Below are 72,089 nucleotides of genomic sequence, written 5' to 3' on the forward strand. Positions count from 1 at the left end.
CCTTTTGAAAACTCAGTGGTGAATGTACAAGCTTGCGGCTGTTCAAGATGCATAAAATAAGCCATTGAAATGGGCACAGCCTTAAACAGCTCAGTTACACTATCCCATCAATGGCTCTGGGAATATTGAGGAAGGGGCAGTGGGCAGGAAATAAGAAAACAAACATGGGGACCGGCCAGGACATGGCATGCTCGAGACTCCACACAGCTGTTGTAATCAGTAACCCAGAGCAACTGTACTCACCTGCACTGGGCTCAGTCAAGGCCAGCCCTGGACACAATCAGTCTAGGAAGGGGAGAGGCTCACAGGACCCCACCCTTCTATCTCTCAAATAGTGTAATTCTGGATATTTGACTGGCAATAGTGGAGGTCTGTGAGGGAAAGAAGAAGTTGACTTTTTATGGTCACTTTATTTGCCTAGTGATGGCAATGAATTTATCCAGCTTTCCAGTAAAGCTTCCCAGAATGAGTTTTACTGTCTCAAAAATCTAGACAATTCCAAGTAAATATAGAACATACAGGTGGAACTTTACTTTTACCTTTAACACTGCTACTTGCATGGAACATTTTTATTTTAATCCATTATTTTCTTTGACTGAGATATCCAGCTCCTCTACCTTGTCTCCAGGCCTGTTATTCGGTTTCCTATCTGATTGATCTCTGAGTTATTATTAGGCTTATTGCATTTTTCATTTCTTGTTCATTTCAGTTTGAATTTTTTTTCAGTGTTTCTAACTACTTACTGAATTCACTTTCAATTCAAACAGTGTCTTCACATCCTTCAGGCATCTGCTAGTGTTTTCTTTCCACGAATCCCTTTGTTTCTGTCTTTGAGTTGCATCTCATGATTTACACGTTTTGACTGTCTTGAACATGACTCTGGTTTTTACCATTTAACTTTCTCTCCTTAGGAGATACAAATATGGTTTGTGGTTTGAGCGAAGGGTGTTTTATCTTTGTTTTAATTTGTTTTGTTGTGGGAGACTTGCCACTTTTAAAGCCACTTTATGATTGCTTTAGCTGCATTAGATACTAACCTCAAGGTAGGAATCCTGTCCTAAAGGTTTCCTGTGTTCCGTACATCCTGCTTCTGTAATTAAGGGGCTTTCTGCTGTGGGATGGTTGCTTAGATACCCATTTTTGCAAGTGTTAGAGCTTCTTCACCCCCCTTGCCCTATATCTACCCTGAGATCCTCTTGAACAAAGGAGACTTGATCAGAATCCTGTCTTGTCTCCATTTCTCATGTCTCTTGTCTCCCACATTCTCACTCCCCCCTCTAGGGTCTCTGTTGACTTACCTTAGGGTCAGGACATTTTGGGAATAGGACTTGAGCATCAGAATTTATGGTGTTGGTTGTCATTTGCTGTGTGCTTTTAAGGCAGGAAGCCAGTATCCCAAGATGAGAAATTATGCAGGATAACTCATATCTGAAGGGGTCAGAACCCAGGGTGGGGGTCAAGTAGTGTGGTGCATCGTCCTGTCCTCCTAGATCCAGGTCTGGTCTAGACGGGCAGCAAGCATGTGGGGAGGCAGTGCAGAACGGGTCTAGTGTTGGAGCCTGCCATCCAGTCAGCTGGGTATCTGTGTGGAGGCGTCAGGATTGTAGAGACAATGAAGGAGACAGAAAAGAATCAAAGGACTACCAGTCGATGCCTGACAGTCCCTCGTTTACTTCACAGCCTGCTTTTACACAGTCTTGAAGGACAGAAGTACAGGCATTCAACTACTATCTATCCTGTCCTTGAATCAAGGAACAGGCAGTTTCATTTTCTATCTCGATGTACCTCCAGCTGGGGTCAGCAGCCTGCATCTAACTAGATAGTATGTTCCTTTGTGTGGGCTGATCAGGACTTTCTCACATCCCTGAGGCAAGCAAGCTTAACTCTACTGACTCAGAATAGACTTTCAGATTCAAACTGGGAAGCTGAGTCAGTTGTAGGCTCCCACAGTCCAGGGCAGCTTGACAACTGGAGCTGTGTAGAAGGCAGCCTAAGACAGGGTAGGAAGGGCTCAAAGGAAAATAGAGAGAGGTCATGAAGTTGGTTTTGCCACATTCTACTTCATTAAGAATGATTTTACAGAAATCTACTGAGAATAATTTCACGATTGTCCTATTGTAGGTGTTTGAAGACTCTTTGTATAAGAATTAATACTCAGAGACAAATCTAATTTTATTTGATTTTTACCTGTGAGTGATGTCCCCCTTCCATTCACACCACTGGCTGTGTTTTCATCCCAATGTGGTTTCATTACTGTCACTTTATCTTGCTGTTTAGTTAGAGCCACTGAAGTCTCCTGGTTGTTCTGCAGCAGTTTTGGGAGCATCTTAGTTTTTTTCAGGTTCTGTGCCTTATAGGCTTAGTTTCTCTATTTCCTAAAATAATGCCAGCAGGATTTTGATAAGATTTGCTGGCCCTAGCCTGGGGTTTTGAGTAGCTGTTGCCTTGCTTGCTGACCTTGACCTTGATCTCCTTCCTATGCAGATTCCCTGCCGGGTTCCACCCTCCTGAATGCTTAAGGGAAGCTCCTTGTCTGAGTATCCAGCATATTGGGCGTTAACAGCTTAGATGCAAGATTGTGAAACATTGGTAGGGAACTTCTGCCCTCCGAGGTTCTCCTATTGTGCTGTAAGCCTGTATTTAAGGATTCTTCCCTCCTTCAATAAACGGCATTCAGCATTCTGCTGAGGTGAATGACCACAAAAATAAATAAAAAGAAAAAAGAAAAAAAAATAAGAAAAAAGAAGAACTGGGCATTCATAAGAAGCAAACAAACAAATTTGCTTGCCATTTCCATTTCCGATGAGTGTTAAACTCCATCTACTTTGTCTTCCCTTTGATATCCCGGATTGTCTGTCTTCAACAGTCCACGGTTTGCATTAATACAATTTTTATGTATTTTGAAATTACCTATGGGTTTGAATTCTCAGAATTTATGAAGTCCTGTGGTTTCTCACAATTTTATTAATTTTAGGAAGATTTACTCTATTTATGTAAAAAATGCCTGTAAGCTCTTCCTACAAATTACTTAGAATCTACAAAACACACGCATCCTTTTATATTTCTTCACATTTTAATGAGAACATGCCATCAGTGAGTCAGTATTCACATGTCTTTTTTGAATTCTTCTCTTTTCTGTCTGCTGGTGATGTCAGCACTCACGGTTCTTGGAGCAGCCACTTTTTAAATGTTGATCTTTACTAGGTTCGGAGACTGGTTCATGAAGCCATACCCCCACTGGAGCATGCTGATTGAACTTTGAGAAGACTGGGAGTTTTCTGCTGTGTGTAAATGATTCTCTGCAGTGCTGCTGGGCATTCCTGGTTTTCTGTGCTCTTCGTGGCCCTCTTTCTCAGTGGTGGCGTTGAATTCCTGCATTGTTGTCTCTGCTTCCTACCATTCTGTCATTGATTGGAAACTGTTTTATGAGGTGAATTCATGTAGATCATATAGTCTGGAAATGAGCATTTGATCATTTTCTTTTTCTTTCTTCTTTTTTTTTCAGAGACAGGGTTTCTCTGGTGTTTTTTGGTGCCTGTCCTGGATCTCGCTTTGTAGACCAGGCTGGCCTCAAACTCATTGAGATCCACCTGGCTCCGCCTCCCAAGTGCTGGGATTAAAGGTGTGCACCACCACCGCTGATCATTTTCTAATAGCCTTTGCTTTGTATATTTATAGATTCTGCTTTTCCTCTTACCTACCATAACTATGATTTACCCTCTTAACAGAAAATCTTTTTTAAAAATTCCTAGCCGGGCGATGGTGACGCATGCCTGTAATCCCAGCACTAGGGAGGCAGGTGGATCTCTGTGAGTTTGAGGCCAGCCTGGTCTACAGAGCTAGTCCAGGACAGGCTCCAAAAGCTACAGAGAGAAACCCTGTCTCGAAAAACAAAAACAAAACAAAACAAAACAAAAAATCGTCCCTTCTTAGCACTTTGTATCCTTACATTTGAAGTAAATACTTTTATAGAAAATACGTATTTTAATTTAGTATGTTTTCTCTTTTTCTTTTGGATCAGTATTTTCATGCTTGGTTTGGGGAATATTACCCATCCATTTCAAGAAATCACTGAAGGAAAATATAAACATACCACTAAGTTAAATTTTGCTGTTATGTTTCTTTTTCTGAGTTCCTTCTTATACTGTTTATATTTGCAGTATATTTCATTCCTTTATAACCTTGAGTAGCATCTTCTCTAGGTTTTCTCTTTGCTTGTTTGGTTGTTCAAGAAGCTGCACTCTAACTTTCCTCATGGATGCAATAAGTTGGATTCCCACTGACACTGTGTCTCTGTGTTCTTCCTCCTGCATTGTCTTTAGTTTTTGTTATTGTTTAGGACCTTGAGTGTGAACACTGACTGGACAGAGAAGAGATCTCAGTGTACAGTAGATGAGCATTTTCTTCATTACAGTAATTGTGGAGAACGTAAATATGTACATTTTGGCTGTTTTCAACTGCTTTGAGCATGGTCTCTGTTTTGGCTTATTTATTGATTGCAATATTATTTATTTGCTTTTTTCTTTCTGTTTTAACTTCTTGGTTAAGTGTGGGTATTTATGTATTGTACTAAGTAAATTTGCTAATAAATTTATCCATCCTGTGGGGTATTTTTTCATGCTTTCAGGTATTACCATTTCTATGCAGTTTTTCATTGACACACAGTAAAGATTTCTCCAGTTCACTGCTTTGGATCTAATTTCATTCTTTTATATGTGGATATTTACTTTTCTCTACAACACTGGTTGATGATTCTGTAACATAAGAATTGCCATCATGCTGTTCTGTAAGCAGCCAATTGTTCCCAGTATTTGATGAGCTATGAGTCTCTGAAATAACTGTTGTCCATTGAAAATGAAGTTTCAGCCGGGCAGTGGTGGCACACGCCTTTAATCCAAGCACTCAGGAGGCAGAGGCAGGTGGATCTCTGTGAGTTCGAGGTCAGCCTGGTCTACAGAGTGAGATCCAGGAAAAGGCACAAAGCTACACAGAGAAACCCTGTCTCAAAAAACAACAAACAAACAAAATGAAGTTTTTAAAATCTAGGCTGAAAGCAAAACTAGGCTATGGTGTGAACAGAGCCAATAAATATTTTTGAATATATGCACATGTAGCAAATGTCAGTAATAGATTACGTCTTAAGGCCTGTGACCTTCACCATCACTGGCTTTTAGTCAGGTTGCCTGTGCCATGCATATATTTGCTTCTGTGGAGCTGGCCTCAGATAAAAGCAAAAGACCTTCTACTACCCACAAGATAGTCTTGCTGCTATGGCACCAATGGACATGCCTGGCCTGTCAGGTTGGGATTATAGCACAGAGGATCCAAATCTGGGTATGGCCATTGATAACTCTGGCCCTTTCCCCAGGCTGCATAGCAGTTTTTGAAACTATGAATGCTACCATCAGGGAGTCCAAGATATCTTCAGACACTGTGAGTGGTTTGCTGACTTCTCAACATCTACTTGTTGGTATGTAAAAAAACAAAAAATAGCCCGGCAGTGGTGGCTCATGCCTCTGATCCCAGCACTCGGGAGGCACAACCAGGCGGATCTCTGTGAGTTCAAGGTCAGCCTGGCCCACAGAGTGAGATCCAGGACAGTCACCAAAACTACACAGAGAAACCTTGTCTCAAAAAACAAAACAAACAAACAAAAACAAAACAAAACAAAAACCAAGTGATATTGTATGTAGACTATATAGCTTATGAAGAGGGCTATCAAATCTGTGCTTTCTTATAGACATTTATACCTTTAAATTGCAGAATTCCATTTTTTAATCTAAGGTCCCCTTTCTTTATTGCTGTGCTATATTATCATCTTTAAAATTTTCTATGTCCGGGGCTGGAGAGATGGCTCAGAGGATAAGAGCACTGACTGTTCTTCCAGAGGTCCTGAGTTCAATTCCCAGAAACCACATGGTGGTTCACAACCATCTATAATGAGATGGTGTCCTCTTCTGTATACATAATAAATGAATAAATCTTTAAAAAAAATTTTCTATGTCCTTGAACTGTACCCACTTATGGAAATTGTTGACTGTGGAGGACTCCCTTCACCACAGACCTTCCTTTCATGGAACTATTGACATCATCCTGTTTCTTCTCTTACTCACTCTATATATTTGGTGTCTTACTCTGATCAATTCATAGGTGTTGAAACAGTCTTGCATTCTTGACATTAAATCAACTTGCATTCTCTTTCCATGTAATTTAGAGACAATCTCTGTGTCTGTGTCCATGCTGGAAACTTGTCTGTGATTTTATTGGCATATATTTATTGGGGTTCACCTGCCTTGGGTATTGAGGTAACACTAGCTTTGTATGATGACTTTCTTCCATTCCTTTTCTTTGTCCTTCATTTACTATTCTCTTTGTGGTATTAGTATAAAGCTTGCCAAAAGGAAAGGAGAATTCTGTGCTGAATCTGTCCTCAGACACTATTAGAGGGAAATCTTTCTGCTTCAGTCTCAGAACTGCTTAATCCTTTTTCTAGTTGTGTAATTTATTTACTTATTTATTTTTTCTGGAGCTGAGAACTAAACCCAGGGCCTTGTGCTTGCTAGGCAAGCGCTCTACCACTGAGCTAAATCCCCAAGCCCAGTTGTGAAATTCAGAATGTTGATTGTTCACTTGTTTCTAGGAGGTCATCTTCTTCTTCAGTTCCAATTTCTTTGCACGTGACTTTCCACGGCACTCCGTAAGGTAACTCTGATGTTACTGGCCTATAGAGCAATGTCCACTTCTCAACTCCGGTTCTATTACTTGAGGGTTCATTATTTTAGTTTAGATTAGTTGAAAAATGGTTTATCAGTACTTTTGTCTCTTCGTAGAAATGTGTCTGTACATTGACTCAGTGTGTTGTCTTTGAGTCTCTGTTGTAGCCGGAAGTTTCATTACACGGCGCTCCTTGCACGGCCAGTTGGCGTCTCCTCCACTCTCCTCTCCTCTCTCACTATCGCTCTTGGATTTTCCCACTCGGCTCCATCTTGTCCTGGCCTCGGCCAAGGCAGCTTTATTAGCCAATGGGAGCAACACATATTCACAGCACACAGAAAGACATACCACGGCACTACATTTTATTCGTTTTTACACAACCTTTCCAATGTCTTTCTTTGAACTATTTCAGATAGACTTGTTCTTTTTTTAAAAATTTATTTATTTTATTTCATGTGCATTGGTGTTTTGCCTGCATTGGAGTTACAGACAATTATAAGCTGCCATGTGGGTGCTGGGAATTGAACCCAGGTCCTCTGGAAGAACAATCAGTGCTCTTAACTGCTGAGCCATCGCTCCAGCCCCCAGATTGACTTGTTCTTAATGCTTGTAAGCCCTTAGCCACATAATTCTGGACAAATGTCTTTTACAAAAGTGTATTGCTGCCAAAACTTCTCAATGTATATTTGTCACCCCACTTCTTTGTCACTGTTTTCTAATGAGCTGACACTCACTCTAACACTCTAACAAAGGATCTTCAGTACTCCATGAATTCTATCTCACTGTTCATTTGGGTTTTTTTAGATTTTATTTATTTATTTATTATGTATACAACGTTATGCCTGCATGTATGTGTACACACCAGAAGAGGGCACCAGATCTCATTATAGATATGAGTCACCATGTGGGTGCTGGGAATTGAACTCAGGATCTCTGGAAGACCAGCCAGTGCTCTTAACCTCTGAGCCATCTCTCCAGGCCCTATTCATTGGTTTAAGTCTTCACTATAGCTACATAAGGAACAATAAACCGAGTCCTGCAGAAGTGGCTCAGCAGTTCTGAGCACTTGCTGCTCTTGCAGTTTCCAGGTTCAGTTCCATGTACTTGCATGGTGACTTAACTCAGGATCCAAAGGATCTACTGCCCTCTTGTGGCCACTGCAGGCACTTCATGCATGAGATTCACAGACCTGCCTGGAGGCAAGCATCTATACACATAAAGTTAAAATACATAAATCTTAAGAAAGAGAAACAATAAACGATCTAGAGGTATTACATAAGGATTCAAGATAACAGGACAGAAAAGAACATGGAAGCGTCAGTGCTAGTGTGAGAGTATGTGTGAGCCTGGATATATGATTTTAAATGGCAAAACTGAAGAAATAAATGTCAAGTCAGTGATGTGTATTGGTTTCTTATTGTTTGGGGGATTTCATTCACGTATATATCATGTGTTTGATCAAATTCATCCCCTATCCCTAAGCTCTTATTACCCACTCCCAAAATGCTTCTTCCCATCTCCATATTCAAAATTTTTAAAAAGTACTCAGTCTGTGGGATGCTACCTGTACATGCACGAGCTACATCTCTGGAGAAAACTGACTCAGCCTCTTCCAAGGCCAAGAGTTGTCTATAGCATCTCAGGTAGTGTGTGATGATCCCTTTTACCCATGCTGGTATTTGAGCTGGATTAATTTTGTGTAGGTTTTTTGCAGCCAGGCCCAGCTTCCATGGAATCTGTTGTGTAATGACATTCATGCGACAGAGAAGGAAACCAGATTGTGGAGGGAAATGAGACAGTTCCAGATATGTATATTTTGGAGCTATTAAGGTAGTGGTGCTGAAGGATTCAAGTAACAGTGGAAATGAATGGAGGTGCTATTGAGATGACTACGCAGTTATCAGCCCTGGCTTGTGTAGAAAAGGACATGAGTTCAGTTCCCTGCACCCACATGGAAGCTGACAGCCATCCATAACTTCAGTTCCAGAGATCTGATGCCTTTCTCTTACCTCAGTTCACATCAGGCACAGATACAGAGCACTAACATACATGCTGCAAAACACTGGTAACCATCAGCTAAATTAGATAATCTAAAGAATTTTTTTTAAATAATGAAAATGCAAATGAGACATGAGGTTGCTTTTGCCACATTCTGTTTCTCTAGAAATGACTGTAGAGCAGTGGTTCTCAACCTTCCTAATGGGGCAACACTTAAAGTCAGTTCCAGGTGGGTATATGGGCTTATCTGAATATGAACTGATTCACATGGAAATAGATAGAGGAGTGATATTTCAGTTCCTAAAACCATCAGAAATGTTTTCCTATATTCTTAGATGACCCCCATGAAAGGTTTTTGATCCTCTCCCACCCAATAAAGGCTCATGACCCATAGGATGAGAACTGCTATTTTAGAGTATTCTACTATAAATAATCTCTAGATTATATCATTGTACATGTTACTGCCTTTCTATGTAAGAATCAATACTAAAAATGTAATTTATTTGACTATGAATCCCATCCTGTTCATATCCCTTTTGTGTCTTTATATCAATATAAATGATTTTCATTACTTCATTTATTTATTTATTTATTTATTTATTTATTTATTTATTTATTTATAAAGATTTATTTATTTATTTACTATGTATACAGTGTTCTGCCTGTATGTATGTCTACAGGCCAGAAGAGGGCACCAGATCTCATTACAGATGGTTGTGAGCCACCACGTATTTGCTGGGAATTGAACTCAGGACCTCTGGAAGAGCAGTCAGTGCTCTTAACCTCTGAGCCATCTCTCCAGCCCCTACTTCATTTATTTTTATTTTTTGTTTTTGTTTTTCGGGACATGGTTTCTCTCTATAGCTTTGGAGGCTGTCCTGTACTAGCTCTGTAGACCAGGCTGGCCTTGAACTCACAGAGATCCACGTGCCTCTGCCTCCCAAGTGCTGGGATTACAGGTGTGGGCCACCACCGCCTGGCTAATTTTTCCATTTTTGTGGAAGTCCCCCATTCCTGTTGAAATGAATTGATTAGAATTCTTACATAAGAGAAACTCCCAGGTTGGGGATTTAGCTCAGTGGTAGAGTGCTTGGTTAGCAAGCGCAAGGTCCTGGGTTTGATCCTCAGCTCAAAAAAAAAAAGAGAAATTCCCTTGTGGTGGTATTGTGTTCCCCAAAATATTGTGCAGGCTAATAAACTTATCTGGGATCAGAGAACAGGATGGCCACAATATTAAACATGAGGATAGGCAGTGGTAGCACATGCCTTTAATTCTAGCATTCCAGAGACAGAAATACCTTTGGATCTCTGAGTTCAAGGTCACATTAGAAACAGTCAGACGTGATGACACTCGCCTTTAATCCCAGAAATTCAGCCTTTAATCCCAGGGAGTGATGGTAGAAAGTAGGAAGATTATATAAGGCGTGAAGACCAGAAATTAGAAGCATTTGGCTGGTTTAGCATTCAGGCTTTGGAGCAGCACAGTTCAGCTGAGATTCATGTGGAGGAGGACTCAGAAACTTCCAGTCTGAGGAAATAAGACCAGCTGAGGAACTGGCAAGGTGAGGTAGCTGTGGCCTGTTCTGTCTCTCTGATCTTCCAGCATTCTCCCCAATAACTGGCCTCAGGTTTGTTCTTATTAATAAGACCTGTTAAGATTCCTGCTACATTCCCTTTTCAACTGTGTTCCCATATTTGAGTGAGAACATGAAATCCACATATCAGTGTGTTCATGTGTTATATATGTATTCTTCTGTTTTAAATGTGGATTTACTATTCACATGCATGATGGTCATTGAGTAATTCATTTTTGCAAGAATGCACTACAATTAGTTATTTCATTCAGGACCACATGTGTAATAGAGGTGAAACTTAGGAAAATTTTTGCCTGTGTGGTTGTTGAAGAAGTTGTACACTGACTTGTGGTAGCTGCGGTAAGTTGAATTTTCAGACACTGTGTCTCTGAGATTTTTGTCTTTCATGTAGTCCACAGGATGTGTGGTTGTAGAGGTCCTTCAGTGTGGACACTGAATCTGCAGAGAAGGGATTTCAGTGCATATTAGGTGAGTATTTGTTCCATGCCTACCAGTGTGGAACACTTTTAATGTGTACTTATTGGCCATTATAACCTCTTTATAGCAAGTGTATTAAAATCATTTGCTTATTGAGTGAAGATTATTATTATTATTATTATTATTATTATTATTATTATTTTTGGTTTTTCGAGACAGGGTTTCTCTGTGTAGCTTTGCGCCTGTCCTGGAACTCACTTTGGAGACCAGGCTGGCCTCGAACTCACAGAGATCTGCCTGCCTCTGCCTCCCGAGTGCTGGGATTACAGGTGTGCGCCACCACTGCCCGGCGATTATTATTTCTAATATTCTATGATATATTCTGGGTATTAACTTATCTTGCCATGAAAAGCTAGCTAATAATTTTATGAAAATAAAATGAAAAGCTAGATAGTAAATTTATCTGCTCTATAGGCTGCTTCACACCTTCAATTTTTATTTTCTGTGTGTGCTTTTAATTGCACAAACCTATTTTATCAACTTACTCTTCCAGTACACATGAAAGTCTGTGATTCACTGGATAGTGGGAGAGAATCAATCACAATTCATATATTTTATCTGGTTAGATACTTTTCCCAACACCTTTGTTTGACGACGCTGCCTATCATCCAACATGTCTGTGCTATTTTGTTGACATTCACATGCTCACTGCTATTGTTCTGTTTCTGTATCTGCTGCTCTGTTGCACAGGGCTGTTTATCTACTCTTCTGACACTCCCATGTGATGATCATGTGACTGCTGTGTCAGCTGGAATCTCAGCTAAGATAATTCAAGCTCTGTTCTATGTACCTGGGGTTGCTCTGTATACTCGGATTTTTTGTGCTTCCATGTAAAATTAGTTTTTTCCTGACTATGTTTTGTGAAGAGTATACAATAGATTGTGTATTTCATGAATAAATTCCCTATTCTTTGCTAACACAGTCTTTGACCCCTCTCCTGTCGTGTTCCTTCAGATTTGCACCAGGTCATGGGGATTTCCTCTATGGTGTGCAGGCAGCAGTCACTCATTCTCTGTATGTGTCCAGTTAGGGGTCCCTGAAATAACTGTGGCCCACTGCATACAAAGGTTCTCTGACATGGGGTGAAAGCAGTAACTGGCTAAATTGTGAACAGAACCAGGTAAAGTCACTTTGAATATCTGTATGTGTAGCAAAATGTCATGTTGTTGTGACCGCATAGCAAGACCCCCAAGCAAAACCGCCACAAAATTCAAAATTCACAGGGGTTTATTACAAGCCCGGGCTTGGTCCTTGTCCAACACACTGGCTATCCAGGTGAAGGAGAACGGCCCTGAACTCTCAGGGTGAGGAGTTTTTAAAGGGAAAAACCTCAAGCAGGGTGGTACAAGCCTTGGCATCATATGACTTGGGGAGGGTGTGTAACCTTTGAATTTACTGGTTGGGGGTTACAGTTATCATCTTGGGGGCAGGCTTGAACAAGTCCCAGGCTTTGTTCTTGAGCTGCCATGAAGGCTGGCTGCCCTCACACGTTTACATGAACCCATGCAATAGCTCTAAGTTGGTGAGGGGTCCCAGACAGTAAATAGCTGGCTGCAGTCAGAGTACATGCAGAAAGGGAGCTACTTCAAGGACTCTGTCTTTTGTTCATGGCCCTCCCAGAAATTGCTTGCTCAAGTCTCAGGAAACTGAAATTGAGGCCTGATCTCTGAGAAAAGACTGAGCAGCCTGTTATGGCATCTGCTTGGTCCTTTCGATGTCATGAGTGGATTCCCACCTATGGCCTGTAACCCTTCCAGTCTTAGGCACTTGGCCAGGATTCCTGTGTATTTCACATATTTCCTCCTCTAGAACTAGCCAAAATTTTAATCAGATAGTATTTCATTATTCAGAAAACTGTCTTTGCATTATGGCACTGTTTTAAGAAATGAAACACCAGCTGATTTAAAGCATGGGCTTTAAGGCTTATTTCAAAGATTATCAGAACTGAGCTTTCCCATGGAATATGTATAATTTTTGAAGTTGAGGATTATATTCTTTTTTTTCTGCCTTTGGTTTTTCTGTGTTTTTGCACTGGCGTCTACTCATCTCTTCCTCTGCTCGGTGTAGGCAGTGTCTGCGTCTGAAGGTGCCTCTCTTGTTCTAATTGTTAGTCTTGGTCCACTAGGAGTTCTTGGTTAAATTGGTGCTGTTGGACTCTGTTTCTTTGGGAGCAGCTTAGTCCAATCAATGTTAGTGGGTTCTGTCTCAGGGAGCGGTTGTTCCCAGTTGGTGCAGGATGTGCTTATGGGTTTCAGTGGTTGTTAGGTTCGTAGGGTTTTTGGTTTTGTTTTTTTTTGTTTTTTGTTTTTGTTTTTTTTTGTTTTGTTTTGTTTTGTGTGTGTGTGTGTGCTGGGGGGAGCAGGGAGAGGTAGCTGTCTGGTCACTGGGACTCCGATGGGTAGGGCCTAGGGGCTAAAGATCTGATCTGCCAGTCCAGAGATGGGGGCTTACCTGTTCCCAGTCAGTGTAATGTAGGCTTACGATTCTGGTGATCTGGCAAGGGTTGGGCAGCGCCTTCTTTTGTGTTCTCAGGTCATATTTTGCTCATTTGTCAACTCCTCAGCTGATCTTGTTTCCTCAGACTGCAGACTGTAGGTTTCTGAATCCTCTCCCGAATGGATCTCAGCTGAGCAGGTTGTTAGGTAGGGTAATCTCACCAACACTTCAAGTTGTTGGGTTCACAGGATCCACAGCTGGGCCCTGGGTTGGCCTCAGACTGTTCAGATCTGTTCTGGTTGCATCTTGGCTTCTATTGTTTATTATGCTGAGGTGTTTTCTTCCTATTCCATGATTTTTGAAATCTTTGACAATGAGCACATGTGAAATTTCTCCATAACCCTTTTATGGGTTTATGGATATGATCATGTCCCTTCTGTCAGAGTCTGGATATTTGCTGTCTTTAATCAATATATCTGTACATGTTGAAACAAGCTTTTATCCCTCAGCTTTAGAGGGTGATATGGTGAGTACATTTGTCCTTTCTGTAAATCTTCTAAGGAATTTCTGCTGGTTGCATGTCCACCAGAAGTTAGAATAAGGTAAGATGCTAATTTCCCATTTCCTCATCTGCATTTCTGGTCATTAGATTATTATTATTTTTTAAAGATTTATTTATTTATTATGTATACAGTGTTCTGCCTGTGTGCCAGAAGAGGACACCAGATCTCATTACGGGTAGTTGTGAGCCACCATGTGGTTGCTAGGAATTGAAATCAGGACCTCTGGAAGAACAGCCAGTGCTCTGAACTGCTGAGCCATCTCTCCAGTACCCCCCCCCCCGCCTTATTTATTTATTTATTTTTTGATTTTTCGAGTCAGGGTTTCTCTGTGTAGCTTTGTGCCTTTCCTGTAACTCACTCTGTAGACCAGGCTGGCCTTGAACTCACAGAGATCTGCCTGCCTCTGCCTCTGCCTCTGCCTCTGCCTCTGCCTCTGCCTCCCGAGTGCTGGGATTACAGGCGTGCACCACCACCCGCCTAGATTATTTTTTGTTATGTATTATATTTTTGAGTACGGTCTCAGGATTTAGCTGTCACTGGTCTGATGCACACTATGTAGACGAGTATAACAGCAGATTACAGAGTTAAACCTGCCTCAGCATCCAGAGTGGTGAAGTTAAGGTTGTGTCCACTAGACTTGGTTCTGTTTGTTTGTTTGTTTGTTTGTTTTTATTTTATGTGCATGCGTGTTTTGGCATAATACATATCTGTGCACTACATGTATCTAGTGCCTGTGGCTTTCCCATGAAGGCATTAGAACTATTGGGAAGGAATTTTCAGATGGTTGTGAGCCGTGATATCAGTGTTGGGATTTGAATGCACATATTTGGAAAAGCTGTAACTGCTTTTTATCCACTGCACCATCTCTTGATACACAAATTTTTTTCTTTGTGTTAGCCATTCTGGCTAGCATGAGTTGGAATATTATTTGAGTTCACAATTGTAATTCTCTCAAGGCTAAGGAGGATGAACTTACTTATGAATATTTTGGGGGATTCTGGAAGGTTTTTTAAGCTACAGTTAATGAGATATTATCCTATTTTATTTTCAACAGTCATTATTGGTATGTAGAAAGCTGGTGACTCCTGTTTTTCACTTTTATATTCTTCAATGTTACTAAGGCTTTTATCAAGTATAAAGTTTTCTGATGGCGTTTTCAGGTTAAATATGCAGTCACACCATCACTGGATTGGTTGAGTTAATTTCTTTCCTACTGTATCTCTTTGCTTGTTTCTCTCTTTCAAATTCTGTAGCTAGTTCTTTTATTATTCTTGTTACATGTGTATGGGTGCATGTGTGCCTGTGCACCACATGCGCAGTGCCCACACACGCCAGTAGAGGGCATGGGTTCCCTTGGAACTAGAGTTACAGAAAGTTCCATTAGCTGCCATTTGCTTGTTGCTCTAGAACCCCAGTCATCGGGAAGAACAGCCAGTGCTCCTAACCACCAATCCTCACTCCATCCTCTCTGAGTCAAAACTATAAGAAACACAACAGGAAAGAATGTGAACTTTTGTCCTGTTACAGTGTCAGGTCAGTTCTGTCCATTTTCTTCTTTGTGGATTGTGAACCTAGATTGACAAATATACTCTTCACTATGTTGAGATTTCTTTTACCTATTCCAATGTCTACTAGGGATTTTATGGTGAAGTCTTTTGAAGAACCATAGATCAAACTCTGTTCTAACCGAGTTTCTATTTCTTAGAGTCTTTAATCCACAAGCTTTTGCTGCTGTTGTGCCTGGTATACTGTTCTTCTCACTGCTCTCCATTCCCAGTGAGGGGCCGTGCTTTCCTGTGTCGTACATGATGGTCAGTGCTATCCTGTGTCGTACAAGATGGTCAGTGCTATCCTGTGTTGTACATGATGGTCCATGCTTTCCTGTGTCGTACATGATGGTCAGTGCTTTCCTGTGTTGTTCATGATGGTCAGTGCTTTCCTGTGTTGTACATGATGGTCAGTGCTTTCCTGTGTTGTACATGATGGTCTGTGCTTTCCTGTGTTGTACATGATGGTCAGTGCTTTCCTGTGATGCAGTGCTTTCCTGTGTCGTACATGATGGTCAGTGCTTTCCTGTGTTGTACATGATGGTCTGTGCTTTCCTGTGTTGTACATGATGGTCTGTGCTTTCCTGTGTTGTACATGATGGTCTGTGCTTTCCTGTGTTGTACATGATGGTCAGTGCTTTCCTGTGTTGTACAAGATGGTCAGTGCTATCCTGTGTTGTACATGATGGTCCATGCTTTCCTGTGTCGTACATGATGGTCAGTGCTTTCCTGTGTTGTACATGATGGTCAGTGCTTTCCTGTGTTGTACATGATGGTCTGTGCTTTCCTGTGTTGTACATGATGGTCAGTGCTTTCCTGTGTTGTACATGATGGATTGCTTCCCAGTTCTCTGCTATTCATTATTCCTCACATAAAATATATTGTCATGTGTCTTCATGGATAATTCATGTTTCATTCTTTTCTTTCTTTCTTCCTTTACATTTTTTTGAGACAAGGTTTCTCTCTGTAGCCCTGGATGTCTTGGAACTTGCTCTACAGACCAGGCTGGCCTTGAACTTACAGAGATCCACCGCCTCTGCCTCCTGAGTGCTGGTATAAAGACGTTTACCAGCACTGCCTTGTTCTTTTTGCATATTTTTTATCAGATTATTATTTAAGTAGGTTATTGAGTGAAAACCTGTGTTAAATTTAGACCACACTAAATTGCACTTCCTTCACTGTCAATTCTAGCTGTCAGTTTTTCAGGATTAACACTACAGCTGACAGTTCTTTCCTTTCAGGGTTTTAAAACTATCGTTCCATGCTGTGCTGAATTTAGTCTGTGGGTAAATATTTTATTTTTTCTAGTATTTGTTGGTGTTAAAGGATAGGAGAAGACAGTTAAAGTAGATTTGCATTGTGACAGTACTTAGGTGTGAGAAAAGCAGGATAGACCTTAGAGATGAGGGAAGCCTCTGTCTGAGAGACTTTCCTAGGGAAGACTAGACTAGACTGCTGTGCTCTCCTATAACTCAAGAGCTCCACAATCTGAGACCACTCAAAGCTATTTGAGCTTTGTCTACTTTAACCAGTTCATGTTGGAACAAGTGATAGTGACCTTTGAATGGAAGGTTCAGAAATGTAGAAATATTTTCTGTTCAGAAGCAGGTATTTATTGAGGAAATGCCAATCCTAGGTCTTATAGTAGAAGTCCTGGACCATGGATTTCATGAGGAAGTATGTAACACCTGGTCTGTAAAGGTGTAACTTTGGCTCTCACATTTCCTCATTTAGTGTACACTTTCATCTTTTACTCCCTACAGTCTTGGTCCATACAAATGCTTCTTTCAGTATGTATCTCACTATCTCCCTCCATCTCCCTGCCTCTCTCTCTTCTTCATCCCTGCCTCTCTCTCATGGTCATTGCTGTTCTTTTTGTTTTTAACCTGCTAAGTTTAACCAGGGCCATCTCTGAATCTGTATTGGCACCTGTTGGATTTAGGAGAGGAGACACAAGTAAAGACGGTGATTCCTCTTCTTCTAAGATCTCTCCATGGCCATAGTTGAGAGGTAAAGGGTGGGGACCTGTGAGCCTCTCCCCTTTCTAGACTGATTGTGGTCTTGAGTGAAGCCAGTTGCTCTGGGTTACTGATTATATTAGTACTGTGGAGTCTGGAGAATGGCAGGTCATGCACATTCCTCCTCTTCCCCTTCTTATTTCCTTCCTAACTCCTCTGAGTTGTTTAAGGCTGTGCCGATTTACATCACTTATTTTCTGCCTCTTGGACAGCCACACGCTTCTACATTTTTTGTTTGTTTGCTTGTTTGCTTGTTTGCTTTTCGAGACAGGGTTTCTCTGTGTAGCTTTGCGCCTTTCCTGGAACTTGCTTGGTAGCCCAGGCTGGCCTCAAACTCACAGAGATCCACCTGCCTCTGCCTCTCAAGTGCTGGGATTACAGGTGTGTGCCACCACCGCCCAGCTGTGAGTATGTTTGTACTTTAGAATATTTTATATAAGAGGAGAACGTGGAAATTCACTTTTATCTTCAGCTAGTGCTGCTTGCATGGAGCATTTTATTATTTTCTTTGACTGAGCCATCTAGCTCCTTTACATTGTCTTCACACCTGATATTCTGTCTCCTATCTGATCTCTTTGAGTTACTATTAGGCTTATTGTATTTTCGTTTCTTATTTCATTTCAGTTTGATTTTTTTCTGTATTTCAAATTACTTATTGAATTCAATTTTCATATCTTACAGCATCCCCCTTTCCTTCAGTCATTTGCTAGTTTTTTTTCCCACAAATAATTTTGTTTCTATCCTCTTTGAGTTGGATCACATGCTTCACTTCTTGAATATGACTCATCTTTTTGTGTTCTGCATATTGGATATCATTTTAATTACTCTCCCTAGGTGATACAGATATGGTTTGTGCTTTGAGCCAAGGGCATTTTATCTTAGTTTTAATTTGTTTTTGGAATAGGATCTGAACCTCAGAATTTATGGTGTTGGTTGTCTTTTGCTGTATATATTTAACCCAGGAGGCTGTTATTCCAAGATGAGAAGTTAGGCAGAATGTAATCAGCATAGTAAATAAATGCCTTTTAGAGTTGTAAAAATAGTTTAGTTAGGATCCCTGCTATACCCAAGGCTGCACCTGACAGCAATAACTTAGTGGCATCACTCACTCTAGATAACCAGACACAATCCTAGACCCCATGATACCTACTGGACAGTATTTAAGCAGAGACCAAGAGCAATGCTGTGCTCTGCACATCTGGAGAAATGCCACCTTGATCTGCCCAGGATCTGGAAAGTCTCCACTATGATCCTGCCACTCGAATCAGAGACTTCAGTTAGAGACTGGACCTGACATTCAGCTAAGATAAGTCTCACAGGTGAGCAGTTTGAATGTCAACCTTGTGTGAAAAGCCTCAGTATAATAAAATAAAACTTTTGTTATATTAACTACATGCATCAACCTTCTTGCTCATGACACAGGATAACTTATATCCGAAGGTTTTGGGAACCAGGGTCGGGGTCAGGTGCCAGGATGCAGCGTCCTCCCAGATCCAGTTCTGGTCCAGGCTGGCAGCAAGCATGTGGGGAGGCTGTGCAGAGCGGGTCCAGGGCAGCCTGACAGCTGGAGCTGTGTGGAAGGCAGCCTGAGACTCAGTGGGAGGGACGGTCCCCGATGGGGCGGGGACACCTGTCAATCAGAGGAGTTTAGGGGGAATAAAACCAGCAAGGTGGATTTGGGAAACTAAATAAGAAAAAGAACCGGCAGTTGGTGGGTTGGAGGAAGCACGCAACCGGATGCAGGGTTGTTTTGGGCAGGGCGAGGAGGAGCCGCTTCAAGGAACCAGGGTGAAGTGACAGGAAATTCCACCTGTTGGACTTCTAGAGCCACGTATTCCGGAACTGGAAATGGAATATCTGGCCAGCTATTTGGGGACCTGAAACCTCCCGGAGCCGCAGTCTCCGCGCGGGCGGCCTGGGAAAGTCACAGTCACAGCGCAGTGGCGGGAACCGCAGCCCGGCGGCCCTGGAACCTCCCAGGTCAGAGGAGCTGCGGGGCTGGGACGCGGGAGGGAAGGACCGGGTGTGCCCGCGGAGGTGCTCAGAAGGACACAGCTTCCAAAATTCTGTTGTGGATATTGTTCTGTTGTCGCTAAGTTTGGGAATCTATGAAGCGAGTCTTGTGATTTTTTTTTTCACTTACCTTATGAGTGCTAGGCTCTTCTGTCATAAAATAATTCATAAAATAATCTGGTAGAGACTTCCATTATCCTATGTTTGCAAACAGGGTTCTCACAAATGTTTGTGGCATTTCCAAAGCTCCTGGAATTTAAATCCATGTTTTCTGAACTCCCCTGCTTTACCACTGGCCGAGTCAAGAGAATGCCTTTCACTCTGAAGAACAGGCATTCTCAGAGAATGGATAGTGGATAGTAAGTCCATGAGGAACTGTGGGGGTGTGGTCAAAACAGCCTGACCACACAGCTGCCATGACAGACTTAGAGGTCCAGACACAGCTTCCGGCAGGCAACCCCTAGACCCAGGAAAAGCCCTAAGCTGACCCCACCCTGTGGGGCCTGTATCTAAGAGGAAACCTGATATTACAAACATTCCCTATACCCCTAGTCCCCCAGTCAGGGTCCTGAACCCTGGAAATACCCTCACCCCAACTTCTACTATGATTAAAAACCTTACCCGGCCTGGGCTCTGGGCTCTGCTCTCACTGCTGCGTTTTGAAAAGAAAGGCTCTTTGCTTTGACATATGGGATTCATTCTCCATGGTGGTCTTTTGGGGGTCCCCGAGATCTGGACATAATACAAGCAGTGCAGATTTGATTGAATTAGAAAATACATTTTATCAAGTGCTCCAGTTATCGCTGAAAACATTAACATTTACCTAGTAAAGTTTGTATTGCCCATTGATTTTCTGAGATATATGCAGTCTAGGATGTAAACACAGCATTCAGAAATGTGTCTTCATATGCTGTTTTCTCATGTTACATCTCAGACCCAGGTAAATGCAGTATCCATGCTGTGAGAGTGTATCAGGCCACACTATTTTATAGTTAGCAAACTCTGGAAACTAAATTTGAGAAAGCATCTTTGGAATAATTATGATCACTCACCTGTATCAGAAAAATGTTTCCTTGTTTGAAGAAAAGCACTCTGCCCATGTACAGGTGACCAGACTGCTGTATTTTATTTCACGGTTTGTTGACATTCAGTGCTGTGACTGTGGACTTCTTATAGGAGGAGTGGGAATGCCTAGACCCTGCTCACAGGGCTTTTTGCAGAGTCTCACATCAGAGAGTAAAGAGAAATCCTCAGAGAGAGACGTATGTATGTGTATGTGTGATGTTTTCTCCGCTTCATGTTTATCCTTTGGCAGATGTTTCACATCTTTTAGTTTGGTTCCATGAAAACTTCCAGGTGCTTTCTGAAGAATCTTTTTCTCCCATGCAGGTCTCACACTGCTCAGCCAGATCTGCTCACCTGCGAATCAGAAAAACGAGCCATGGACGGTGGAGAGAGAGGAGACAGGAGCCATGGATTGGGTGTGTAAGAGGGACTGAGGAAGGAGCAGGGAGGGCTCATGTGACAGCAGAAACAGAGCATGAAATTGGTTTTGCCAGATTCTGTTTCCACTGAGAATAATCTCAGAATATTCCTATTATAGGTATTAGAAGCCTCTCTATGTAAGAATTATTCCTCATAGGCAAATATGATTTCATTTGGATTTTCACGTGAATGATGCTGTCCCATTCATATCATTGATTGTGTCTTCTTATCAATATTAAATGGTATTATAATTTTAATATAATGTTTAGTTAGAACAACTGATGCCTTTTGGGTTTTTTTTTTTTTTTCCTGCTCCTAGAATTTGGGAGCATTTTGTAGTTCCTTCAGATTCTTTATCATTTATGGTTAATTTTTCCGTTTCCTAAATGAATACCAGCAGGATTTTGATAGGATTTGCTAAACTGTATCTACATTGTTTCCCGTTGATTGCTCCTGTCTTCTGTCTTCATGTCAACTGTTAATGTTCTGTATTGATGCAATTTTAATAAATTTTGAAATGACCTCTGGGTTTGAACTCTATCTCATAATTTTTAATTTTTTTGTGGTTTCTTATTTTATCAATTTTAGGAAGATTTTTCTCTATATTTAAGAAATGCTTGTAGGAATTTGGTATTTAGAATCTTACAAACATTCTTTTATATTTCTTCACTTGTTTGAGTAAGAACATTCTAGCAGTGAGTCAAAATACTACATATTAAGTTCATATTTATATATATGTATATATAATTCAGTACTCATAATGTATTCTTCTGTCCAGGTTCTTGGAGAAGACACTTTTTAAACATTGATCTTGATTTTTTTTTAACATTTTCTTTTGTTTGTTTTGTTTTTGTTTTTTTGAAACAGGAGTTCTCTGTTTAACTTTGGAGCTTGTCCTGGAACTCACTCTGCAGATCAGGCTATCCTCGAACTCACAGAGATCCACATGACTCTGCCTCCCCAGTGCTGGGATTAAAGACGTGTGCCACCACCCGGTTTGTTTTTTTGTTTTGTTTTGTTTCTTGTTTTTGAGACACTGTCTCTGTGTAGTCCTGGCTGTTCTGGAACTCGGTGTAGACCAGGCTTGCCTTGAACTGAGAGATCCACCTGCCCTAGCCTCTGAGGAGTAAAGGCTTGTGCCACCTGGCCAGGCTGACTTGTTCTGACATGAGCACACTGGAGCATGCTGCTTGAAGTTTGAGAAGACTGGGCGTCTCCCGCTCTTGTGTGGATGATTATCTGCAGGTCTGCTAGGCATTATTGGTTTTCTGTGCTGTTCATGGTCACGTTTCTCAGTGGTGGACATTGAAGGTTCCATGCATCACTGTGTGTTTGCTTCCTACAATTCTATCATTGATTGCTTCATGTATTTTGAAACTATCCTGTGAAATGCATTTATATTGACCACATAGCTTTCTGGCAATTGAACCATTTGGTCATTTGTTAATCTTCTTTGTTTTGTTTCTATAGATTTGGCTTTTTCCTTTACCTACCATAATTATTACCAACACTCTTCACAGCAAATCTTCAAAAAATATTTATTCACACTTAGCACTTTGTATCTTTACATTTGAAGTAAATACTTTCATTGAAAGTATGTTATGATATTCGGGTGTCCTTTTTTTGAAGTCGTATACTATTTTAATTTTTGTTTGGGGAACATTATCCATGTACACTTCGAGAAGTCATTGACAGGAAATATAAACTCATACCCTCTTGGTAGTTTTTTCCATTTCTTAGGTCTCTTTTCCTTTTTCTGAGACCCTTTCTCTATCGTTAACTCTCTAAGGCACTTTTCATTTGTTCATCAACTTGAGGAGTGTCTTCTCCATGTTTTCCCTTTTTGCTGTTTAGATGTTCAGGAATCTGGACACTGACTTGCCTGCAGTGAGCTGGATTCTTGCCGGCACTGTGTCTGTGTTCTTCCTGCCTCGTCTCCAGTGTTTTTTACCATTTAGACTTTGATGGTAGATGCTGACCAGGCAGAGATGAGATCTCAGTGTAACCTTAGATGAGCAGGTTTTCTTTTTTTTACTAAACGTGTGGACCATGTACTACGTACAGTTTGGCTTTTTCAACTGCTTTTGAGTATGATTTGTTCAGTTCATTTACTTATTGTTTATAATATTATTTGTTTGCTTTGTGATTTTTTTCCTTTGTACATTTTTGATAAATTCTGGATATTTTTGTATCATACTATGAAAAGTTTGCTAATAAATATATACATTCTGTAGACTGTTTATACTTTTAGTAATTAACAATTTCCATGCAAGGTGTTAATTGTATGCAGTCTTACTTGTCTGTTCTCATTTTTGGGTCTGTATAATTTGTAGTCCCATTTAGAAACTAGGTCCCTCTGTCTATATATGGATGAATTCCCCCCGTGTGACGCTCCAGGTTTCACCGTGCATTGCTTTGGTCTCGGTTTCATTCTTTTTTATGTGGATATTTCCTTTTCCCATTACCATTACTTGACGAGGCGGCATATTCTGTAACATACTTTTTAGGTGTTTTGGCGGAATTCAGATGGTCACAGCTCCTTGGGCTGCTTCTGCATCTGCTGCTCTCATAGCTATGGGTGTCTTCTCTTCTGCCCCTTTCATGGTGCTGTTGTTCGTGTGGCTCTGCACTGTCATCAGAAATCACGGGCGTGGGGGTTGGGGGGTGGGGGCGGATGAATCAAGCTCTGCTCTATGTGCCTGGGCTTGCTATGCACTCACACGGTCTTTGTGCTTCCATGTAGATTTGTAGAATTTTCTTTACTGTATCCTTGAAGTTTATCATGGACAAAATCATTGTCATGGATTTTGAGTTATCATCTAAATCATTTAACACTGCAATGTTCACAATAATGTGTTTTATATCATGTGCACGCAAGGTGTTCCATCTTGCAATATCATCCTCAATTCCTTCAGTGAACTCAAAGTGTCCATGTTAGAGGTCTCTCTTTTGCTTGGTTAATTTTTTTCCCCCTTTTTAAAATTAACTATTTTTTTTCTGTTCAGTTTTAAATAAATAAAGCAATGATAGTTCATATAAACCCTTCCTAATTAATTGGTTGGTTATATAGATGATAAAAAGTTGTGCCTGCCAACTGGGCATTGATAACACTTCTTGAGTTCTGTTTGTGTAAGTTTTATTTTTTCATAATTAATGTATATTGATATTTAAAAATTGCATCAATTTATTCACTTACCGGTTGGTGATAACACTGGTTGGGTCGAGGGATCCAGGGACCCCTCAGTCATCCATGGCCAGACTTAAGAGATCAGCTGGAGGGGAATCTGGACATAAAGAACATGAGGACACTCGTAAGACCCCTGTCCCATGTGGTGATATATTGTGTATGAAATAAAGCTTGCCTAAGGATCACAGGACAGAACAAGCCCCTAGATTAAACATAGAAGCCAGGCAGTGGTGGCACATACCTTTCAGCTGAGGAGCCCTTTCGGGAAGAAGCCTTTTCAGCTGTGGACTTAGAGGCATTCAGTCAGAGGATTTGTGGAGATAGGATCTCACCTTCCCTTTGGCCTGAGGATTCGGTAGTGGTAAGTTTTTCTAGCCGGGTGCATGCCTGTAATCCCAGCACTCGGGAGGCAAAGGCAGGTGGATCTCTGAGTTCGAGGCCAGCGTGATCTACAGAGCTAGTCCAGGACAGGCTCCAAAGCTACAGAGAAACCCTGTCTTTCTAATTGCTTATTCCTTTGCCTCTCTGTTCTTTCAGCATTTATCCCAATATCTAGCTCCAGGTTTTTTATTATAAGACCATTTAAAATTTGTACATTTGACACCCAATGTCCTTCCCAGTCTTGTTTGATGAATTTTAGTTTGAAGTCTGTTATGTAAATAGTTGGGCATGGTGGCTCAGGCCTTTAATCCTAGTACTCAGTAGGCAGAGATAGGCAGATCTCTGTGAATTAGAGGCCAGCCTGGTCTTCAAAGTGAGTTCCATGACAGACAGGATTGTTACTCAGAAAAACCCTGTCTTATTTAAAAAAAAAAAAAAAGGCTGGAGAGATGGCTCAGAGGTTAAGAGTACTGACTGGTCTTCCAGAGGTCCTGAGTTCAATTCTCAGAAACACATGGTGGCTCACAACCATCTGTAATGAGATCTAGTGCCCTCTTCTGGCCTGCAGGGGCACATGCAGGCAGAACACTGTATACATAATAAATAAAAAATAAATCTTAAAAAAAAAAGAAGTCTAATTCCTGTCTCTTTATTGGGGAATTGTTTATTTGGTTGTCGTACATCTGTTTTTGTGTGTGTGTACTTCCCTTCTTTTGGTGTTGTTGGTGTGATATTATATTTCCTGTGCTTCTTTCTTTCTTTCTTTTTTTTTTTTTTAAAGTTTTATTTATTTATTATGTATACAGAAGAGGGCGCCAGATCTCATTACAGATGGTTGTGAGCCACCATGTGGTTGCTGGGAATTGAACTCAGGACCTCTGGAAGAGCAGTCAGAGTTCTTAACCTCTGAGCCATCTCTCCAGCCCTATTTGCTGTGTTTCTATGGGTGTAGTTAAACTCATTGGGACTGAATTTATGCATAGGTATTGTTTAAATTTGACTTTATCATGGAATATCTTCATTTCTTTATTGATGGTGATTGAAAGTTTTAGTGGGTGTAGTAGTCTGAGCTGGAACCTCTGGTCTCTTAGAATCTGCAGGACATTTGTTCAGGCCCTTCTGGCTTTTAGGGTCTGCATTGTGAAGTCAGGTATAATTCTAATTGGTCTGCCTTTAGATGTTTCTTGGCCTTTTTCCCTTGTAGTGTTTAGTAGTCTTTCTTCATTTCATATATTTAGTATTTTGATTATTATATAGAGGGGGCCTTTTCTTTTTTGATCAAATCTATTTAGTGTCTGCAAACTTCTTGTCCCTTAGTAGGCATGTCCTTATTTAGGTTAGGAAAAATTTCTTCTTTGATTCTGTTGAAAATAGTTATTGGGCTTTTGTGCTTGGATTCTTCTTTAATTCCTGTTACTCTTCAGGTTGGTCTTTTCATAGTGTCCCAGAATTCCTGCATGTTTTGTGTCAGAAATGTTTTAGATTTAGCATTTTCTTTGATGAATGTATCTATATCTTCTATCATATCTTCAGTGTCTGAGATTCTTTCTTCCTTCTCATATTCTGATGTTGATACTTGTGACTGTAGTTCCTCCTCACTTAGTTGATATTTCATTTCCAGAATTCTCTCAGATTGTGGGTTTTTTTTTTTTTGGTTTTTCAAGACAGGGTTTCTCTGTTTCTCTGTGTAGCTTTTGCGCCTTTCCTGGGACTCACTTGGTAGCCCAGGCTGGCCTCAAACTCACAGAAATCCGCCTGCCTCTGCCTCCTGAGTGCTGGGATTAAAGGCATGCGTCACCACCACCTGGCTGTTTTTGTTTTTGTTTTTGTTTTCAATGCTTTTATTTTCATTTTCAGGTCTTGAACAGTGTTATTTCTTTCCTAAATGTTTACTTTTTTTTCTTGTCTTTCTTTAAGTGATTTATTCATTTCCTTCTTCTTTCTTCTTTTTTTTTTTTTTTTTCTTTTCCTCAGTTTTCTTGAGAGATTAATTTTCTGTTTAAGGGGCTCTACCACATGGTTTAAGGTCATTTTCTAGTGCTTCATCACTGTTAGATTATTCAGGGTTTGTTGTGGTAGTATAGCTGGGCTCTGGTGATGACACATTGCCTGTTGTTGATTGTGTTCTTCTGGTATCTAGACATCTGGGTTTGGGGTAATTGTAGTTCTAGGTGCAGGTTTCTGAGTTTGCATTGGTAGAGGGGTGCTGTGTTCTTTGTTTTGTGTTTCCTCTCTGGCGTTCTGGCTAGAGTGTCTTGTGGTTGAGTAGACAGTCTTCCACTCATGTTGACTGATGGAATTCTGATGGCTGGTATAGTTTCTGGTGGAGCAGTCTTTTTCTCTTGGGGTCTGGTGTCTTGGTGGCTAGTGTGGCACCTGGTACATCCAGTTGTATTCCACTGCAGTTGGCAGCCAGGATAATGTGAAGGAGAGATGTAGAGTGAATGGAGGTAGGTAGGTTGGGGTCACGCCACAGCCGGTTAGCCTGCCTGTAGTTCTTATGGCTAGCATGTCCTCTGGTCATGCACTGGGCCTCAGGTGAAGCTGGGGTTCTCAGGGCTATCATGGTCTCTTGTAGAGCAGCAGGCTTTCAGGGTAGTTGTTTGACTGGGGTTTTTTTTTTTTTTTTTTCATACCTAACATTGTGGATCATTGTTTGTTTTTTGATTTGATTTTTCAAGACAGAATTTCTCTGTGCAGCCTTGGCTGTTCTGAAACTCGCTTTGAAGATCAGGTTGGCCTTGAACTCAGAGCCCATCTGCCTCTGCCTCCTGTCCTAAAATTAAAGGTGTACATCACCAGTGCCTGGCTGTGTGGAACATTTTTTTCCCATTATAATAGCCATCTTGGGCTGGAGAGATGGCTCAGAGGTTAAGAGCACCAACTGCTCTTCCAGAGGTCCTGAGTTCAATTCCCAGCAACCACATGGTGGCTCACAACCATCTGTAATGAGATCTGGTGCCCTCTTCTGTATGCGTAATAAATAAATAAATCTTTAAAAAAATGTACCTCATAATAATTAAAAGAAATAATAGCCATCTTTATTTGTAAAAATCCAGATATAAAACGTAATCTTTCAGTCTTTCCAGGTTTTCCTAAAAATATGGAACGCTTCACAAATTTGCATGTCATCCTTGCGCAGGGGCCGTGCTAATCTTCTCTGTATCGTTCCAGTTTTAGTGTATGTGCTGTGGAAGCGAGCACGAGCATTTTTAATATGTACTTATTGAACATTATTACTGTACTATCAGTAATCATGGAAACCAAGGAAAGCAACTACCAAGCTATGACACAGGACACAACTTTATTGTGTAAATCTGACATACACACAATCAACCAATATATTTATAAAGTCTGAGCCGTGAATAATGTTAAACAGAGTGTTTTATATCCTTCTGTCCCCTGCATGCTTCCAAACTCTCCCCATATTCCAGCATTCCAGAATGACATCGACTCTGACTGGATATCTTCAGTTTATTTATTAAGTGAATTCATTATTATATGAATTATCTCATATGCAGAAAAATTTCACTAATGAACAAAATATACCAGAAATAACTTGATGTCCTGAGGTTAAAGGGGCAGATAATAGTTACAGAGGAGATACAGTAGAACACCATAAGGGTGTTGATTGTTGTTAATCTTTCCAGGTAGTTCTCAGGAGCCCATGCTATATCAGCAGACAGATGTACTGTGTCAGCCAGCTTGATTGTGTGGCACTATGTGTCCATATCTCAGTACGGGTTCTTCTTAGTCATAGGTAATACTAATGAAGAATTTAAGAACTGCCTAAGGGCCGGGCGGTGGTGGTGCACGCCTGTAATCCCAGCACTTGGGAGGCAGAGGCAGGCGGATCTCTGTGAGTTCGAGGCCAGCCTGGTCTACAAAGCAAGTTCCAGGACAGCCTCCAAAGCTACAAGGAAACCCTGTCTCGAAAAACAAAACAAAACAAACAAACAAACAAAAAAGAACTGCCTGAAAGAATGTCAAGACACAGCTTCTATGCAAGGAAGATGTCTCCAAAGGAGTTAGGATTTTTTTTTTTTTTAAGCTGAGGATTGAACCCAGAGGATTTTTTTTTTTTAAGCTGAGGATTGAACCCAGGGCCTTGTGCCTGCTAGGCAAACACTCTACCACTGAGCTAAATCCCCAACCCAGGAGTTAGGATTTTAAGGCTCTGAGATAATGAGTGATTCATCCCAAGGGCACACCCCTGCAGGGATTCTCTTTATCCCTTTGCCTTCCTGAACCGTGCTTTCTTCCTGACAGTCACCAGCTAGAACCTTAAGCACACAGACATTCCCATTGAAGACACTTGTGGCCTTATTTGTAATGTTCATTTTTCAGTTTATTTATTTTTTTATTGAATTGGTGTTTTGCCTGCATGTTTCTCTGTATGAGAGTGTTGGATCCCCTAGAATTGGAGTTTCCTGTTGGGTTGAGTAGATGTATACGTATGTTGTATATCCCCAGGAAAAAAAAAATGTCTCATTAAATGTGATTAATTGTTCCTCCAAACTTGCTATACAATAGAAAATAGATTTTTTTTTCCTAATAGAAAGTCCAACTACGCCATCCTCATACTCTTCCTGCATAGAGTCTCAAATTTGGCTTAGAGATTGTTTATCTTGCTAGCAGCTAATCAATAAATCTTTCAAGTGTATTGGACTGAGACTGTGGTGTCTTCCCAGGGATCACAAACTCCATATCCCTAGGTTTTGTCTGCTAACCTACAATTGCTGATAGCAATGTGCACTGGTGGGAGATTTTGGAGTCCCTCAAACCTTTCCTCAGAAAGTGACTGATGTGGGGATGAGACTGTGTGTGCATACTGGAGTTAATTTTCTGTTCATTTGGAGAAAACAACATCTTCCCCTGCCTTCTTCTTCAATCAGTGTGGAAGCTGTTCTTCACCTGGGCTGTGAGCTTGTGAGGTTGTCACCTAGAACTTCACTCACGGTGCCTTATGAAGAACACAGTGTGGAGTTGTTCGTTCACGATGCATTCCTGTCTCAAGGCTGCATCACGCTTTTGGGGCTCCTCCTCCTCTAAACCTTATTTCATGAGGGGAACTATTGTCACCTGTCTTGCGTTACACAACCACAGCCAACCCTCCAGTACAAATTAGGGTCTCTGTTTATAACGCCATTGAAAGCTCTTGTTCCCATCCCAAGGTCTTTTGTATAGAGAGTTTGAACATCATAGGTTCGTTTACTTTAAGCAGCTCTTTGTATCGTGTGTATATTAGGCCCTTGTGTGAAGAAAGCCTAAGTATTTATTTCACTTTCTTAGCTACCATTCGTTCTTTGTGTACTTTCCTGACCTGCACAGCTCTGCACTCCATGAAATCCCTTTGTCATTTTTCCTGGTCAATTTCTGTGTTCCTGGAATCTTGATCTTTCTGCTTTGGGTTTCTTTTTGGGATCTCTGTTCTGTTCAATATTCTATGTTTTGTTTTGTTTTTTATATGTAGGGCCATGCTGTCTTTGTCATTGTGCCTCTGAATCATAATATGTGATCAGTTCTTGTGATGTCCCCAGTAATACTTTTTTTTTAATTGGGGCCTCATGGGAAGACAGAATTTTTTTCCATGTATAAGCAGTATTTATTTACTTATTTATTTATATTTTTAAAGATTTATTTATTGTATGCACAGTGTTCTGTCTGCACATATCCCTGCAGGCCAGAAGAGGGCACCAGATCTCATTACAGATGGTTGTGAGCCACCATGTGGTTGCTGGGAATTGAACTAAGGACCTATGGAAGAACAAACAATGTTCTTAATCACTGAGCCATCTCTCCAGCCCCTACTCTTTTTTTTAAGGATAATAGTTGTGATTTTTCTGTGTCCATATGACTGTTTCTATATCTACTTTTTTTTTGGTTTTTCGAGACAGGGTTTCTTTGTGTAGCTTTGCGCCTTTCCTGGAACTCACTTGGTAGCCCAGGCTGGCCTCGAACTCACAGAGATCCGCCAGCCTCTGCCTCCCGAGTGCTGGGATTAAAGGTGCTGGCCACCACCTCCCAGCCCACTGGTTGCTCGTAATAGTGTAACCATGTGCAGGATAGTCTTATGTCAACTTGACACAAGTTATCAGAGAGGAGGGAACCTCAACTGAGAAAATGCCTTCATAAGATCTGATATAGTTTGGGCTGGAGAGATGGCTCAGCGGTTAAGAGCACTGGCTGTTCTTCCAGAGATCATGAGGTCAATTCCCAGCAACCACATGGTGGCTCCCAACCATCTGTAATGAGGTCTGACACCTGCCTCTGGCATGCAGGCAGAACACTGTATACATAATAAGTAAATCTTTAAAAAAAAAAAAAAGAAAGAAAGAAAGAAAGAAAAGATCTGGGAGTTGGGGATTTAGGTCAGTAGTAAAGTGCTTGCCTAGCAAGCGCAAGGCCCTGGGTTCGATCCTCAGCTCCACATACCAAAAAATAAAAAAAATAAAAAAATAATCCTACATTCTTAATTTGGGATTGATGGGGCAGGATCCAACCCCGTTGGGGGTGGTGGGTTGGTGGACTGGTGGTCCTTGATTGTATAAGAAAGCTGAGCATGCTATGGGAAGCAAGCCAGTAAGCAGTACTTCTCCATGGTTTTTGCATCAACCCTTGCCTCTAGGTCTGGTTTGTTTACATGTTCCTGTTCTGAATTCCTTCAATGATGAACAGCAATATGGAAGTGTGGGTCAAATAAATCCTTTTCTTGCTGGCTTGTTTTTTGATCATGATGTTTCATTGTAGCAATATAAACCCTAGGTTAAAAAAAACAAAAACAAAAACAAAAAACAAAAAAAACCATATACACCATTTTATTCATCAGGCAGTGTTCACGGAAGTCTATTTCTTTGTGTACCATTACTTTTCATGTTTTATCCTGAGTGCCTTAAAATTTTCTTCATAGAAGTGAATTTAACATTACTGTTATTATGTATATTATTGCTAGATGTTTTGGAAATAACCTGAATGGCTTATATTTATAAATTACTTTTCAAATTGTTATTATTAATAAATAAAGTAGTTATTTTCTGTGTTAGTTTTGTGCTTTTCTTTTTTGTAAAAAGATGTATTTATTTATTATGTATACAATGAGTGTTCGGCCTGCAGGTCAGAAGAGGGCACCAGATCTCATTACAGATGGCTGTGAGCCACCATGTGGGTACTGGGAATTGAACTCAGGTCCTCTGGAACAGCAGTCAGTGCTCTTAACCGCTGAGCCATCTCTCCAGCCCCAGTTTTGTGCTTTTCAATAACATGTGAAGCACTTGGCAAATCTAAGATTTTCCCATGATGACACTGTAAAGTTTTTTGTGTGTTTACATCATCAATAAAATGGAACTTGATGCCTTTCTTACCTGTTTCCTCTTAACTCTTTTTTATTATTCAATTTTTGTTTGTTTGTTTTTTGTTTTTCGAGACACGGTTTCTCTGTAGCTTTGGAGGCTGTACTGGAACTCGCTTTGTAGACCAGGCTGGCCTCCAACTCACAGAGATCCGCCTGCCTCTGCCTCCCAAGTGCTGGGATTACAGGCGAGCGCCACCACCGCCCGGCGTTATTATTCAATTTTTTATGGCACACTCTTATGCCACAAGATTCAATAAGACTAGAGAGCACATGTTTTCTTACCTCCTTACAGTTTCCCTGCTAATGCTGCTCATGATTTTTTCCTCTGCACTGGACTATTGGCTTCAGTGTAACACACCTTCCCTTTATTGTGTTCAGCTGTGTTCTATTTATTCCTGTTTGCTTTAGGAGTTTATCATAAAATCTCCTGAAGTTTGTCTTACATCATATCTGTTTCTGCTGGTATTTTCATATCATGAAGCTTTTTTACTCATGATTTGTTTTTAAATATTATTGTGGGTAACACCAGGGGTAGTAATTTACTTCCTTCTAGTGAGAAATGGTAGTTTGCTGGTTTGTGTGTTGAAAATGATCTGGTACAATCAAGCTCTCCTGTTAATTTATTCCTTTTGTAAAATACTTGTTTCCTGGGTTGTGATGGCTAATTTCTCCCTGATTTTTCTATGTATACTTTGTCTCTAATTATGATCTGTAGTGCAGCTTGAGTGGATGACCTTTGTCATTTGATAACCCACTTCGTATGACTTTCCTTCATGAAATTTAAGAGCTCATGTTTTGGGGTGCAATGATAAGGTTCCTAGATTTTCTTTCACCACTCTAAAGATACCCTTCCGGGTTCTCCTGTCTTTGACAAGATTTCTGATATCATTTAGGTTTTTGGATCTTCTCATGTAGTTTTGCATTGACCATAATAGAGTTGTATTAATTTTACCTTTGTATTTTTGACACTTTGATGCGAAATTTCAACAAAAATTCCATTCTTTGTTTCTGAGACAGCAACTCAGAGAAGAGCAACAAGAAGAATGAATGCTTCTGTGGTTAATGCTCCCAAGGTCAGTGTCATATTCACATTTCTCTGAAATTTGCTTTTATTATAGAAACCATTCAAGACTTTAATTCTCTACCACTGGCAATGTTATTGAAAGTGTTTATTTTGCCTTATTTATCTGTTTTTCTTCTTTTATATTAACGTTTAAGTCTTTAAATCTTTCACTTATGTAGCAGAGACTTGTCCCATTATATTTTTCCTCGATTTCAAACTATAAGGCCATGAATTTCCATGGATTTAAGACTTGGATTTCTAAAACAGATGCTATTGTAAATGACACTCAAAGAAATTTATTGATTCCCAACTTTTGCATAGAATCGACTTGTGTCCTTTTATATTAGTGAGGAAGTGAGGTCTAATGTGCCAAATAGTTGGCATTCTGCAATGGTTAGTTTTGCTGAAATAGGCTTCTGAAGGTAGAGATGCCAATACAGGGACCTTTTCACTGACAATATTGAGCAATTTATAGAAAAGTAGAATCTGAAGAGACTACTTGCCTTGAACCCTAATAGTAATAGTTTAGCATCCTAGAAAGCACAGATGATGAAAGTAATATGTGGCTTGCTCTTGCCAAAAAATTGACGTGTCTCTGCCGAGATGAATGTTGCAGTTTTCTGGTTTGTGTTTTTGCCAGGTTATGTCACACATTGATGATGTGTGTGTGTTGACACCTGAAATGTAATTGTCTCGGTAGATTCTGTTCGGAGCTCTGTGGTTTTCCCTGCTATCTCCACCTTTGTATGGCACCATGTAGAATGTATTAGCAAGAGTTTTCTAGAGAGTATTTACTTGGTGCTGGACATACGCCATCAATTTTCAAGCATAAATGAATGTCCCTCTTAATTACTTTACTCTCTTCTTTTGGAGAATGAAGGCTCTTTCCAGCCTAAGTTCTTCCTCTTTCTGAAGGTTTGTCTTACACAGGGACAAATTTTGAAGAGTGGTGTCAGTGTTTCTATTTCTTTACAATAATATTTTATTTGAGTATCTGAAGGTCTGTCTGCATATTTTTATGTATACTGCATGATGCATTATACCCTTAGGTCCGTGATGTCAGCACCAAACTCTTGGCGCTGAAGTCAGGAACTGTAGTTAGTTGTTATGTGTATAGAGAAAATTAGACTAGGTTTTCCTGCAGATACAGCAAGTGTCTTTTACCTCTGAGCCATGTCTTTAGGCTCTGGATTTACATTTCTGGTACATATTGTGACAGTATCTAACCCCATGCATTCTAGTTTTGGAAAATGAAAGAATAATCACAAAAGATATTTATTTATGCTAGAACCCAGTTAGATGAATGAGCTCACATAATGAAGAAAAAAAATAAAGTTGAAATTAAGAGATTTCAATTTTCAATTGAGTCAATCATATGAGCAATAATATATTCAAAATTAGTGAAGTTAGATTATTTCTCATTCTATTTAATACATTTGCTTTTATAACAGAAACTTTCTACTTCATTTGAATGCACTGACACAGATGGCATTTGTTTCCACAAATATTTCTAATTATTCTGTAGTAAAACACTGTATGGAATTCATGAAATTGTCATTATCAGTACTGTTTGTTTCAGCTTTTAGAAAATTTAAATAACATTAATGTTGTCTAATTCTGATCTTTCTATTCACATCATGGGTGTAAATGTTTCCCAAAACATATCTTCATTAAATATTTGATTCTATGTTATTTGGAATGTTGGATATATGAAATGATTTTACACTCCTTACTTACGGAAAAACTGACTTTAATTCATCCATGAATTCTGCATTCCATATTCTACCCCTTTGTTCTAGAAGGGGTGCAGCATTTTACTTAGGCCTCAGGATCTCAACTGAGCATTTTAGAGTAGAATCAGGTGAATCCAGCTTCAGACAGGGTTTTTCTAGTGTCCATATTTAAGCAATGTCAACAACTGTATACATTTGAAGTATTATAACTTTACTATCTGAGATGTGACACTGGGATTCTGTTTGCTATCAACACAAATTTCTCAAAGGTTCATTTCTGCATCTAGACCACAAATGTGTATGTTGTATTTATTAAATGTATCATCTTGTTTACTCAGAGATAGAAAATACAATAAAGCTGGGCGGTGGTGGCACATGCCTTTAATCCCAGCACTGGGGAGGCAGAGGCAGGCAGATCTCTGTGAGTTTAAGGCCAGCCTGGGCTACAGAGTGAGATCCAGGAAAGGTGCAAAGCTACAGAGAAACCCTGTCTCGAAAAAACAAAAAAACAAAAACAACAAAAAAAGAAAATATGATAAAGACTGAATATTTTAGAAAGTATCTTTTATGAAAATTAAAGTGCACGCCTGTAATCCCAGCACTCGGGAGACAGAGGCAGGTGGATCTCTGTGAGTTCGAGGCCAGCCTGATCTACAAAGCGAGTTCCAAGACAGCCTCCAAAGCTACAGAGAAACGCTGTCTCGAAAAACCAAAAAAAATGAAGACATGACAGACTATATAATTTTTCAAATATAGTGATTGTGGCAAGTCTTTTATTTGCTACTCAGGTTTTAGAAAACATCAGAAAATTCATGGAAGAGAAGGACCTAGTGAATGGAGCCAAGGTAGTAATTCCTTCTATACATTGTTTCTAAAAGAGTAGCAATGCAGCACTTCTAGACAACTCATGTCCTTTACACATTGTCATGCTTCATGTATATCACAAATATGTTTCTAATTCTTTAGGTCTCTTTCACCTAAGAAATCATTTGTCAAGCAATACATGGTAAATAGGTAATTTTCCATGGCAGGATCTGTTATCATTCAGGGATGTGGCTGTTGATATCTCCCAGGAAGAATGGGAATGTCTAGACTGTGCTCAGAGGGCTTTGTACATTGATGTGATGCTGGAGAATTACAACAATCTACTCTTTGTAGGTAAGAATTTTCTTTTTGTAGAATTCCTGATTCATCCTTTTAAGTTACCTACTTTATGTATATGTAAATTCTCTGTACCTAGAGAATCTCAGAAATGAGGAAAATTCGTGTTACCAACAAAACTTCTTCTTCTTCTTCTTTTTTATTTCCCCCGGAGCTGAGGACTGAACCCAGGGCCTTGCACTTACTAAGCAAGTGCTTTGTATCACTGAGCTAAATCCCCAACTCCAACAAAACTTCCTAATAGTGCTTAATTTACATTTGTCTGTGTTCTCTAGAAGAGTAACCAATGCTATATTCTCCATGATCTTTCAGCCCTCTTATCTAATGTATAAAGAAAATTTGAAAGTTCAGAGAGTATTGAGTATTAAGAGCAAGAAAATATATAGCAGTACTCACAATAATTAGAATATATTAATTTTGCTACTGTATTAAACTCTTCACCTATATCTGATTATAAACAATGGAAGAGGTTTTAGAGAAAGATATGTTGGTGTTGAGAATGTTGTATTTATTTTTGCGATGTAGTTGCCATGTCTACTACTGGCACAGCATGATTTTAATGTGGAGGCTGAAGCAGTAGGACATGGTGAGTGCCCTGCCAACCTGGGTTATATTGTGAGTTCCTAGGTGACCAAAGCTGTACTGTTTGCTCTGTCTCAAAAACGTAAGAAATGTTCTTTATATGATCCTTCACAGAGATTCTTTCTCGAAGTTCTTTATTGCTCAAACCTATTTGTCTTATCAATTTTAGTTACAGTGTTTAGAAAAGAATGGGAAGCTATGCATGGGTCTTACCTCAGTCCTCTACATGTGTTGATAGTTTAGTTTGGTCTATTTGTGGGAATCTTCTTTTTTTTTTTGAGCTGAGGATCGAACCCAGGGCCTTGCGCTTGCTAGGCAAGTGCTCTACCACTGAGCTAAATCCCCATCCCTATTTGTGGGACTCTTAGCAGTGTGATCAGGGCCTTTCCCTAATGCTTTGGCTTCATATTGGGAACTCATTCCTCAGAGTGGGCTGCTTCACCCAGACTTAATACAGAGGGAGAAGCTTAGTCCTACCCAAACTTAATATGTCATGCTTTGTTGACACCCATGGGAGGCCTGTCCCTTTCAGACCAGAAGCAGAGGGGGAGTTGATAAGGGGAGAGAGGGGAGGTGGGGAGAGGGAACATGAGAAGAGGAGGGAGGGGAAAATGCAGTTTGAATGGGAAATAAATGAAAAAAATCAATAGAAAGGAAAAAAAATGAGAAGGCTATTATTGTTCCTGTGCTTTGATATAGATCAGATTGGAATTATTGTGAGCATCCAATTAATGACTGTAAAACAGAAAAGTCCTCTGTTAAGAGCTATGTACCTGAATGTTACTAGTTTATATATCATTGGAAACCTATGAAAACATCAGGTATTGAATCTGTTACTCATGCATTAATTGCTATTGTCCATAATTGCACTAATTTTTCAGAGAACCATCGCATATGTAGTAAATATGAGAAGTTCTTGCATCAAGTCATAAAGCATTTGATCCATGATCATGAGCATGTCAAAGAGAAGTCTTATAAATGTAATGAGCTTGGCAAAGTGATTCGTGAATGCAGCCAGTGTAGACCTTGTGACACAAGAGATCCTGCAGAAAATAACAAGTACAGAGTTGGTAACCACAGAGATGCCTCTGTTGAAGCCTTAACCCTCAACAGACACAAAAGTGGGAATGCTGGAGAAGAACCTTGCAAATATACAGACTGTGTAAACTGTTTACATTTGTGTTCCATCACTAGCCAAAATCAAAGAAATCACACAGGAAAGGAAGAACACAAAAATATGGAGTATGATACATCTTTTGACTCTAATACAGAAATCATACTGAAACAAACTGAGAGTGGGAAGAAACCATACCAATGCAGAAAATGTGGAAAATGCCTCAAGACTCACTCAAGCCTCATATATCAGAGAGCCCATCCTAGAGAGAAACCCTATAGATGTACAAAATGTAGTAAATGCTTTCTGCATTTTTCACAACTCAAAATACATTACATAATCCATGTTAGAGAAAAACCTGACAAATGTACAGAACGTGGTAAGTGCTTTTGTCACACATCACACTTTAGAAGACATTACAGGATCCACATTGGAGAGAAACCTAACAAATGTAGTGAATGTGACAAATCCATTACCACAGAAGGCCATCTTAGATCTCATCAGAGAATCCATGCAGGAGAGAAACCTTACAAATGTAGTGAATGTGAGAAATCCTTCTTGAGTGTCTTTGGTTATAGAAAACATCTGAAAACTCATACAGGTGAGAAGCCTTACAAATGTAGTGAATGTGACAAATCTTTCATCCAGAAAGCCAGTTTTAAAATGCATCAGAGAATTCATTCAGGAGAGAAACCTTACAAATGTAGTGAATGTGACAAATTTTTTATACAGGGCTCAGATCTTAGAAAACATCTGAAAACTCATACAGGTGAGAAGCCTTACAAATGTAGTGTATGTGACAAATCCTTTACCCAGAAAGCCAGTCTTAAAATACACCAGAGAATTCATTCAGGAGAGAAACCTTACAAATGTAGTGAATGTGACAAATTTTTTATACAGGGTTCAGATCTTAGAAAACACCTGAAAACTCATACAGGTGAGAAGCCTTACAAATGTAGTGAATGTGGCAAATCCTTTATTAGTTGTTCAGAACTTAAAAAACATCAGAGAATTCATTCAGGAGAGAAACCTTACAAATGTAGTAAATGTGACAAATCCTTTACTCAGAAAGGCAGTCTTAAAATGCATCAGAGAATTCATACAGGAGAGAAACCTTACAAATGTATTGAATGTGACAAATCCTTTACCAATAAAGGTAATCTTAGAAAGCATCAGAGAATTCATACAGGAGAGAAACCCTACAAATGTAGTGAATGTGACAAATCCTTTTCCCAGAAATACAATTTTAGAATACATCAGAGATTTCATACAGGAGAGAAACCTTACAAATGTAGTGAATGTGAGAAATCCTTTACATTTGGCTCATCTCTTAGGATACATCAAAGAATCCATAGAGGAGAGACTTACAAATGTAGTGAATGTGACAAACCCTTTACCCAGAAAGGGAATCTTAGAACTCATCAGAGAATCCACACAGGAGAGAAACCTTACAAATGTAGTGAATGTGACAAATCATTTTCTCAGAAAGACCATCTTAGAACTCATCAGAGACTTCATACAGGAGAGAAACCTTACAAATGCAGTGAATGTGAGAAATCCTTTGTGAGTGGCTCTGGTCTTAGAAAACATCTGAAAGCTCATATAGGTGAGAAACCTTACAAATGTAGTGAATGTGACAAATCCTTTATTAGTTGTTCAGAACTTAGAAAACATCAGAGAATTCATACAGGAGAGAAAACTTACAAATGTAGTAAATGTGACAAATCCTTTACTCAGAAAGGCAGTCTTAAAGTGCATCAGAGAATTCATACAGGAGAGAAAACTTACAAATGTAGTAAATGTGACAAATCCTTTACTCAGAAAGGCAGTCTTAAAGTGCATCAGAGAATTCATACAGGAGAAAAAACCTTACAAATGTAGTGAATGTGACAAATCCTTTTCATGTTGCTCAGCTCTTAGGAAACATCTGAAAACTCATACAGCTGGGAAACATTATATAATGTAGTGAATGCTAGAAATTTTTTTACAGAGAAAGAAGCTTTGAACTCATTAGAGAATACATACACTTGAGGAACTTTAGAAATGTAGCAAACATGAGAAATCCTTTACTCCTTGCTCATTTCAGAATATGTTATGGAATATTTGATCATACTCTGAAACCTACAAGTTAAAATCAACCATGGATTGGGGTTGTGCCCTGGATCTAGTTGACAGAAATAGCCACGAAGATTATGGAAGAGCATGGAAGATACATAGACACATAGGAAGGAATAGGGAACGACTTGGACTTTTGTGGTAGTTTTGGTTTGAAATGGTTGGAGAGACACTCTTATTGCCAGGTCTCTGGCCAAAATGGAATGCCAGCTAGATGCTTCCTGTCCTCTCTTAACTAGCAGGTTTTCACCCCAACATCTGACTCCTGAGTCTTTCTTGGTAAATACAACAATAGAGACTTAGTTATAAACTACATATGGTGGCTGTGGCAAAGTCTGTGCTAGTAGGACCAGAAATCCTAACCAGTCCATTGCCTGATCAACAGGGTGTTGAATGCAGGGTCATAGGGCCACAGTCAGATGCAAGCACTGAACTAACCGAGGAACAACATGAACACATCAGAGTATACATATGAAAGAGAAACCTTACAATTGTAGTGAATGTGAGAAATCCTTTACTGTTTGCACATTTCTTAGAGTATATTAGAGAATTCACTCAAAAGAGAAATCTTACCATTGTAGTTTTCTTAATTAGAGTTTAATTACTCTGAAGAGACACCATGATGATGGCAACTCTTAAAGGAAACTACTTAATTGTGGCTGGCTTATACTTTCAAATATAGCCCATTGGACTCATGATGGGAAGCATAATGACATGTAGGCAGATATGGGGTGAGATAAGGAGCTAAGAGTTCTACATCTTTTTTCTCAGGCAACAGTAAGTGAATAATGTATTTTAAGTGTGACTTGAACATATATGAGACCTCAGTGCCTGCCTCGATGGTGACACAATTCTTCCAACAAGGCCACATCTAATAGTTCCACTCACTATGGGCGAAGCACTCAATCACATGAGTACATGGGTGCCATACCTATTCAAACCACCATAGTAGTCAATATAAGAAACATGTTATCAAAAAATCACCCTGAGAACATATCAAAGTATTCATACAGGAGAGAAAAGTTACAAATGTAATGCATGAGGAAAAGTCTTTACCCGTCTCTCAGGTTTAAGGAAGGTTTAAGTCCACTTGAGACTCCACACTAGAGAATTATTATGAACATGAGAAACTTGTGAAAGCCTTTGTTATTTCAAATCTTAGAAAACATCAAGAGTTTATGCAGAGAGAAAATTTCAAAATGTAGAACAATTTTCATTAAAATTTTTCACATGTTCACCCTCAAATACTTGATAATGAATACAAAATGGAGAAAACCGAAGCATATGCTGTTGTGTAACAGTTTCCTGGAGACTGGAATGGTCCATCTTGAAGGGAAGCAGATTAGGGCAGGAAATACGCCACTCAAGAGCTTCAAGCTTCAGCTTCAAGAAACACCTGAAACTGACAGTGTTCAGTGTTCATAACTCAAACAAAGAAACTCAGAAGTTATGCCTCTTAGAAGAGGATTTTGGCCATCAAGATAGGATGCTCTTTAACTTGTAGATATTCATGAGCTTTCCTTACATGATGTTTTTTGAGTTTTGTGATAACAGCTGTTTGAGTCTGTTATACTCCAGTAAGCAACTGCTTACCCATAATCCTGTTAGCAATTCTAATAAAGCTCATTGATAAAAAAGTTGGCCTTGATTCTGTTTTCACTTTCCATTTGGGGTGAGAAGATGCTTATGTATGTTGCATCTCCCCAGGAAAGGTGTCTCATAAAGCATGTGCTGTACCCATTAATTGTTCTTCCAAACTTGTAAACAGGAAGTTGATCATAGGTAGCATTTCTCATCCTGTGGGCCATCACTCCTTTGGGAATAAAAGATCCTTTCACAGCAGTTGCCTAAGATATAGGAAAACATATATTTTCAGTGGTTTTAAGAACTGAGATACTGTACCTCTATTGTCTCTAGCTGGGTATGCCACTTGCAGATACACCCACATAGGAGTGTGTGGGACTCCAGCCTCCAGATTTTGCAGGGCTCTTGGGAAGGGAGAGGAATGAGGAAGTATTAGATAGAGACTCTAAGAAAGATAAAGACAGGATAGCTTCAGTAGGGCCCTGGAGAAACACCCAGTTGCCTCAAGGTTTATTCCAAGGGGATTTTTATGCAATGCCAAGGGGTGAGGCAAAATACCACCCCCTTTCAACATCAAAGCACAATGTACAGCCAAATGTGGACCCTTCAAAACACATGGTAGCCATGCCCATTATGCAGCCCTGCTGGATAAAGCAAGCTCAGATTCCCTGACCTTGAATATTTGAGTCACCACAAGAATGCTTGGGGAACTAAATTAAACACTTGCAGCAGTATGAATTTTGGAGCCACTGTTTTAGAGAAGAGGCATTTGAGTCTACAAAAAAGGGAAAGATATTTTTCTGTTCAAATGTTCCAGGCTTATTTGGTTAAGTTATAAAGTCTCCACTCATATAGAATGTATTGGGTTTAGAAGGCTCAGATACAAGGCTGCTTTCTTCCTTTCATTAAAGGAGGAGAGCAAGGTCTACAATATGACAAATGAAAATACAGCTACAACACTGTTGGTGACAGATATCATCCAAACTGGACTATGTTCCTGAATACCTTTCAACTCATACCCTATGATTCAGCCAAACTCCGATGACCTCGAGGACATTTTGGTGTTCTCCGTATTGGTGTTTATTAAAACAGGAGCTCATTGTTGCTACAATCTTGAATACAGGCAGTTGAATTCAAAGGTTCAAAGATAAATTCTACCAGTTGCTGCTACATCAGGATGTTGGACTGAGACAGGAGACCATGGCAAGTTAGGTTTCTGGACTGTCCCTTAACAATCTGGAGATTGCAACCAGCTGACAAAGTCTGGAGATTCCAATTTCAGGTATTCAATGGATAGAGACCAGCTTCTTGAGGACCTTGATATTATCCTCAATCAGTACAGATTTCCAGTATTATGATACATTTTTAAACTTGTCCACAGTGAAAAGACATCTCACATTTTACCTCTCACACTATTGTTTTCTTCATTCTGTAACTATTCATACACTTAGTTCTGTATCAGAGGGGTAATGGCAAATGAAGCAGAGGCTCTGTGGGATTTGTGAATTAAACATTTGTGGAAGAACATTGTAAGAGCCAGATTTCAAGAGCCTGGTGGGCATTCCTAGAGGAACTTCAGGGGCTATATTTTTAGGAACAAAACTAGCCTCAGACAGGATCTTCCTGGGCCAGGAATACTCCCTTCAGCTGCGTGACACCTTATGAGACAATGTGGGGAAGTCATGAGTACATTGTGCTATAGGGGACTGGAAACCCAATAGAAGGGAAAAGAGGGTTGTGAAACAGGCACATTGGAGTGTACCAGAGGTGTGATCAGCTTTTATGCTGCTAAACAGGCTCTCAAAATTGTTTTAATCTTACTATTCCCAATATCAGTGTATTTTAGATAATAAAAACTGTGGCTTATTGGGGTACTTTTAAAACGTCTTAACAGTTGCCAGGATATTTACAGAAGAAAAATTGGAAAGAATTTGTATGGTGATATTTTATTTGTGCTGAAATGTGATTTTATTTGTATGTTAATAAAGTTGCCTGGAGATCAGAGGTCACAGTGAGCCATATGGGGGAGTCAGGCGGTAGTAGCACAGGCCCTTAATCCGATCACATGACAGGCAGAGTCTCTGTGGTCAAGGACACATCCAAAGCAAGGTGACCTGGACTTTTAATTAATTCCAGTACCAACCATAGAGACCTGGAGGTCTGCATAGACAGGCAGTGACGAGGAAATCATGTGGTGGGTTTAGAGCCAATGAGAAGGCAGAACAGAAAGACAATAAAAAGACAAGCCAGGCAGTAGTGGCTCACACCTTTAATCCCAGCACTTGTTGGGCAGAGGCAGGCGGATCTCTGTGAGTTGAGGCCACTAGCCTGGTCTACAGAGCGAGATCCAGAACAGGCACCAAAACCCCACAGAGAAACCCTATCTTGAAAAAAACAAACAAACAAACCAAAAAAGACCGGACACAGGAAGAAGGACTCTCTCTGAGGTGTAGGACAGCAGCGAGTGGTAAGATAACATGGTCTTAGCTCTTGGCTACTGCTGTGATCTCTGGGCTTTTAACTCTTTTAACTGTGCATTTGGCTCTGTGTTTCTTTTTCTTTTTTTTTTTTTTTTTTTTTTTGGTTTTTCGAGACAGGGTTTCCCTGTGTAGCTTTGTGCCTTTCCTGGAACTCACTTGGTAGCCCAGGCTGGTCTTGAACTCACAGAGATCCACCTGCCTCTGCCCCCCGAAGGCTGGGATTAAAGGCATGCACCACCACTGCCTGGCTGTGTTTCTTATTTAATAAGACCATTTAGAATTTCATCTACAAATTTGGATTATCTGTTGTATGCAAACTTGGTTGTCATAATGTTGGGACATTTCTAAAGATCTTAGAATTTAAGATAATCCATGCTTTCTAACTCTATTGTTTTATCACGTGCCTATTCAAGCAAGTGGCCTTTGCTACTGGATATTAGGCATACACTGGGAGCTGTTTAGAAATTAGTCCCATGAGAAACCAGTACATATTTGATTGAGTCAGAAAGTATAATTTATAGAGCCTCACGATAGTGGTTAAAAACACTAGCATTTACTATCCAGTTCTTTACTCCACATTAATTTTTCATTTGAGATGTATACATAATAGGATGTAAATATTATAATCAGAAATGTATCTTCATATATGTTAAGTTTTTCAACATAAATTTTTACTGATTCTTTTGAAACTCACATCATATACCCCAGTCCTACTCTCCTCCCAGACCCCCTGTATTCTTCATGTTTGTAATGGTCTCCAGAACAAATTAACATAAATAAATAAAAATACTAATTACAAAATAACACAACAACAATAAAAAAGCAAAACAAAATCATTTTACTCCTCCATCTTACCTGAGTCTCCATCACCTCTTCATTTTTCTTAGTGGCACTGAGAGCTGTGGTGTGTGACATAGTACACCCTTTGTCCAAATAGATTTACTTGCAAATGTGTATTGGGTATTGGTCTAGTTCAAGGCCTCTGGCGTCTGCTACACAATCAATGCTGGACCCTCATTGAATTTCCTCTCAAATGTCCTTTTGTTACTCCAAGTCACTGTGGTTCTAAAGGACCAGTCCCTTCACATGATCCACCAGGCTATAAAAGGGGTAGCATTTGGGGTTAGCCAACTTAGAGCCCTGCATATGTGTCTAGGTGGTATTTTGAGTTGGTCAGTCTGTGCTGTGGGGATGATCCCCATCAGTTGAGGTGCTAACCCAGCTCATCTACCCCATGACAAGGGGTGGGGTCAGCTCTCCTAGGGCCAGTACAGAAAATGGCAGGCTTAGCATGGACCTCACATTTCACCATATATTTGTTGTCCTATCTGAGAACTCACCATGTTGACCATGCCTGGACTTACATAGGCTCTGTCTCCCCTGCCTTCTTCATGCTAAGATTAAAGCACTGAATTAACACTGCTGCCTCAAATACCCTCTTTAATTTCTAGGATTTGATGACACTCCTTTTTATGGTAAGAGGAAAATGTCTGGACTTTCCTCACTGTACTTTGTACAGATATTGGACTTTGAAGAATTGCAGTACTCTGGTTTCTGTGAATGCACACAGCTTTCTTGCAGTCTGTACTGCTACTCAGGTTTCCATTCAAAAACATTAAGCAAGTTTGTAAGCACTATCTGAATGTGCCTCATGTCTCATGGGGTAAAGGTAGAACAACAGAGGACAAAAGAACATTGCATGTTACTTTTTTTGTTCTTCATAGTGTTCTTTGTGACAGATGTAAGGTTCCTTTTATTTTTATTAATTGAGAAACACTGTAAAAATATTTTCATCCCAACAATTCAATTCCAACCATTGAGTTTTGATTGAGCTGTGATATGATTAATGAAAATCATGTGTCTGAAAATGCTCCCTAAGGAGTATTAGTATCATGACCTTGCATGATAGTTGGTTCTTGTATAAAATCTCCCTTTTAGTTTTTTCTTTATTTATAGAGCACAGTACTGTGATAGAAATACAAGTCTTTTTGAAGGCTCTCTTTCTCAGTCTGGGCTCACTGGTAAGACCAACATGTGAAACAAAACATAGAGGCCTGGAAGGTGGAGAGAAAATAGACAATAACAGGTATACCAAGTCTTTTGTAGGGATTGAGGTAGGAGTGGTGAGCGGTTCCAATGACATTGGAAGTGGAATGGGGACAGGAGTTGGCACAGCAGCTAATAGCACTTGCTGTGCTTGAACAGGACATAGTTGGAGTCCCCACCACTGGCAAAGTGGCTAACAGCCATTCATAAATTGAATTATAGTAGATCAAATGCCTTCTGACCTCAGTGGGTACCAGCCACAAACAGACCACATACATACATGCTGCAAAGCACCGAAAACATAAGCTATAATACATGGTCTAATAAATGTTTTAAAAAACAAATATGTGCAAATGGGATGTGCAATTTGGGTTTGCCATATTGTTCCTCTAGGAATGAATCTGGAATATTCTACTGTAAATAATGTCAAGATTATCCTATTTTACATTACTACTAAGAGAAAATACAATTATAAAATTTAAAATATTAATATTGGATTGTATCTGTAATTCCTTTTGATTCTATTTCTTTTGTTGTCAATTTTCTCGTTTCCTAATGTACTTCCAACAAAACTTTGATAAAAATTGCTTAGTATCTCTACACAGTAATAAACATCTATATTGTTGTGCCATTGATTAGTCCTCTTGTCTATCTTCACAACATTTCTCAATGGTTTCCTTTGCAAGAAGAAAAAACTCTTCCTGATTATGTTCCCCTGTTTTAATGAGAACTTGCTAGCCTTTTCTCAATGTTCACATGTCATACATATATTTTTTCTATTTTCTCTACTTGTTTATATGCATGTTAGTCAGTAATTTCATTATTTCAAGAATGTACCATTATTAGTCATTTCATACAGAAGTTGATATAGTTTAATTTTATGGGAACTTTTTGTTGCCTTTGGTTTTGGAGGAAGCTGTACACTGATTTGGATGGTGACTACATTAAGTTGAATTTCCACTGATACTATATGTCTTAGTCATTTCTGTTTCCTTGTCTGCAGGATCTGTTATTTTTTAGTACAGTTAGTGTGTCCCGTGCCTAGGGAGAAAGGGAATCTTGGTACACATTTGTTGAAAAACTTTATTCATGAATAAAATTTTATAATAAACGTGTGTAGCATGGATTTTCCAAAAAGGAGGTTGGTTTTGGGATAATCAGTAGCAAACACAAGATACATGCCAGCTGTGGTGAGTGCTGCTCAATAACCAGATGTAACAGGAGCCCTAAATGGCAGGCATAGTGGCTCAGATCTCTGGTTTCATTTTGTTTCTTATAAAATGGGTATCAGGGTAGTTACAGGGAAAAAGTAGTAACATGTATTATACAGTTAGGGGGACTCCCCATCTGTCATAGAAAGGGTAAAAGTGTGGGGTGTTAACTCTATGGAGCAGCTTCAGGGAACTTGAAGGAGAGAGGTGTGACCCTTTGATGGTGTCCATGATTCTGACTCAGTTAAGAGTTTATGTAGAGATGATTCAGAAGGAAGTTGCAGAAATGAAAGCATCCTTTCATGACATTTCTTTGAGATGTACCCTCTGAGTGTGACTCGAGTTACCTACCTTTGCTGGTGTGGAAGGTTACTGTATCTTGGGTAATCCTTAAATGGCTCCACCTCTCATAGTATGATACCCCTCTCCTGTCTAGTTCAAATTACCAATAAACATTCAGGGAAGTGCTTAACAGGGGCCCTTCTCACGGGTGATGACATGTTTCATGAGAGATTGGGTAGATTACCAGAGTTACGTAGTTAGGTTCAAAAGCATTTTTGTTCATTCTTACCTATTTTCTAGCTCTGGCTCTTTCATTTTTTCCACTGTTGCTTCTAGCATATTTCTTTGACCTGAACAAGCAGGTCATTTTTCAGTGACAGGCTCCTGAAGAGGAAGGTCTAGTGTATCAGTATAAAGAAGATAGAAAATTTGGGATTAAAGATCTTGTAAAAACAATGTTTTATTAAGAAATATAGCATCTTGTGGGTGGGAGGGGGGAGGACAGGGGAACCCATGGCTGATGTATAAAATTTAAAACACATAATAATAAAGAAAAAAATTATCTATTAAAAAAAGAAATATAGCATCTTATACATACATTTTCTTAGAAGTGAAAATGAGAAAAAGTCAGGAAAAGCCTATCATATAATGAAACAAAGTAAATGGGAATCCAGCCAGTCAAGGTGGCACAAGGGGTGTGCAGAATATCAGAGAAAGGTAATCACCAGCCCTGGGACAGATATTTCCAGCTCCTTATGGTGCAAATAGTTTGGCATTCCAGATTAGAAGGCACAACTTCCCAAGACTCTTGCCCAGATCATTCTTGGCTTTGTCAAGTAAGTTCTTTGGTTTTAGAGTAGGAACTTTTCCCTCCATATGCCAGGTATACAGGAAAGCCTCAGATGTATTTAGCTATCATGTTTCCTTGAGCATTTAGGGTTCGTGGTGATATAGATGTTCCATTTATCATAGGGAATATGGTATAATTCAATATCAGTTTAGCCCATTATCATTTAGTTATGTCTATACTCTGCAATAAGAGCCACTGATTAAGACTGATCACAATACTTTACTTTGAATATAAACAAGTATTTTCAAGAAAGTTTGCCATCAGGTCTTTTTAGGAAAACTGCAGTGGTGTGTCCTCCATTGTACACATGGTCTATCATACTTCATGTTTCTGAGCTGCTCAGAACTTCACAAAATATTCTCTCTGTACACAGGAGCCTAAATCCAACCATAAAATGGTTTGCTGTAATTGTTTATCTGTTGCTTTCATAATTCACCATGATGAAGGCAACTTATAAAGGAAGAGCTTATGTTGGTTACTGGTTCCAATGGACCAAAATCCCACTATGGGAGGGAGACTTTGCAGCAAACAAGCAGCCATGTTGGTGTAATGGAAAGTGGAGAAGTCACATTCTCAACCACAATTCCTAGGTAGAAAGTCAGAACTGAGGTGGACTGAGGCCTTTTTTCCCTCAGAGTCTGCCCAGTGACACACTTTCTCTAGTGATTCTCCATCAAGTAATCGTCTCAAAACATTTTTACGGCCTAAAGACTTAGATTTCAAATACAGGAGCCTATAGAGAACATTATTATTCAAACATCAAACCAGATTCCTAATATGCTACCAAGGCTGATTTCTTCTTTGCATTAGGAAGAGAGTGAAATTTCCACATGGGGACAGATGAAAATATAGCTATTAAACTGTGTCAGTGAGAGACATCATGTAAACTGCTGTGTATCTGTATAACCCTGACTAATGCTAATGTGTCATAATTCAACTAAACTCCAGCCTGAGAACAAATGCTATCCATGGGTGAATACTATGCACAATTTTTGTGTCCTCATGTCCTGTTGTACCTTACAGATTACACTCTAAAAGCTCCAAGAAATGCATTGAATTTAAATTCTTTTTTTATAAGATCTTTATTGACAGATAACTCACATAGTATACAATTTTCCTGTTTGCACAGTTTGATAGACTTTAGTCCAGCATCCTCATAGGCCATGACACCATCAACACTTCCTTTTTTAGAATATTGCTGTCTTCAATTTCTTTCTTTCTTTCTTTCTTTCTTTCTTTCTTTCTTTCTTTCTTTTTTTTTTTTCTTTTTTTTTTTGAATGCCGAATGCCATTTATTGAAGGAGGGAGGAGGTCTTAAATACAGGCTTACAGCACAATGGGAGAACCCCGGTGGGCAGAAGTTCGCTTCTGATTTTTTTTTGAGCTGAGGATCAAACGCCAGGTCTTGCACTTGCTAGGCCAGCCCTCTACCTCTGAGCTAAATCCCCAACCCTGCTTCTGATGTTTTACAATCTTGCATCTAAGCTGTCAATACCCAATATGCTGGATACACAGACAAGGAGCTTCCCTTAAGCATTCAGGAGGGTGGAATCTGACAGGGAATTAGCATAGGGAGGACATCAAGGTCAAGGTCAGCAAGCAAGGCAACAGTTACCCCAAACGGGGGCCAGATCCCTACAGGTCCCCCCCACTTTTACTAGAAAATGAACTTCTGACTTAGGTTGCATGGGACATCAGCAGGTCACCTTACCTATCATGGAGACACCTGTCCAGGCCACACAGGTGCTCGGTCTTAGGTTGGTGAGCACCCCCCCCCCAGACATTACCCGTCTCTGAATACTCATTATCATACAGGCTCAATTGTGTGAGAGCTGCAGAGTTAACTGTTGCCAAAGATCTCTAAGTGGCGCTGGGCTTGCAATCTGTGTGTTCAACACAGAAAAGATCAACAGAAGTTTTGACCCACCCATAGCCAGTAGGCTAAAGGCAACTGAGCCATTCCCTTCCTTAATGAGCCTTACTTCGAATTGGAGTCCTTGTAAGATGGTATCCCGAGAGCAAATGGAACTTGAGTTTGTAAATTTATAACTTTCAAAGCCAATTGAAATGTATATAACTATTGATTTAAATTTGTCCTGCCTAATAGAATGAAAGATTAACTAACTGTGGTAGCTACTTTTGCTGCCAGGGTCTCCACTGTGCTAGCTGTAGTAACCAATTATGAAATGGCAATCACAGAAACAGTAGTAGTGGTGGTTGTCACTGTTATAACAGCAACAACAGCAGCAGCGATGAGAAAGATTGATCTCTTATTCATCTTCATATGCCCAGACTACCTCTAGAAAGAAATATGAGAAGGTAGACACAGGGTTTCCTCCAGTGAGAATTGGGCAACAAGGTCCAGAGGAGATAGATTTTCTTTTCTTTCTTTCTTTTTTTTTTTTTGGTTTTTTGAGACAGGGTTTCTCTGTAGCTTTGGGGGCTGTCCTGGAACTCACAGAGTAGTAGACCAGGCTGGCCTCGATCTCACAGAGATCCACCTGCCTCTGCCTCCCGAGTGCTGGGATTACAGGCATGCGCCACCACCGCCTGGGGAGATAGATTTTAAATACATGTTATTATGATCCAATTCATTTATGTATTTAAAAGATAAATAAGGCTGTTTTTATATATTCAGACAAATGAATTCTTGATATATTTTTTGAGTATAGAATGTGAGATAAATAAGTGTATAACTCACCCCAGCTAAATGATCATATTAATAAAAAACCCAGGCTGAAGAGATGGCTCAGAGGTTAAGAGCATTGGCTGTTCTTCCAGAGGTCCTGAGTTCAATTCCCAGCAACCACATGGTGGCTCACAACCATCTGTATTGAGATCTTGTGCCCTCTTCTGGCCTGTAGGGATGTGTGCAGGCAGAGCACTGTATACATAATAAATAAATAAATCTTAAAAAAAACCCAAAACAAAACAACAACAACAACAAAACCCAGAGCTAGATATTGAGGTAAAAGCTGAGAGACTGGAGAAACAGTACAAGGTAGCCATGTTCTTAACCCTTATGAAATCCTCAGCCTCAAGAGAGTGAGTTCCTGTTTCCTCACACCTTATCTACCTTTCTGTGTTCTGCCATATTACTTCCTGAGATTAAAGGTGTGTGCCACCACTGCCTGGTTCTGTTCCCAGTGTGGCCTTGAACTCACAGAGATCCAGGCAAATCTCTGCCTCCTGACTGATAGGATTAAGGATGTGTGCCACCACTGTCTGGCCTCTATGTCTAATCTAGTGGCTGGCTCTATGCTCTGATCCGCAGATAAGTTTATTAGGTTTCACATTATATTGGGGTACACAATATATCACCAAAGTCAGCTTCATAGACAGGTGAGCATCAGGATCAGCCTAGGCAAAGATATTTTGAGACTGAGGGCTAAGAGGAATAGAAAAAAAATATGTCTTGAGGTCTAGGACTGAAAACTGAGAAGTTCCTGACGGGATAGGTGAAAGAAGTGTGTAAGTGTTAGACACTACAGGATGGAGAGGGACCACAGCAGAATTAATGAGCTGGAAGTCTTGAACCAGGTGGTAGGTTCCATTAGACTTCTTAACTGCAAGTATAGGGTGTTAAGAGAAGAAGCTGGGTGAAGTAGCTTTTTCCTGAGAAGGTCAGAGATGATAGGCTGGAGTCCCCTAAGGTTCTCGAGTGAGAGAGGGGGCTGAGCTTGGGTGATGTACTGGGTAGGGTCCTGCAACTGGATAACAATAAGGGAATGGTGTCTATCAACAGAAGGGGTGTGGGGTTCCCAGGCTTTGGGGTTCAACTAGGAAGCTTTCAAGGGAAGTGACATGTCAGAGCTAGGGAGATGTGTTGCTGGGAGGAGGAGAGGAGCTGCTGGCAAGTCTGAGTGAGCTCAGGCAAATGGGTGGAGCGAATGAAATAGAAGCTCCTACCTTAGCTTTAAAAAAATCTCTTCCCATTAGGGGCACAGTGCAGGTTGGCACCAGCAAAAATATGTGGGTAAGAGGGATACCCCTGAAAATACAATTAAGTGGTGGGGTATGATGAGGTAAGTAAGGCTGTCCCCCTACCCTGACAACAGGGAGACAAGGAGAAGTGGGACCCCAAAACTCCCTCAGGACTGAGTAAGTGGCTCCAGTGTACAAAAAGAAGGAAATGGATCACCCTGATACTGTAACAGCTACCCTCAGTTCCCTTTGAGAAAAAAATAACTGTGGTCTGGCCAGAACTGAGCACCTTCAATTGTCCATTGCCAAACCAAGGAGAGCGGCTGGAGGGTGGATTTCATTTGATGTCCCCATGCCATGCAGGAGGTGCACAGGGGCAGTCAGCTGACCAATGACCCTCTTGGTGGCATTTTGGCCAAGGCCCATGTGGCCCACGTGGGGCAGGGCAGGCACGAGCCCAATGGCCTTCTTTACCACATGCTGAAGTTTGTCTCTAATGTCGGGAAAGCTATGCAAGACTAAATGGGTCATAAAGAGCTGTCTACCCTCTGGGCTCTCAGGATCTTAGCTGGTATATTGTAAGAGAGCCTAAACAATGAGATGGATTTTCTTCCTTATCTTGAATTATGTTTTTTAGCTTTTCATAGTTTACTGGTTTAAGGGCACCCTTATGAAGACCTGTGAGGAAGCAGGTCATAAACCAGTCCCTAGCTAGAGACCCACCTCAGGTATTTTAAACCCAATGTGGGTCCTGATCAGGAACTGCCTAGGCCCCCAGGTGAATGGACAGCATTAGTTTGATGCACCTCATCATCAGGTATTCTAGCTTGTTCCCAAACTCATCTGTGCTCCTCAGGAAATAGGTTATTAGCAAGTATCACATATATATCATGAAAGGTGAGACTATATGATTAGGAAATATATTGGAATTGTTTAATAAAGGAAGCAGAATTAGAAGTCTAAGAGCCCAGGTTTTTCGTCTGAGAGAGTTCTGAAAGGGAGAGAGGGCCATGTACCTTAACTAGTCCATCCACCCCAGCCACCTCTCGCAAAGGGAGAATGGCTGCTGGGTTGGCCTGTCTGGAGTTGGGTTCCCGAGCAGCTGGAGAAGGAGTGACAGAAGGAGTGAAGGTGGGCTCAGAGTAGAGTGGTTGGAGAGGCCCAATACTGGAGAGGAGAAGGGGGTATGCAGAGGAGCCAAAGGGGCAGACGCCGGAGGAGCAGTAGTGGGAGGTCAGATCGGTGGAGATTCATTAGCAGGGTCCAGAGAGGTAGCGAGAGATTCCTCAGGATCAGATTGCATAGCTAGGAGCTTGTGGGCAGGAGAGAGGAATCAAGAGTGGAGGGCTTAGAACTGAGATAGAAGAAAGCTTGGGTGTAAGGTAACTTTGGATCTGCCCATTTGCTGGCAGAAGTTAGATAATTCCCATAAAATATTGGGGTCCAGTGAGCCATTAGGTAGCCATTTTTTATTGTTATCTAAGGGATACTTAGGCCATATTTTAGTGCAGAGGCAGACAAATTTAGAGGTGTTTAAGTAAGGCATTAAGCTGAGGGGCTTAAGAGTTTCCAGAAGACATCCAAGAGGAGGAGTCGGGCTAATGGGATGGGAAGCCTTGTTTCCCATAGCTGTGGCAGAGAGAAAAAAAAATATAAAATTAAAAAATAACCATGATCCAAGGGCTACAATCTTGGGCATCCCTGAGATCAAGCAAGGATCAGCGATTGGGACAGGTTGCTCAACACTTCGTCAAGCCGGAAGAGTGAAGGCTGGAGCAACACAGCCTGAGGATGAGGGTCCGGCAGCAAGGATGATATGTCAGACCACATCGTGGAGAATGGCTACAGATGTATAGCCTGAGATGGCAACTGACCATAGCCTATGAAGGCTGTGGACAGAGGTTCCCCCAACCCCAAGAACACCAGAAGGATGCCAGACAATCGATGGTCATTCCCACAGGCCCAGGGGACTGTTTACACTGGCTGGAAAGAGAAAACTCACAAATTGAAGCATCCGGTGTTGTCTGGAGGCCGGGCAAATGGAAAGTGGGTTGTTGTAGATAGAGCAAATCTCAATACTGGATCCCAGGCGAAGGGTGCCGGGAGGGCCTGCCTTGTTGTGACATAAATAAATGTTATTTATTATGTAAGAGCTAGAGGAAGGGGAGTGACTTATACAACAGCCGTACTGTCCTAAGTCCTGGCAGTTGGAATTATGACTACACAATAGCCTGGATATAGTGATATTTTATTTGTATTGAAATGTGATTTTATTTGTATGTTAATGAAGTTGCCTTGAGGTCAGCGCAAGCCAGAGCAGAAGCTGAGCGGTAGTGGTGCACACCTTTAATCCCAGCACTTGGGAGGCAGAGCTAGGTAGATCTCTGTGTGTTCAAGGACACAAACAGCATGGCAGACACACACCTTTAATCTCAATACCAACCATAGAAGACCTGGAGGTCTGTACAAACAGGCAGTGATGAGGAGGTCATGTGGCTGGGTTTAGAACCAATGAGAAAACAGAACAGAAAATCTATAAAAAAGACAGGACACACAGAGAGGTAGCTCTCTTGCAGAGAGGAAGAACAGCAGAAGCAGTGAAGGGTAAGGTTTTCCGCTCTTGCTCTGACCTCGTGGTTTTTAACTCTGCAATCGGTTCTGTGTTTCTTATTTAACAAGCCGGATACATCTACATTTGGTGCCCAAAGTGGCAAGAATTCATTAAAAAACCGCTTGCCTTGGCAGTGGGTCCGGCTTCCTGCCTGGGCTGGCCTGGCTCCCTAGCTCCGGCCTAGCTTGGGCCTAACTCGGGCCTAGCTCAGCTTAGGACTCAGGCCCAACCTACCTTAGCTATGAGCGGTTACCTCCACAGCTGGAGTTACTTGCTTAAAAAGCCAGTGCTAGGAACAACTCAGGCCTGCAGGAGCTACCGCTAATTGCAGGAGCTACACGCAACTACAGATAGGCTGCTTTTGGCTGAAACGCCAGCGCACGTGGTCGGTCGGAGCTTAAGGAAGCCAGAGCCTAGGCTTGACTCGGCTCAGACCGGAACATTGGAGCGGTTGGATTCAAGCTTTTAGCCAGAACGTGGCTATGCTTTCTTGTTTTCTTGCTCTCTCTCTCTCTCTGGATTCCTACCTCGGATGCTAGGTAGCTGTTTTGAAATTCCCTCGGATTTCTCCTGTTCTACACAGAATTGGTAAATCATTTATATCAGATATTTTAAAGGAAACTATTTAAAAGAGATTTTTTTTCCCACATTTAAAAAAAATTGGTTTTATGTGTACATTGGAAGAAAATGGGGCTTTGTTTGAAATTTTAGGCAGTCTGATAATGGAACAACTATATGAGAAGATTAATGTTGATTGAATTATGTACATTATTAATCTTCTTATCCTTATTTTACTATTTAAAAAGATGGTCAATTTAAGTGCCAGGATAAAAATTTCAGAAAAACCTGTTAAAATGAATTATAGAGAAATTCAGATTCAGACAGAAGAAATTAACAGTGAAGTTGTTTCAGGATTGGATTATAAGGTTACAGAAAGAAAGCCTGTTTTCACACAATCACCCTTAATTTATCCAGTAACCATACAACAGCAACCTGGTCAAGTGAATACACAAAATATTTGGACTCCAGTTGAAATGTTAGACTTACGAAGTTAAGGAAGCAATAGTATCTTATGGCATGCATTCCCCGTATGTAAAGCAAATGTTAAACTCCTGGTCAACTTATGATTATACCACAGGACTGGCGGGAGCTGGCACAGGCAGTTCTGGAACCTGGACAGCAGCTCCAGTGGCAAATGTGGTTCAAAGAGGAAGCTAAAAACATAGCAAAACAATGTAGGGATAGAGGTATACAAATCTTCCAGGATCAGCTTGTTGGAGAAGGCCAATATGCTGCAGTACAAACACAATGTTTTTATGATACCCAATCTCTAATTCTATGTTGACTGGCAGCTTTGAATGCAAGGGATAGAGTTGAGGAACCAGGAAAGAAAACTGAGTCATTTACAAAGGTTATACAGGGCCCAAAAGAATCTTTCACAGATTTCTTACAAAGACTGACTTCAGCAATAAAGAGAATGGTCCCAAATTCAGAAGCTAGCCAGATAATAATAGAATCTTTGGCTTTTGAGAATGCAAATGCAGCATGCAGGAGAATAATCAGGCCATTAAAGGCAAGATCTGCACCCTTGGAAGATTGGATTAGAGACACGGTTAATGTTGAGGCTCATGATCATGATAATATGTGGGTAGGAGAAGCAATTTCAAGAGGTTTGAGGAATGTCAGATGTTTTGGATGTGGAAAACAAGGAAATTTGAAAAGGGACTGTAAACAGGGCACTTCTAGAAACAATGTTTCTTTAAGGAACAATGGCAACAGAATGCTCCTTCCTTCTGGAGTATGTAGAAGGTGTGGTAAGGGAAGACACTGGACCAATGAATGTAGATCAACAAGGGGCAGACAAGGTAATACTTTGCCTCAGTCTTTGGGAAACTCAGGAGAAACCATAAAGAAAATTTTTTGACAAACTTCTATAAATGAACAAAGACCAAAATTAACAATAAAAATAAATGGTGTTTTGTTGTCTGGTCTGGTAGACACAGGTGCTGATGTGACCATAATTGCACCAGAATTTTGGCATCCATCTTGGCCTCTTCAGGAGGTAAATGTTCAACTGTTAGGAATTAGAACATTATCTCAAGTTAAACAGAGTGCAAGATGGCTCGAATAGGTATAGGTCCAGAATTAGAACATTATCTCAAGTTAAACAGAGTGCAAGATGGCTCAAATAGGTATAGGTCCAGAAGGACAGAGAGGCAGATTAAAACCATATGTGGCTAACATAGCCATGAACCTGTGGGGTCGAGACCTGTTACAACGATGGAATACTCAGATTAACATCCCTCCAACCTCAGAAATAAATCATAAACTAGCACATGTTTCTGAGAGAAATATTAGAAGGTATTATTCTAATGAGTGGTCACCAGCCATCCATATTATACAAGAACAGGGCACAAAAACTGATGATCTTCCAAAGATGCCAACAGCTCTACCTTTAAAATGGTTAACAGACAAGCCTGTATGGGTTCATCAATGGCCTTTAACAACAGAGAAACTCCAGGCTTTAGAAGAGCTGGTAGAAGAACAGTTAAATGCTCAGCATATTGAAGAATCTACTAGCCCATGGAATTCTCCTGTATTTGTTATTAAAAAGAAACCTGGTAAATGGAGAATGGTAACAGACCTTAGAGCAATTAACAAATAATTCAGCCAATGGGCTCTCTACAATCTGGAATTCCTTTGCCTACTCTGTTACCTAAAGGATGACCTCTCATAATTATCGATTTAAAAGACTGTTTCTTTTCAATACCCCTACAAGAAAAAGACAGAGAAAGATTTGCTTTCACGGTGCCTACTTACAATAATTCTCAACCAGTTAGAAGATTTCAATGGAGAGTCCTCCCACAGGGAATGTTGAATAGTCCAACCCTGTGCCAATATTTTGTACAACAGCCCTTAGAAGTGATATGTAAAACATTTCCTAAATCTATAATTTATCATTATATGGATGATATTTTACTAGCTGACTCAAATGTAGATACTTTAGAAAGAATGTTTGAAGAAGTAAAGAAAATATTGCCTTGCTGGGGATTACAAATTGCTCCTGAAAAGATACAAAGAGGAGATTCTATTAATTATTTAGGATATAAAATAGAGCTACAAAAAATTAGACCTCAAAAGGTACAAATTAGGAGAGATCGCCCACAGACTCTTAATGACTTTCGAAGATTATTTGGGGACATTTCTCATCTATAAACTATTGTTGGGGTAAAAAAAATGATGAACTGAATAATTTGTTCAAAGCCTTAGATGGTGACAAGGACTTAAATAGTCCAAGAGGATTATCTCCTGAAGCTGAGAAAGAATTGGCCTTGGTAGAAAAAAAAGTACATGAAGGACATGTGGATCATATTGATCCAAAGCTGGATTGCATTTTGGTTATTTTACCTTCTAGGCATTCTCCTACAGGAATATTAATGCAGAGAGAAGATATTATATTGGAATGGATATTTTACCAAATAAACCAAATAAAAAATTAAAAACTTATGTGGAAAAAATCTCTGACTTAATTTTGAAAGGAAAATTGAGACTTCCTCAATTAGCAGGAATAGACCCAGCAGAAATTGTTGTACCTTTAACTAAAGAGGACATTGAAAAATTATGGACAGAAAGTGAACCTTGGCAAAGAGCTTGCAGTAATTTTTTTGGGAGAAATTAACAGCAAATATCCTAAAAGCAATAGAATTGATCTTATAAAGAGAGCTGATTGGATCTTGCCTCGAATTGTACGTGAAAAACCCATATCTGGAGTTCAGACATTTTATACAGATGCCAATAAACAAGGAAAGGCAGGTTACAAATCAGAAAATTTAAGTAAAGTGGTTCAAAGTCCTTATAATTCAGTTCAAAAAGCGGAATTGTATGCTATTCTGTTGGTATTAATGGATTTTTCAGAACCTCTCAATATAGTTACTGACTCTCAGTATGCTGAAAGAGTGGTATTACATATTGAGACTGCAGAATTTATCCCTGATGCTTCAGAATTAACTTCACTATTTATTCAATTACAAGATACAATCAGGGAAAGGAGTCATCCTTTATATATAACTCACATCAGATCCCATACTGGTATGCCAGGCCCTCTAGCACAAGGTATTGATGAGATTGATAAATTATTGATAGGAAATGTGCTGGAGGCCTCAGAATTTCATAAGAAACATCAAGTCGATAGTAAAGGTTTAAAAAGATTTTTCCATAACCTGGTAACAAGCCAAGGAAATTGTAAAGAAATGTCCTACTTGTTCCTTCTACAACCAGACACCATTACCAGCAGGATGTAACCCAAAGGGTACTCAGAGGAATGAAATCTGGCAGATGGATGTGTTTCACTCTGCGGAATTTGGAAAATTGAAATATGTACACCATACTATCGATACTTATTCAGGATTTCAATGAGTGACTGCTTTGAGTTCTGAAAAAGGTGATTCTGTAATCACTCATTTGCTAGAAGTTATGGCCATCATGGGTATACCTGCACAAATTAAAGCTGACAATGCTCCAGCATATGTCTCTATTAAAATGAAACAGTTTTTTGCTTATTATAATATAAAGCATATTACAGGTATACCACATAATCCTACAGGCCAAGCAGTTATAGAAAGACCCAACAGAACTCTAAAGGACATGATAAATAAACAGAAAGGGGTAACAAAACCCCCCAGAAATAGACTGCACAATGCTCTATTAACTTTGCATTTTCTTAATGCTAATGAGAAAGGAACAACAGCTGCAGAGAGACATTGGTTAATAGAAAAAACTACAGAATTAAATCAGCCCATATACTTCAAGGATGTGCTGACCTCAGAATGGAAACCAGGGTATGTGTTACATTGGGGACGAGGTTTTGCTTTTGTTTCTGCAGGAGAAGATAAGCTGTGGGTACCATCAAAATTGATAAAGGTTCAATTTGAACAAGAGAGACCTCTTAATTAGAGGAGGTGATATTTCATCAACCAATATGACCATCCAGTTTAAACTCACTTATACCATTAATACATGCCTTTTCATTTAATCAGATATAACTTGCCAAAAGGGAACCTCTCCAAAATTAGTCTTGGGGAAGGGTTTTTTTTTTTTTGTCTTTTAGGAGAATGAAGGCTAAGGAATCTGAAGAACACTGGACAAATGAGACAACTGAAGAAAAAGGACAAATATATCCTAGGAAAAAGAGTAAAATGGCCTATTGGTATATCATCTACAAAATTTCATAAATCTTCCTAAATGTTTGTTTCTGCTCTTCTCTAAAAAATTAATACTATTGGTCTTCTTGTAGTCCCAGTTCAATTAAAATTTAAAGCTGACTTTGGAGTTGGAGAATGGCTCTCTCCTCCTTTAAACTCAAGCATGTTGTTAAAAGGAAAATGAAAACTCCCTGTATCATACCAGAAGAAAGAGCCATCTTCTGACATGGGACAGGAGAAACACCAAATTAATTAAGGGACTATTCTATTACTAACCTCAATTCTTTGATTCTATTCTGATTCTTTAAACTTTTCTTAAAGTATGAATTTTATATCAAAATTTACAAGATATGTATATATATATATATATATATATATATATATATATATATATATTTCAAACTTTGTTAAGATAGTAATGGTCATATACAGTACTAATTAATTCTAGAGAAAAGGCTTCAATTAGCTGCCTATACATGTCTTTGTGTTCGAGTCTCTTTTCAGTTTTCTGCAGGAAATCATGGCCAGGCCTAACGTCAACTGAAATCTCCAGGAAGAAGATGGGGCCCCACAACGACAATTCCACGTGGAAAATAATATCACTAAGCTGACAAACATCATCTACAGATCAGCTTTGGACTACAAAGTGCTTAGAGCAATTCTGAGATGTCTAGCTGAGATAATCCAGTTTCAAAGACTACTTGAATAAGGACTTGAGATAAACCCTGAACTTTGGCATTATGGATAACAAAGAATATAGTTACCTTTCCTAAAATTTGACAATTAACCCAAAATTTTTCTTTTCAGAATAAAGATACCTTTGCTCATACCCAGCAGGAAGCAATTTAAGAATACAATGCCCACATTCCCAAAGGGGTGGTGTGGGGTGGCTGGTTTTTTGGTCTTTTTATGGGTTTTGGGTCTGGGATAGTTTTCATTGTTTAGGAGGGTTGGTTATAAGTTGTTGTTAAGGGTTAGAAAAAGGGTTAGGCAAAAGGTGCTTGTTAAAAAAAAAGAAAGAAAAAAGAAAAAGACAATTACTAGTTTTAAATACTTTACATTGGATTGGATTGTTTTATATTGTATACAAATTATTATTATTATTGAGATTGAGATTGTTAGAATATGCCATACACATATTTCTAATCTTGCTCGAGATATTGTATTTATACAATTCATTTAACAATGTAATGCAATTTGCTAATCCTTGAATATTAGTATTACCAACTATTAGGATATATAGAAATGAAAGTTAGTGGTTAAACATTACAATTGAACTTGTAGTCATATTAGGTGTGCTTTAGAGATCAAACAGATATATTTTAGATAGACAGGTCATCTTCAAACTCTTCAGAGATCTACAGAATATGGCATTTAAAATGTTTTAATAACTTAGGAATTTTTCTTTTTTGCTATGACTATGAGACATGTTGGCTCCTGGCAGTACCAATCTACTTCAGAGAAAATATGGGCATTGAAGAAACTGCATATGGAGTTAACTTTCATTGTGGCAAAAGTTAGCCACTGGACAACAAAGTATCCTCGAATCAACTGCTGACAAACAGGACAGACAGGACATGAAACAAAGGACTACCAATTCTTGCCAAAACAAGTGTGATTGTGGCTTTAACAAAAAGGCATCTTCTGAAGCCAGGACAATATGGCACCACCATCCCTGAAGTGAGTGGCCTTTGCAATCTGTAAAAGGTACCGTGCCCTTTTCTTCGAAGGCAGCTGAACAGGGAGTGGGCCAATGGCTTCTGATGTGCAATGGAACAGCAAAGGAAACAGTTATTCTTGAAGAATAACTAAGCTCACCCCTCTCAATAGTAGACTGGCATTTAATAGAGGGATGCAGAGAAGAACGGGATGCTGAGATGAAGCCATATATACACAGCCAAGAAAAATGGACAGCTGAATTGAAGAAAAAACATCAATAATTTCCAGAATTTAAAATCCTGAATCATGACATGACACTAATGGAATTCAGGTGTTTCTGGTACATGGACTGCTCTCACCAAATGTGAGGTCAAACTGTTGACCTTGTATACATCCTAGTTCACAAATGAGTCTGTCAGATATGCTAAGCCTATAGGCTGAAGGTGATGCCCCAACACTGTGGAGAAACCTTAGGTGACTGTCCAGGCAGCTGGCTGTTTCTGTCAACTCACATTATTTTTTTTGGAAGCTGCTTGCATGCACTTCCTGTTTTTATTATTTATTAGGTAGTATTTCCTCTTGGGTCTCTGAGGGAGTTGAAGATCAGTTAGTTATAGTTATAATTATCTTTGTTAAGGATTTCAGAAAAACATCACTAAGAGCTGTAAGTGTATAAATTTGAAAGACGTTATAAGACAGTTCCATTAGCAATATAAATTAGGATAGAAAGTGAATCAGGTACATTTTGAACTTACCAAAATAGGATAGATAATGGAATTATTTTCTCTGAATTTGTCAAATGCAAATGGACTAGACATTGTTTAGGTATTTATTGTTTGTATATATGGTATATATAGTTATTGTACTTTTGTATATAGTTTTTCTTATAACTTTTTCCTTTTTTTTCTTTTTATTAAAATAGAAAAGGGGAAATATAGTGATATTTTATTTGTATTGAAATGTGATTTTATTTGTATGTTAATAAAGTTGCCTTGAGGTCAGCACAAGCCAGAGCAGAAGCTGAGCGGTAGTGGTGCACACCTTTAATCCCAGCACTTGGGAGGCAGAGCTAGGTAGATCTCTGTGTGTTCAAGGACACAGCCAGCATGGCAGACACACACCTTTAATCTCAATACCAACCATAGAAGACCTGGAGGTCTGTACAAACAGGCAGTGATGAGGAGGTCATGTGGCTGGGTTTAGAACCAATGAGAAAAAAGAACAGAAAATCTATAAAAAAGATAGGAAACAGAGAGGTAGCTCTCTTGCGGAGAGGAAGGACAGCAGAAGCAGTGAAGGGTAAGGTTTTTCCGCTCTTGCTCTGACCTCATGGTTTTTAACTCTGCAATTGGTTCTGTGTTTCTTATTTAACAAGACGATTACATCTACACCTGGATACCAGACCAAAACCTGCTTCAGATCACACATGAAATCCAAGGGGAATATTGGGATGAAAATGTGGACAATGGTGGATGGGGAGAGGGTAACTGTCCACACTCCAGAGAGCTCCAGATGCAAGTGGAAGAACAAGGATTAGAAAGCATGGGTAAAGTTAAACTCCAGGAGCTTGTAACAGCCACACTCGCACAAAAAAAAAAAAAAAAAAAAAAGGATAATGAAAATATTCTACCAGAATAATACTCTTTAATCATTTTGACAGCCAAATTATGAGTGAAACCATCAGGATGTGCCTCAACTCATGTAAATGAGAATTCAGTGGCAGCACAACAGAATTTTGAGAGCCAGGATAAAAAATAAAGCTGTGGCCAGGTGGTGGTGCCACACACCTTTAATTCCAGCAATCGGGAGGCACAGGCAGGCAGATCTCTGTGAGTTCCAGCCTGAAAGGCACCAAAACTACACGGAGAAACCCTGTCTTGAAAAACCTAAATAAATAAATAAATAAATAAATAAATAAATAAATAAATAAATAAAGAAAGAAAGAAAGAAAGAAAGCTGTGGTGAATTTACAATATTTAAAATTTGATGCACATGGGATTCATGGTCAGTATCAGAATGGCAAGGAAAAAAATGGGCATAGCAACGCATGACTTTTCATGTCAAAAATCAAGACATTTTCCCATGGCACATTGCTTCATGACTCTTGCCCTATAATATACAGGCTGAGTAATACCAACTCTATCAGCAACAAATCAAAAATTCCTGCCCCAGTGAAAGGTACTGTGACTCAATTTTAGCAGTATTAAATATGGAAACTAAATATGCTCCAAGATATAAATTTGTCCATGTCTTCAATTGAAAAAGTCCATTTTCCATTTCATAGAAACTAAAAAAAAAAAAAAAGTCATTCTAGGATGAGATGAATATCCCATGGTTTTCGCTGCTTCCACTAGAACAAATCACTGATCCAGGACTTCTACTACAAAACCCAGAAGTGACATTTCCTCAACTAAAAACCTGCTTCTGAACAGATATATTTCTACATATCTGAACCTTCCATTCAAAGGTCACTATCATTTGTTTCAATATGAACTGTTTAAAGTAGATAAAGCTCAAAAAGCTATGTACAATTTTGGAGTTTTGGGACTCATGATTTGTAGTAGAAGTCCACAGCAGTTTACGCTGTTCCTCTCTTGCATAGTCTCTCAGACAGAGGCTTCCTCATCTCCCAGATCTATCATGTTCTTCTCACATTTAAGTTCTGTAACAATGTGCACCTATTTTCCAATTATCTTCTCCTATCCTTTAACACAATCAAAGACTAAGAATATACAACATTCATGGATATTTACCCATAGTCTAAAGTCAGCAGAGCATGGAATGATATTTTCAAAATCCTGAAAGAAAATAACTGTCAAATGTAGTATTTTATCCAGAAGAAATAACTGCTAGAATTGATAGTGAAGGAAGTGTATTTGAATGTGGTCAAAAATTAACACAGGCTTTTTCACTCAAGAACCTACTTAGATAATAAACACATAAAAATAAGCACAAAAGATTAAGACATAACCAGGTGGTGGTGGCATAATCCTTTAATCCCAGCACTTGTACCCAGAAGAAGGAAGAACTCTGTAAATTCAAGGCCATCCTGGTCTAGAATAGAGAGAATTCCAAGACAGGCAGGGCTACGCAGAGAAACCTTGTCTTTAAGAAATTAAATGAAGTAAAGAGAGAAAGAATCAAACATAAATTACCTGTGAAAACACAGGAGAGAGTACATTTTATTTAATGAATAAACGAATAGCAGAGAATTGGAAACGAACCCATCATGTACAACACAGGAAAGCACTGACCCTCAATAGGAATAGAGAGCAATATGAAAAATAATCTACCAGCCAAAACACCAGTAAGACCTTCTGGATTAAAAGCTCTAAGAAAAAGAATCAGTAAGAACAGAATTTCATCCACTAATCTTCAAAGGCCTTCACAATAAATGAATGAATGAGCCAGGCAGTGGTGGTGCACGCCTTTAATCCCAGCACTTGGGAGGCAGAGCCAGGCGGATCTCTGTGAGTTCGAGGCCAGCCTGGACTACCAAGTGAGTTCCAAGAAAAGGCACAAAGCTACACAAAGAAACCCTGTCTCAAAAAACCAAAAGATAAATGAATGAATTAATTAATAAGTAAATAAAGTCCTCAGTAGTAGTTGGAATAGATGAAACACATCTCAACACAATAAAGAATGTATTTCTCAATTTAGGTTTACAATCCACAAAGAAAATGTACTGACCTGAAACCATAACAAGACAAAGGCTTACATTCTTCCCAATTGTATTTATTATAGTTTTAACCTAATTGGAGGTGATGGACTGAGGATTGGTGGTTAGGAGCACTGGCTGTTCTTCCAGAGGACTGGAGTATTACAGCAACAACCAAAGGGCAGCTCATAAAACTCTCTGTAACTAGGTCCAGGGGATTGATTCCATGACCTCTTCTGGCTGCTGTGGGCATTGCACATGTGTGGTACACAGACATACATGCAAAACTAAGACCCATACACAGGTAACAAGAATAATAAAAGAACTAGCCACAAAAATTTGAAAGATACCAAGAAACAAAGAAATACAGTTGGAAAGGAAGACATTTAACTCAACCTTTTTAGTGATGGTGTGATTGCATATATATACCCTGAGAATACCACCAAAAAACTTTCTACTTGACAAAAGCCTTAGTAATATTGAAGAGTACCAAAATTTTAAAAAAAACAAACACAAATCCCCAGTTTTTTTCTTTTCCAGAGCTGAGGACTGAACCCAGGACCTTGTCTACCACTGAGCTAAATCCCCAACCCCAAATCCCCAGTTTTTATACACCAATAAAGAGCATGTTGAGAATAAATTTGGATAATATCCCATTGACTGTAGCTTCAAAGACTCCCAGAGTCCCCCTCACAAAATATTAATAAGAAATTCATACTCCTTAGCCTTGAGGGAATTACAAAATTGAACACAACTGATATTCCTTCTCATACTAGGAAGGATGGCTAACACAAAGAAAACAAATTAGTGGATCAAGAGATGGTGCAGTGGATTAGAGCAGTTATAGCTCTTCCAGAATACTTGGGTTCAAATCCCAATACTGATACCTGGGCTTATAACCACCTTTAACTTCCTTCCCAAGAGATCTAATGCCTTCATGTGACATTTGTTTGAAGGTCCTCCTATGTCTTGGAGGTTGTGACACACATAAAGAAGCCAGCGGTCTCTTTATGAGGCTATGAGACATTTTTGAAACATCTGTGCCTGTACTTACCCAGGAACAAGATAATCAAAACAAAGTAAATTTTAAAAGGTTGATGACTCAGTGGACTAGAGGAGTTGGTCACAGATCAGATTACAAGCCCCTTCCTAGTATACACTCAAGCAATTATGTGGCATATACAGCAACAAGGTTAAATTTGCTGACGTTACCTCTGCCCTACACAGATTTATATTGATGAGCAAAGAATGGAGTGGAAAGATGATAAAAGAATAAGATGTCAGAATCTCCCTTTCTTAGAAAAGTTAGCAGAGGCACTGTGATGTCATATGACCAAGGAAGAACAAAATGCCAAGATTATACATATAAATGAATTCTTTAAATTATAAACATTGTGGTATGCCAGAATTTAAATAACTGCAGCAGGTTTGGCCTGAGGATTTTTCTTGGGCACTCTGACTATTAAGAGTTAATAATACACTTCTTGGGACATGGCAATATTCCCAGGCTTGGCTGCAAATTTTGTTTTGGTCTATCATCCTTGAAGCAATCAGAGCTACCAGCCTGAGAACAGGCTGTCATATGCCTCTAGATTCTTAAAAATTGGGCTATAGGGTTAATGAGTAAAAATGATAACTTTATTAATGATTCAAAACTTGAGGGAAAATGGTTGGAAATGATAACTCTGCTCTGTCATAGTTTATTAATGGTAACTAAAAAATGAGCAAGAGAAAGTGAAACACAAGTCCATGTTTTGGAACCACATGAATCTATCCCTGTTTACTAAATTCTGTTTAAATAAAGAAGCACCCTGGTTCTTGGTCAGTCAGGCTATAAGATTCTTACCACCATCATGGCCTGGCTCACCTTTTTCCCTCACTAACTCCTTACATCCTTTGCTGGGGCCTGTATACTGCCAGGGATGGCTTCCAGTGGTCTACAGAATGTATACATTTATGAGCAAATGTTTCATAGAATGATAAAAAATATCCAGAATTTATAAAAAATTTAAAAAGTAAAAAAAATCACAAAGCAGATATATGATATTGTAATCAATAATAAACAAATGAATTGAACAGACCATGCTCAAAAGCAGTTGAAATAGCCAAAGTGTACATAGTACATGCTCCACACATTTAGTCACGATAAAAAAATGCTCATCTAGGGTTGGGGATTTAGCTCAGTGGTAGAGCGCTTCCTAGCAAGCACAAGGCCCTGGGTTCGATCCTCAGCTCCAAAAACAAACAAAAAAAATGCTCATCTAATGTTACACTGAGATCTCCTCTTTGCCTAGTCAGTGTCCACACTCAAGGTCCTAAACAATAATAAACCCTGGAGACAATACAGAAGAAGAAAACAGAGAAGCAGTGAGAACCCAACTCACTGCAGCCACCAGGGAAGTCAGCGCGCAGCTTCCAGAACGACCAAACAAGAAGCAGAAAGAAAAGCATAGAGAAGATGCTTGTCAAGTTTTTTAAGGAACTGAATATTAACCACAGAGAAAGAGACGCAGAGAGAGGAAGAGAGACATAAGAAATAGACAAAAATTAATAAAATGGTCTGTTTATATTTTCCTTCCGTGACTACTTGAAATGTGTAAGGATAATGTCCCCAAACCGAACATGAAAATAGAAGAGAGCTTCAAAAAAAGAATACCCTAATATCAAAATATATACTTTCAACAAAAGTGTTTACTTCACATGTAAGGATACAAAGTGTGAAGAGTGAAAAATACTGTTTTAAAGGATTTGCTGTGAAGAGGGTTGGTCATAATTATGGTAGGAGAGAGAAAAAGGCAAGTCTATAAACACACAAAGAAAATTAACAAGTGATCAAATGGTTCATTTGCCAGAAAGCTATGTGATCAATATGAATGCATTTCACCCGATAGTTTCCAAATACATGAAGCAGTCAATGACAGAAGTGTAGGACGCAAATAGTCAGTGATGACAGAAATTTCAGTGTCCACCGCTAAGAAAGATGACCATGAACAGCACAGACAATAATGTCTAGCAGGCCTGTAGAGAATCACCCACACAAGAGCGGGAGATGCCCAGTCTTCTCAGTTCCAACAGCATGCTCCAGTGTGCTCATGTCAGAACAGGTCAGTCTGGCCTGATTTTAATCCCAGTACTCAGAGGGAGGGGCAGGTGGACCTCTGAGGTCAAAGTAAGCCTGGTCTACAGTTCCAGAATAGCCAGGACTACACAGAGAAAGTGTCTTAAAAACCAAAAACCAAAAGAAAAAAACAAAAAAACAAGTCAAGACCAATGTTCAAAAAGTGTCTTTTCCAAAATCCTGGAATGCTGATATCAATAGTAAGAAAACAGAATCATAATTAATGAATACTGAATAATACATAAATGTATCTAGTTAATATATATTAAGTAATGTGCTTAACATAATTACTTGTCATATATATTTTTTTCTTTTTCCTAGGCACGTACTTGGGTAACCTTTAGGCTGATTGACCCAACGGGGCATTTACCCTCCAATCTTGTTTTCGTTATGCTTTAAAAAGAGCTTGTTCTTAAATAAATGAGTCCTTGCCTGAAAAAAATTTTTTTCTTTTTATTTTATCTTATATGTATGGGTATTTTGCTTACATGTACATCTGCGCACCACATGCATATCTTGTGCCTGTAGAGGCCAGAACAGTGTGAGGAAAGTTGTAGATGTTTGTGAGCCACCATGTGTGTGCAGAGAATCAAACCCATGTTTCCTAGAAGAGTAGCCAGTGTTCTTAACCTCTGAACCATCTTTCCAGCCACATAATATATAATATTTAGGTGGGCAGTGGTGGTGCACGCCTTTAATCCCAGAACTCGAGAGGCAGAGGCAAGTGGATCTCTGTGAGTTTGAGGCCAGCCTGGTCTAAAGAGTGAGTTCAAGGACAGCCAGGACTGTTTGACAGAGAAACCCTGCCTCAAAACACACACACACACACACACACACACACACACACACGTGTGTGTGTGTGTGTGTGTGTGTGTATGTATATATAAAAAATATTTTTTTTTGTTTTTTCGAGACAGAGTTTCTCTGAGTAGCTTTGGGCCTTTCCTGGAACTCACTCTGTAGCCCAGGTTGGCCTCGAACTCACAGAGATCCACCTGCCTCTGCCTCCTGAGTGCTGGGATTACAGGCATGCGCCACCACTGCCCAGCTATAAAAAATATTTAATTATATTTTAAATATACAATAATAATATAATTCATATAATACACTGACTCACTGCTAGCACGTTCTCATTCAAGCAAGGGAAGAAATATAAAAGGATGTTTGTCAGATCCTAAATACCAAAATCCTAGAAGCATTTCTTAAATATAAATAGAGAAATCTTCCTAAAGTTTGAAAATGAGAAAACACAAAGAATTGAAAAATTATGAGAGGAAGATCAACCTGGAAATGATTTCAAAATATATTAAAATTATAGCAATAGAAAACATTGAGAGTTGACATGAAGACAGAAGATGGGAAATTAACCGGAAGACAATGTAGATGGAGTTTAATGCTCTACACAGATATTGAGTAAATCTTATCAAAATCCTGCTGGCATTACTTTAGGAAATGGAGAGATTGAGCATAAAACATTGAGAATCTGAAGGAACTACAAAATGCACCAAATTCTTTTTTCTTTTAATTTTAATTTTTTGGTTTTTTGAGACAAGGCTTCTCTGTGTAACTACCCTGGCTGTCCTGGAACTCAATTTGTAGAGCAGGCTGACCTAAAACACACAGAGATCCACCTGCACTTGCTTCCCAAGTGCCGGGATTAGAAGCATGTGCCACCACCACCTGGCTAAAATGCTTCAAATTCTACGAGCAGAAACAACCCAAAAGGCATCCATTGTTCTAACTAAACTTTATATTAAAATTATAATACTGAAAACATTTAATATTGATAAGAAGACATGATGTTAATGAGTGATGTTATTGGCACAAGCACAGTGTCACTCACATGAAAAGCCAAACTAAATTATATTTGCCTCTGAGTATTAATTCTTACATAGAGTCTTCTAATACCTACAATAGGAATATTCTGAGATTATGCTCAGTGGAATTCTCTAGAACCATTTTGAATTAAATAGTGTCTGGTGAAATCAAACTCATGCTCTGTTTCTGTCACTGAAGCCCTTCCCTACTTCTTCCTCAGTCCCTCTTACACACCTGGATCCCTGGCTCCTGTCTCCTCTCTCTCCACTGTCCACGGCTCATTTTTCTGATTCACAGGTGAGCAGATCTTGTTCAGCAGTGTAAGACTTGCATAGGAGAAAAAGATTCTTCAGAAAGCACCTGGAGTTTTCATGGAACAAAAATAAATGATGTGAAACACCTGCCAAAGGATAAACATGAAGCAGAAAAAATCTCTCTCTCTCTCTCTGTCTCTCTCTCTCTCTGTCTCTCTCTCCCTCTCTCTCTCTCTCTCTCTCTCTCTCTCTCACACACACACACACACACACACACACACACACACACACATTTCTCTTTCTCTGAGGATTTCACTTTACTCTGTGAGATGTGAGACTCATTCACACACAGCTCACACACATGCAGAGTAGTTTTCCCAGGAACCCTGAGGAGGAGCAAGGGAGACTGCAAGAACACCATTCTCACCCTGAGAATCCAGACTGCTGCAGTTCTCCAACAGGAGATCTCTGTAAAAAACAAAAAACAAAAAACAAAAAACCTCTGTGACCAAGATCTAGGCATTCCCATTCCTCCTATAAGAAGTCCATAGTGCAGGGCAGTGGTGGCACACACCTTTAATCCCAGCACTCAGGAGGCAGAGGCAGGTGGATCTCTGTGAGTTCGAGGCTACCCTAGGCTACAGAGTGAGTTCCAGGAAAGGCCCAAAGCTACTCAGAGAAACCCTGTCTTGAAAAACAAAAACAAACAAACAAACAAACAAACAAAAAGCCCACAATCACAGCACTGAATATCAACAAACTGTGAAATAAAATATAACAGTTTGGCCACATGTACATGGACAGAATGCTTTTCTTCAACCAAGGGAACATTTTCTGATACAGGTGAGTGATCATAATTATTCAAAAGATGATTTCTAAAATTTTGTTTCATGAATTTGCTACTATAAAATGTTGTGGCCCTGATATACGCTCACAGCATGTATTCTGCACTTGCCTGGACCTAAGATGTAACGTGAGAACACAGCATTAGAAGACACATTTCTGAATGCTGTATCCACATCCTAGACTGCATATATCTCAGAAAATTAATGGGCAGTGAAAACTTTGCTTAGTAAATGTTAGTGTTTTCAGCCATAACTGGAGCCCTGATAGAGTATATTTTATGATTCAATCAAATCTGCACTGGTTCCTCACGTGATTACACTCTACAAAGCTCTTTGATATTGTCTATTCCTGGGAGCAAAAGGCATTCTCTTGAACAACCACGTGGTGAAACACAAGAGTTAGAAAGCGTGGATGAATTTAAATTCCAGGACTATTGAAACTGCCTCAATAGCAAAGAGAATCCTGTTTGCAAACAACGGACAATGCAAATGCTCTCCTGGATTATTTTGTGAATCATTATGACAAAATTCTGGGAACAGTAAGAGAAGTGAAAATACCGCGAAAAGACCCACCTCACAGGATCTCAACCTTACCGGAAAGATACTCACAATAGAGTTTTGAAAGCTGTGTCCTTCTGGGCAGCCTCCGCGGGCACACCCGGTCCTTCCCTCCCGCGTCCCAGCCCCGCAGCTCCTCTGACCTGGGAGGTTCCAGGGCCGCCGGGCTGCGGTTCCCGCCACTGCGCTGTGACTGTGACTTTCCCAGGCCGCCCGCGCGGAGACTGCGGCTCCGGGAGATTTCAGGTCCCCCGTATACCCGGCCGGGTCTTTAGTACCCAGTTCCAGATCACGGGGCTTTTGGTGTCCAACATGGAATGTGGAATTTCCTTTCCCTTCAGCCTGGTTCCTTGGAGGGCCTCCTCCTTGTCTGGCCCAATAGACCCCGCTTCCTGTTATGTGATTTCTCTAAACTCGCCTACCGCAGGCTCTTTAGTTTTCCAAGTTCACCCTGCTC

The 72,089-nt window shown here is 39.7% G+C and overlaps 1 long non-coding RNA gene, 1 other non-coding gene and 1 pseudogene across 2 annotated transcripts; 1 reads left to right on the forward strand and 2 right to left on the reverse strand.

Annotated features, from left to right (window-relative positions):
- The first annotated feature begins 19,196 nt into the window (after positions 1 to 19,196).
- Positions 19,197 to 39,769, forward strand: LOC118576634 (annotated as a pseudogene).
- On the reverse strand, positions 27,512 to 27,618 carry LOC118576685. Its single transcript, XR_004943972.1, has one exon. It is a non-coding gene; the product is annotated as a U6 spliceosomal RNA (small nuclear RNA).
- A 30,446-nt stretch (positions 39,770 to 70,215) lies between the features above and the next one.
- On the reverse strand, positions 70,216 to 72,068 carry LOC118576643. The gene is made up of 3 exons (XR_004943965.1): positions 71,684 to 72,068; positions 70,657 to 70,697; positions 70,216 to 70,335 (listed from the first exon to the last, which is right to left on the reverse strand). It is a non-coding gene; the product is annotated as an uncharacterized LOC118576643 (long non-coding RNA).
- Positions 72,069 to 72,089: the final 21 nt, after the last annotated feature.

The sequence above is a fragment of the Onychomys torridus genome, unplaced genomic scaffold (genome assembly GCF_903995425.1).
Source record: "Onychomys torridus unplaced genomic scaffold, mOncTor1.1, whole genome shotgun sequence".
Classification (NCBI taxonomy): domain Eukaryota; kingdom Metazoa; phylum Chordata; class Mammalia; order Rodentia; family Cricetidae; genus Onychomys; species Onychomys torridus.